General features: G+C 37.1%; 5 protein-coding genes and 1 long non-coding RNA gene across 6 annotated transcripts; all 6 read right to left on the bottom strand.

The window, feature by feature from the left end:
* Positions 1-1,234: 1,234 nt before the first annotated feature.
* On the bottom strand, positions 1,235-10,475 carry LOC139133369 (calmodulin-like). The gene is made up of 3 exons (XM_070699927.1): positions 10,301-10,475; positions 4,869-5,141; positions 1,235-4,532 (listed from the first exon to the last, which is right to left on the bottom strand). Exons 1-3 carry the CDS (start codon positions 10,305-10,307, stop codon positions 4,306-4,308), a joined length of 507 nt encoding a protein of 168 aa, XP_070556028.1. The 5' UTR covers positions 10,308-10,475; the 3' UTR covers positions 1,235-4,305.
* On the bottom strand, positions 7,478-8,813 carry LOC139133370 (uncharacterized). The gene is made up of 2 exons (XR_011552578.1): positions 8,635-8,813; positions 7,478-8,081 (listed from the first exon to the last, which is right to left on the bottom strand). It is a non-coding gene; the product is annotated as an uncharacterized lncRNA (long non-coding RNA).
* A 10,627-nt stretch (positions 10,476-21,102) lies between the features above and the next one.
* LOC139133368 (uncharacterized) lies at positions 21,103-24,620 on the bottom strand. Its single transcript, XM_070699926.1, has 3 exons — positions 24,451-24,620; positions 22,622-22,909; positions 21,103-21,575 (listed from the first exon to the last, which is right to left on the bottom strand). Exons 1-3 carry the CDS (start codon positions 24,455-24,457, stop codon positions 21,352-21,354), a joined length of 519 nt encoding a protein of 172 aa, XP_070556027.1. The 5' UTR covers positions 24,458-24,620; the 3' UTR covers positions 21,103-21,351.
* Positions 24,621-24,831: 211 nt separating this feature from the next.
* LOC139133367 (uncharacterized) lies at positions 24,832-28,854 on the bottom strand. The gene is made up of 4 exons (XM_070699925.1): positions 28,698-28,854; positions 27,216-27,503; positions 25,718-26,755; positions 24,832-25,651 (listed from the first exon to the last, which is right to left on the bottom strand). Exons 1-3 carry the CDS (start codon positions 28,702-28,704, stop codon positions 26,523-26,525), a joined length of 528 nt encoding a protein of 175 aa, XP_070556026.1. The 5' UTR covers positions 28,705-28,854; the 3' UTR covers positions 24,832-25,651; positions 25,718-26,522.
* Positions 28,855-31,145: 2,291 nt separating this feature from the next.
* Positions 31,146-35,008, bottom strand: LOC139132569 (uncharacterized). Its single transcript, XM_070698866.1, has 3 exons — positions 34,904-35,008; positions 33,060-33,344; positions 31,146-31,523 (listed from the first exon to the last, which is right to left on the bottom strand). The coding sequence occupies exons 2-3, from the start codon at positions 33,337-33,339 to the stop codon at positions 31,312-31,314; spliced, it is 492 nt and encodes a 163-aa protein (XP_070554967.1). The 5' UTR covers positions 33,340-33,344; positions 34,904-35,008; the 3' UTR covers positions 31,146-31,311.
* A 9,818-nt stretch (positions 35,009-44,826) lies between these two features.
* Positions 44,827-57,200, bottom strand: LOC139133366 (calmodulin-beta-like). The gene is made up of 3 exons (XM_070699924.1): positions 56,804-57,200; positions 52,883-53,122; positions 44,827-47,340 (listed from the first exon to the last, which is right to left on the bottom strand). Exons 1-3 carry the CDS (start codon positions 56,838-56,840, stop codon positions 47,132-47,134), a joined length of 486 nt encoding a protein of 161 aa, XP_070556025.1. The 5' UTR covers positions 56,841-57,200; the 3' UTR covers positions 44,827-47,131.
* Between the last annotated feature and the right edge of the window lie 3,748 nt (positions 57,201-60,948).

The following is a 60,948-nucleotide window of genomic DNA, read 5'->3' as shown; positions in this document are numbered from 1 at the left end:
CTGATATCAGCCCCGTTCATTAATATTTTAAGACGGGGAACCCTGCTGGGGATTTCGAAGACGTGAGGTCAAGTTTAAGTACACTGCGTTCCTCATGATTTTAAACGTCGGTTGTCAGTTTCTATTACAAACATGCACACATGTCAAAACACCTGCCACATCCTATATGAGCGTAGTGTAGTTGAGTCGTTGAAGAATATTGGTTGATATCTTCTAACCTTTAATTAAATCCTCCCGAACATTGTACAACCCCGCTTTGATTATACATTGAATGCAAACAGGTGGCAGGATTTCAAAACCCTAATATCCATTTTGGTGAAAAATATTTTTCCTTGCTAACAATGATCGTCTCCAAAATAATGGTACAGTATTTGTAATATATCTAAGCAGTAACACTGAGTTGAAGAGGGTTTGTAAATTTTGCCTGAAAACAAAACAAAGAAAGGCAAGATTGCTGGTATATTTTAACTTGGCAAAGAATCATAAGATGTCGCTGTTACATTTACAAGCGGTACTTCAAGCGAACCTCAGTGTGAAGTTATATGCAGCTTAAGGTACAATGCGCCTCGGGGACAGATATTTGGACTCTCAATTTTTTACAATTCTTTGCTATTCTACCATTTGGGGAGTCTCATTTAGCTCTTGGAGTAAGAAAAGAGAATCACAGTCTTAGTTTTTCGAAAATCGAAATAATTGTATTTTCCCCCACAGAGCTAACACAGGGATGGCGGCCATTTTGAATTTCAAATATTGGTTAATGTCTGGTGATTTTGTTTCTCTAGTAACACACGTTGCATTGTGTCATTTTTATTCCCGATTTGGTAAGAGAATGGTTGAAAGTTTCACCGAGGATAGTTTGAACAAAAAATTCAAGTCTTTCACTTTCGAGGAGCGTACTATCTTAAAGGTTGGTTAAAATAGCAGGCTAGGTTATAATGAAACACACCGCCTCAAGGAGCAGGGTGCTGTTTTCTAATAATCGATAGCCCCCCTCCCTTCTTCAAAGTGCATTATCAAGTCACTACATCAGGAGTAACAGTGTGTTCAATATCAGTATACGTATAACGTATGATTGATCATGACCTTCAGCTACAGTGTTTTCCAGAAGCTAACATCAACTAAACTCATTTTATTTATTGTGACATCGCTCAACGTCACACGAGTCGGATGCCTGCTGTGATGGGTAAATGACAGGATCTGTCTCGTAAACTTAAACATTCCATTTCGGAATTTTATGGTAATTAAACGTCACATAGTTTAATAAGGAACTTAAAAAGGTGGCGGGTAGTTTTCCTGTCAAATACAAAATGTAAAAGATAAAATTGAACAACTGATTAAAACTTTTGATCAAATCGAAGTTATTCTTCATGAGTCATACATTCTAAACCATTGATAATCATTATCAATAATAATGATCCAATATGCCAAAGATATTGTGATTCCGACAAATTCTCGTTCGAATTGGAGCTCACCTCGTAGGGCACTGAGTCACCTAGCGAAGACATCACAGTAATAGCCACTCGGCTAAAGCCCCACCATTAGAGGATCTCGCCGAAAGTTTCAGGGTAAACAGTCATTCCATACGAAGGCAGTGATGGAAGAAAAACTGATAAAACATAGGGTTTCTGACTCGTTTCTTCTTTTCTCGGTCGCCGAGGATGTGTCTGCTGTTGCTCAATATTTAGAATCCTAATACTAGTGTTATTCTTTTTGCATTTCGTTCTTGCTACTACCTCATTCGGAAAGTCACTTATAGATGATGAGTACAGACACTTGATGAGAGCGACTTGAACAAATAAAGAACATAAAAATACAGAAAATACAACAAAAACTTCAATAAAATCACAACATAAAGACAAGAAAACCACATTTAAAAGAGATTGTCTAATAGCAAAACCGCTCTGAAAGGCAAATTATAAAGGCGGGAAATTCACCCCCGTTGTCGCGTAACCAAGGCATTGAGGTACGTAAATTATTAATTCCCTTATACCTCTCTGAAACGATTGAATTTTAGACTGAATAAAACCGAAATTGTTTACCTACAACCATAATGTGAAGGAAGGAAATTTTAAGTACAGCAAAAGGCACTCCGGAGAAAGGAGTAGGTATGTCACAGAGTAGCAAGAATGTGTCTTTCGTACACTATCCAGACACAAATTAGCAAGGATATCAGGAAACTCGTGCGCCTATTGCTCTGTGGCTTTGAGTCTGTCTCCGTCATTAACCCTGCCTTCCAAATTATATAGGTCCTATAAGTGCATACTCTGCAGCGATACAGGAAAGAGCGATAGGCATGGCGGTCACCTTTCACCTTCCTGCCCGTTTGAAAAACCTGTACTTTGGCAGGTCGACTTCAAACAAATGATAAAATCTAGGTGCCTTCATTGTTCTGTAGTTCACGTCGATCAACAAAGTAAAGAACAACATTCTTTAATAACTGACCATAGATGGCGCTTTTTACAGCCTTGCAACAGCGCTGCGATTTCGGCAAAGACACTGACAATATTGTAGGTCACAGTATATCACTGCTGTTGTTCAGTATGAAAGGCAGTCAGTATGAAAGCCAGAGAAGGGCATGTTATAAGGCATATGCAAATATTTATTTCGTAAGCACGAGAAACGTTCTTGTCTAAATTCTGATTTAGAAACTCTCGCATGGACTTTATGTATAATGTCACGTGATCAGATAACTAATTATTGTACTATACTATACTACCATCGGCATTAATGGCCGATCGAATACAAAACTTTTTTATACTATTGTATTGTATTGAATTTCTGACATGGCGTAGTGAACAATACGTCTTCAGCTATTTTAGTCGATGGAATCGTGAACTTTGAAACAGTCCACTCTCTTTTGAGCTCATTGCTATACTGATAAGGGCCTTGTTACTATGGAAACATCAACGGCGTCCAACGAGGCGTTACAGTGCGATGACACCGTTCGATATTGACATGAGAGGTACACAGTGTAGGCAAATATTTACTATATGGGCGCATGGTCTGAGATATAGCATAGGAATGTGCTGGTGGTGCATTAACTTTGCTAGGGCATGTAGTGCCCCCTTGTCGCCTATTCTGTAATTGTACCTTGACATTAATGTTATTATTTCAGCATTATTTCGTATTTAAAGTTCATTTTCAGTACTGGATCGGGATCACATACTATTTTATTCCAGTTGAGGTAGATTTTATTAGAATAGTTTCACCCATTTTTTTGACTGAAAAATGTTCAAAATGACATTCAGAGCATTACTTCGAGCTGAAAAAAACTAAAATTGTTCACGATAACAATGAAGTAATACACAAAACCTGAATACGCTAACGTTATATTTCATATTTGTCAGTCAATAAATACCCGAAACAGCAAGTGTCTTACAATTTTGAGGGCAACGCCTTGTCTTCCTGAGCGTCTACTTTCAGAAAATTACCCTTTCCTCGTTTGAAATGATCGCTTAGCTATCTTCAGTATGTTCCATGTCTGTCAATGTTACAAAACAAAGATTACCCGGTGACATTTTGAAGTAGGTTGTCTCAAATATACGTTCACATATTTGTTGAACACGTGAAAATGTCTAGAGGGACTTGTTTGTAGTATAATTTTAATTAGTTGCTTTACAACATATATGCTTAAAGGGACATAAGCTGTAACTTGTGGCAAGTTTTTCAGTATTCTGCTTCTGTATATCAACTACCGTGTCTGACCCTAATCCGTTTGTTATGCTGAAATTTCGAGTATTCTTTTTGTCAACACAGCTTGTATGTGTGTAGTGATCATTGTTTATTGTTTACAAATGAATTCTAGTCCGGACTTGAATACAATTTTCAACAATAACAATGTAGATTATACTCATATAGGTTGGTTGGCTTTAAATTAATTACAGTTGAGGGATTCAATGCAGAGAGTGTAGGAAACCACAAAAACAAAAGTTCTGAAAAAATAGCCAAAAGATACAGCTTTTAACGGTTTAGTATCACCTTTCAAAGTTTGATATTTTAGGGGTTTTTTTCAAACAAAGTCGAGGTTTTCCGACTCAAAATTCAAATACCAAAATCGTCAGTGCTGTCCTTCTCAAAGACAATGAGACAAATAGAACCAATCAACCAACAAACAAACAAACAAACGACTGCAAAAACACCTAATATAAACGTTCGCCCAATGCTCCGAAGTTAACTATGAGATTCACCACCAATGTGTCTTGCTCAGTAAATTTTGGAAACTATTTTCCAAAATTGTTCAAAAGTGATTCATACAATCACCATTTATCCTGATTTCATGAAGCTCTGAATCTATTTCCCTGTAAATTACATGTTTTCATAATGATGCTTCGTCATCGCTATCACGTACTCCGAGAAAGAAATTCTGCCATCACCGTCCTCGTCCGCGAGTCTCATGATTTTGTACACCTCCTCGTCCGTGTAATGACCTTTCTTCTTGAGTAGCCCCATTTTCACCTCATCAATTGTGATGTAACCGTTGCCGTCGGCGTCCAATTCAGAAAATCTCTCCCTCAATTCGTTCACAGTTGGAACTAGAAAAGAAGAGAAAAGTTAAGCCAAAAATGTGATTTTAAAACTCATAACGAGGCAAAATAATTGCATTCTTATGAGTTTCGTCAGAGCTGGCATCTCCATGACAGATATAGGTCCGCATTGTGCATCAAAATTGCTTCCAATGGCATGACCTGTGTACACTTCAATAAAGCTCACACTTTCCAATCTATTGTGGTTATTCATACACAGCGAAGTCAATCAAAAGCTAGGGGACTTGATAACCTGGCCCTAACTACAGACAAAATCTCAAAATACTGCAATATCATAGTTTCAAGCTTTGTAATGATAAAATGTGTTAGATATTCCTCCCTTACACGTGTCTTTCTTTTGCTTTGCCTGTTGCTGCTGCTGCTGCCGTTCCTGCTCTTCGCCATGTTTGCCGATCCAGAATATCGAAAACTCGTTGAAGTCGATTTCACCGTTTCCGTCCAGGTCGACCTGTCGCATAAATTGGTAAATCTCATCGTCTGTGTAGTCGATCCCGCCTCTGCGTAGACCCTGCTTGAGTTCTGATATCGTTATGCTGCCATTACCGTCGAGGTCATACCGGTCGAAAATGGAACGGATGTACGCGGGAGACGTTTTGTCTGGAGAGAGAGAGAGAGAGAGAGAGAGAGAGAGAGAGAGAGAGAGAGAGAGAGAGAGAGAGAGAGAGAGAGAGAGAGAGAGAGAGAGATGTAGTAGTTCCACGGTTGCAGTATCAGGAGCAAAAATATTAGGCAGACAGACATAGACAGGGACAGAAACAGAGACAGAATGAATGACAAACCGTCAGACAAACGTTATTTTATTGCTATAAAATTTCAAAGGAGCTTGAGGAACTCAAACTCTATGGTCTACTTCATCCATGTGTTCTTAGCGTTCCCATCACTGAAGAACATAGTGTAGCGGCTTCCCCAAGAAAACATCGGTAGTGGTTGAGGTCAATTAATGGCACACCGATATAGAGAGAACAGGGAGACTGTAACTAGATGTTTTGAAGTCACGGTAGTATACATACTTTATATGTCAATCAAGAATCTGAAGTAGCAAGGTTATCCGTGGTTCCAAAAAGTGGTGATTGACTCATCAATATTCATGATTATATAACTGTTCCGTTAGATTGAGTCAACTTTTTGCATGCTTGTGGAACGCTTACTTTTACTGAAGCATCAATCTCCAGCCAAAATATTTATTTATAAAAAGTCCGTGTATCTTTAAAATATTCCTGGAAATTTAGTGTTTGAAACCATTTTTACGGAACATGTTCTGTAACGAAGTGATACTTTGTTAGGTCAACCTGGAGTTGATGTTTATGCTACCAGCGGTGCACTAGTACTAGTCACTGTAAAGTTAAGTGTTAAAGGATGGAACACCAATTAAACGCCTTTTTGTAACACTTTTTGAACGCCTCTAGACGTTCAGAAATCTAACACTACGTGTTCAACCAACGTTCAATTTTTGAACATACGTGTGCAGATTTTGAACGCTACGTGTTCATCAGACATTATATTGAACACCATGGTGTTCCATATCTGAACACACGTTGCACGGGAAATGTGTTCAAAAAATTGAACGCTTTTACGCGTTCAAAGGGCTGTAACACTTTTTGAACGCATGGACGCCGTTCAACGATAAGTGTGTTAAAGGCTAGAACACATGATGCGCGCTTGTTGAACACCTTTAATTTTGGGCGTTCACGGGGTGTTCATGCCTGGAAATAACATTACAGACCATTGATATCCAGTAAAATTATTTTATTCTAAAAATACACGAAACATTTCTAGAGTAAAATACAATAGTTTACTGTAAAATGGGCAAATAAACATTGCAACTTTGTATGTAAAGTTTGTCAGAGGAAAAAACCAACAGTGTTAACACCTTCCTATCAAAAACATAAGCAATAAAAATCACCATATTGTGGATGACGTTTTATGTTCATACTTGTTTAAAATGTACAAAAATAATCTGAAAAAGCTCAAAATTTGGCATACTTATTGTGTTGAAAAGTATATGTATGAAGTGCATACTCCATTTTTGTAAGAAGGTTATTTACAGACATTTCCTCTTGTATAGACAATTGTAAATTTTGAAGAAATAAGAAGTTAGTCAAGGCTTCTCTGGTGCACATGGTATATAGTTGTCCACACTAAAGTAAACACAACATGTCAAGTTGTCAAAGTGTCACAGTAAGGCACAACATGCAGAAAGTGGGGAAAGTGGGTCCTTGGCAGGGTAAAACCTATTTCCTAGTCCAACAAAGTCCTTCATAAACAAAGATTGTTTGTTTGTAATATCTTTAAATAAACCCTGAAATAAATGGGTGACATTTAAAAAATATACTTCTCAGAAATTTAAAACATATTCATAAAGACCTTTCAAATTCTGGTGTCTCCTGCTATTAATTTTTGTACAATTTTTTTTACCAAAAATGGTAAAAATCACCCTTACAATGAAAAAATGTACATTTCATCATAACTTGAATATATCACATTCTGGTAATCCCTTTATGTCTTAAAAATGTCTGAAATATCTTTAATGTCCTAAAATTACAAAGTTGCAAATTTCTGCATAATTTGAACAATCTGAAAACGACTATCAGTAGAGATCTATGTCCTAAATATCAAAACTGTTCGATTAGCAGTGTTGAAAGAGATTTTGTAAAGATTTTTTGACCAAAAATGACAAAAATTGCCATGAAATACAAAAATTTGAATATTTCATCACAACTAGCACAAATTTGACTAAGGTCATTTTTAGGGACATGTTTACCAAATATTGAAGACGGCAGAAAAATAGAAGAAGATTTTTGCCAAAGAACAGCAAAATTAGCCTCAAAAATGTAAATTTGCATATTTCATCATAATTTGAACATATCTGATTAGGGTAATCCCTTAGGACCTGTAATCCAAATATTTAAGGATTCGTACAGGCTGTTTTGAAGAAAAACCTTTGGATGTACAAATTTGAGGACAATGCTACACATCCACCTATTTAGCTGACAGCAAAGCTAAAAACCAGTTGCTAAGTACAAGAGACGTGTTGAGCTACAATACAAAATAATCTACGGTTTGGTAGCACGCTATGATCAACTAAATGTTACAAGGGCATAAGCTTTCAAAGACGTGAAGTCTCCTTCATCAGATGCAAGGGGGGATGAAAAATTGAAGCAGAAAGTGACAGAAAATTCAGAGTGAAAATTTCAGAAAAATCAGTAATTCAGAGCGGACATTTTTACTCTGAATGGTCTGTCGCTTTCAGCTTTAATTTAAATAAGGGAGACTACACGTCTGTGAAAGCTTATCCTCCGACAATATTTAGTTGATCATAGCATGCTACCAAAGCTTTGATTAATTCAGAACAAAAATACAGAAATTTATCAAAATTCAGTTACTGACCCTTGGAAGTTTAAATCTACATTAGAGATGAACTGAGGTTCTTCAAGCTTGTTTCCAGGCAGCTACCTGTACACTCATCTTCTTCGTTATCTGTACCACCAGCTTCTATAACAACTCTTCGATTTTCAGTTAAATCCAACTTTTTACATCCTGAAAAAATGCAACAATAGGTAATATGGCGAGATGAAACTTTAAATGAAAGACAAGGAGCTGATTAGGTAAAGGAAAAGGGGAGACTTTCATATACAGTGCCTCTCTTCAATACTGTTACAAAATATTTGCTGCTTCTTGTCATCAACTGATTAAAATAAAAAAGCCAAACTCTCATATGCTGAAACAATACATTGTATACTCTACGATGTTTAACTGATGTTTTACATGCGATTGTGTTTGCTAAAAGACATGTATTAGCTGTGATTACGCAGCAGTACTACGCAAGGCGTATCGATCGCGCTGAGGTCAAGGGTTATCGCTACATCAGTGTTGAGTTGACCCTTGACCCGAGTGAGATCGATCGATAGGCTATGGCCAAAGTACAAATGCGTAGTCACAGCTAATTGTTGGTATAGCAGCCATGAAAGAAAAACAAGGTTTCCTCACGCAGTTAAGCTATTTCAAGGTACAATACAATTAATTTCAAAGGACGATAATATAGATGCTTCAAAAATCTAATACCTTTTACTATTTTGGAGAGGAAACTTACCCTTTCTGATCTTGCTTCCGCACGATCACGACTTCAGGGTGCGCTTACAAGAAAAATGTCGCAACTTCCGTTTTGATGCATCATGGGATAGGAAAAGGCACCAAACTTGAACACCAAGTGTTTAGAAGTAGAACGCCTCTTGCACGCCGATGTTAAAATTAAAACATTCATGGTGGTTTTCAGATTTTCTTTTCTAATTTTTGAACTTTCAACCCGTAATAAACGTGTAAAATTATTTTGTATACTTCCTTTTTTAGAAAAAATATGCTTTCAGCTATTGTAGGCCGGAAATATTTTTCACTTAGTGTGAAATTCGTTACACCAAAATCCGTGTACGTTTACCGGACAGTGAAGCAATAGTAAATTTAATATAGCCATTGTAAAGTAAAAAACACAAAAGATTGTTAATTGTTTCACAGTTTTGTAAAATTTCTGTGATTCTCAGTTTTTGAACACTTGAAGGAGATTGTTGTTAACACATAGTGTTCAGGTTTAGAACATCATTGTTAATATTATGAACACTGTTGTTAACAATATGAACACTAGCCGTTCAAATTTGACCACCGACATGTACATTTTGAACGCGTAAAGACGCGTCTAGCATCCGCTATTTTTACAGTGTAGTCGCTACTACAGTAATTAAGCCACTATTTGCTAAGGGCTTTATTCACATAAACATTGAGTACAAGTAGACCCGTGGTACCCGTTCATTGAGTTGTCCTCTACACGACCCGAATTCGAAATGACCGAACGGGCCACTTGATCTCTTGTCTAAAGTCCATTTTTTACTTATCGTTACTGTTTTGTGTATATCCGACTGGTTACATCTGATCAAAACCGACTAGAATTACATAACTTGTAAATACAAATACTGCACGTAAGTTTATTTAGCCTTGTAGAGGTACCATATACCGTTAATCACTAATAATGTCTTACAACGTCTTACAACGTCTCTCAAATATTCCGGAAGTAGGTCAAAAGATTTTTACTGCACTCCCGATATTTGCTAAGATTTACTTTATTGTAAACAAACAGCAAATTTATCCGCTATTTTCTTAGATTGTTTACACATGTACATGCAGGCATGCACGCACCTCCCCTCCCCCCAAACACAAACAAACATGCACATACAAGTAAAGCGCGCGGACAAGACAAACAGTAGGTACGCGGGCCATCTCTGGTGAGTGTTGTTAAGGTAAATTTTAAGTGCACTAGAAAGTATGTGAATAACAGTCGAACATGGGGTTTCAGTATGGCTGTAAATCTGTCAAGTTTACTTTGTATCATACACAGAAGAAGCGAGACTCTGGTTGTATGGAGTGATCTATTCACGGCGGACAGCTCGCTGCCAGTCATGTCTCTGATCTCCGTTATCTGTTTTCGTTGCCATAGTTTCATTTACAAACAGCTAGCTGTCTGTCCTTCGTATATCAGACATTTCCACGCGGATCTTTATTTAATGAGATCAAATCTTATTAATTGTGTTTTATAATGTAAATTCTGTGATTGCAATGAAAGCTTGATGATGTTTCTGGTCCCGTGCTGTTGACCAGGTGCTAAATAGGAAATGATCAAAGATCGTTTCGCCTCCACTGGCTGGTGGAACTGTGAGCAATATCACGTCTATATTTACACATGTACTCAAAGAAAATTATACATCACATACCAGTCATCCTTGATATTGTACTTCACTTCCGACGTCTGCTGCTAATTCTTCTTAAGAGGTGTAAAGGTAGCAGAAACCTCGCGTTTGAACCATCGATTACAACGCATTCAAATTGGACGGCGCCGCTTTAATTCGCCAGCGAAGCGTTATTTTGTCAACGCAGAGTCCATACCGTTATCTCTACGGTCTGTCACGACCCAACGCATGATAACATCGCCATAGAAACTATTCCGGTCAGTGCATTAGTTTCAGTGTGTAGACAGGGTTTGCGTATAGGAATGAAGATTATTTTGGTACACTGGAGTTCAAGCTTGCGTAAATGTGTTCAAACGTTCCGGGTTAAAATTTTACAGTGAATTACATTGCCATAAAGCACGGTTCAATATCCATCCAACGCCATTCACTGCATGTGAAGTCGTAATGAAATGTGAGACACCGGTAGGTTTTTATGTGCCAAGGAAATAGAACTTAAAGCTGTTACCTGTGATGTTTCAATTATGTTAGGTTAGAAATTGGTACATTTCCTTTTTTAACTCAGTGTGAAGAACATTGAAATGGACAATGTGAGTTTTCAAAGGAAGATAGAAATACGACGTCAGGACCATTCAAACTGAATGATACAAAGCAATGAGTCTACGATTAAGTTTTAGAATTTCTATAATTATCTCAGAGCATACATTATAGTGATGAAAAAAGCTGCTATCTCTCCCTCCCTCCCTCCCCTCTCTCTAAATAGGTATCTGATTATGTTTCGCTTTATCTATTTATCTGTCCCCATAGCCTTCTAGTGTCTCATTGCCATATCTCAGAGAGAGAGAGAGAGAGAGAGAGAGAGAGAGAGAGAGAGAGAGAGAGAGAGAGTTTGAAAGTTAAGCAAAACAGAATCAGATACCCAATTTAATAGCGCCATTGTTAAATGAACGTTCAGAACTGGCCTCAGAGTCCAACTGTTATGTGAAGTTTTATAACTGTTGAATACTTTGTCCTCTATCAAACTGATACAGCGCCACCACTGTCGACAAACACTCGTAACCATCACATGATAAGGAAACAGCTTCAGTTAATAATCAATAACCAACAGGATATCATAAATGACACGGCAGAAGTACACTGATTGCTGCTTTAAAATTTGACACTAAATGTTCTTCTTTCTTTTTTGCTCTGTGAGTCATGGTGATTGGTCGTGCTTATGAGGTTTTCTTCAATCTCCACTCAAATATATGAGACACACTTTTTGATCACAATGTTGTACATATATTTTCAGTTCTACATGAGAGGCGTCATGAACGTAGTCTCTTACCAGCAAAATATAAATGGAAAAGTAATTTTAATTTATAGTGCTCACTCCTTTAACAGTTACTTATGTCATTGACAGATAGAAGTTCAATTTCATAGAAAGTGATTTCGTCTTTCTAACAGGTCAATGTTGTGACGTCAACTTAGCAATAGATGCCCGGCGTAAAATTTGACCCTGGCCCTTACATCTGCGGCTGTTCTGAGTTTTGCTGCAGCAAGAACTGCGAGAGCGAATAAAACATGTGTTTACCCGTACAGCTTCCTCTCTCTCGATTCAGTGATAGCGGGATAAATTTGGCGAGCGTAGTTTATGTCGAGGCAGGAGAGAAGCGACGTTTGAGTTGAAACACAGGTTGAATGAAGAAAAGAGGATACAGTAAATAAAAATATTATTTTACCTTTTGCATAGATAACACGAATGAAGTTTAATTCACCAAGTTAAAAAACATGTTCAAACATAACATTCTTAATAATGAACATATGCTAGTGTCAAACGCCAAAGCAAAGCACGGCTTGAAGGAAACAAGCGACCTAACGGCCGATATAGCTCCACTGTGTTTATGTAGAGAATACCTATTTTTGACACATGTTGAAGAAGAAGGTGGAAATCTTTGATAGCTTATTTCAGTGGCCAGATAAATGGCTAAGATAGCTGCAAAAATACACAATTGAAGATTTCATCATAATTTGAATATATCACATTGGATCATCCCTAAGAACAAGTCCCCAAAAGCTATCAGAAGAGTAGTTTTTTGAGAATAAAATTTTCTGACCACAAATGGCAAAAATTGCGCCCCCAAAATGAAAATTGCAGATTTCACCATAATTTCAATATATATCATATATTACAATAATCCCTTGGAACCTGTATACCAAATATCAAAGCTATCGACTTGCAGTTTTTGAGAAACAAATTTTTTGACCAAACATGGCAAAAATTGAACCAAAAATACAAAATTGCAGATTTCATCATAATTTCAAAATGTCACATATAGTTTATCCGTAGGAACCTGCATGTAGAATTTCAAAGCTATCAGACCAGTACTTTTTGAGAAACGCATTTTTTGACCAAAAATGGAAAAATTGCCCCAAAATTACAAAATTGCAGATTTCGTCATTATTTCAATAAATATCATTAAGTCATCTATGAGAACCTGCATGCCAAATTTCAAAGCTATCAGGTGAGTAGTTTTGGATATACACATTTTTTGACCAAAAATGGCAAAAATTGCCCAAAAAATAAAAAAATTGCAGATTTCATCAGAAATTCAATATATTACGGAGTTTATCTGTAGAAACCTGTATACCACATTTTCAAGCTATTAGACCAGTATTTTTTGAGAAACGCATTTTTGACCAAAAATGGACAAAAATTGCCCCAAAATTACAAAATTGCAGATTTCATTATAATTTCAATAAATATCATTTAGTTCATCTGTAGAAACCCGTATACTAAATTTTAAAGCTATCAGATGAGTAGTTTTGGAAATACACATTTTTTGACCAAAAATGGCAAAAATTGCCCCAAAAATACAAAATTGCAGATTTCATTATAATTTCAATAAATATCATTTAGTTCATCTGTAGAAACCCGTATACTAAATTTTAAAGCTATCAGATGAGTAGTTTTGGAAATACACATTTTTTGACCAAAAATGGCAAAAATTGCCCAAAAATACAAAATTGCAAATTTCATCATAATTTCAATAAATATCATTTAGTTCATCTGTAGAAACCCGTATACTAAATTTTAAAGCTATCAGACCAGTAGTTTTTGGGAAAAGGCATTTTTTGACCAAAAATGGAAAAATTGCCCCAAAATTACAAAATTTCAGATTTCGTCATAATTTCAATAAATATCATTTAGTTCATATATTGGAACCTGCATACCAAATTTCATAGCTATCAGGTGATCATTTTTGCATATACACATTTTTTGACCAAAAATGGCAAAAAATGCCCCAAAAATACAAAATTACAGATTTCATCAGAAATTCAATATATATTACGGAGTTTATCTGTAAAAAACCTGTGTGCCACATTTTAAGCTATCAGACCAGTACTTTTTGAGAAACACAGTTTTTGACCAAAAATGGCAAAAATTGCCTTAAAAATGCAAATTTGCATATTTCTGCACAATTTTAATAAATCTGAAATAAATTATATATAGGGACCTATGCACTAAATATCAAAGTTATCTGACTGGTAGTTTTGATGAAGGAGTTTTTAAAGATTTTTTTTACAAAAAACGACAAAAATTGCCTTAAAAATACAAATATGCAAATTTCACTTTGATTTGAACTAATCCATCTTGAGTCAACCCTAAGTAAACTGTATATCAAATTTCAAAGCAATCGGACAGGCGGTTTCAGAGAAGAAGATTTTTTCACCAAAAACATCAAAAATGCCCCAAAAATACAAATATGCAAATTTCACCACAACTTAGGTGAGGTCACCCCAAGTGAACTGCATATAAAATTTCAAAGCAATCGGACTTGCAGTTTCAGAGGAGAAGGCAATTGTTGACGGATGACGTCGACGACGACGGACGCCGACGGAAAATCAACCTATTTGAATATATATATATATATATATATATATATATATATATATATATATATATATATATATATATATATATATATATATATATATATATATATATATATCACGCAAATCTTGTAATGAGAAACGGAAAAGAACAGCGCCGCAAGCGGCAGTTACTTAACTTACCCAGGTCCCTCGCATGGAGCTCTAAAGATTTTGTACAAGCTCATGTATTGCTCGCAAAAGGTCTCTTTCCTCATGGCTTTTTTCAAATTTTTAGAAAACGAAAAGATAAGGCCAAAAAAAAAGAGAAATGTTTCTGGTCAGCGCGCGCGTCACTTGAACAACAGCGCGTCACCCTTTTTTTTCCTGGTTTGAGGCCGGCGGCTGTGGCAAACTACATACTGATTACTATAACACCAAACCAAAACGGCTGAAGAGAAAGAAAATTCTTTGGGGCACATGATCAGTGACTGCATGAACAGTTTAAATGTTACTATATTGATAAAACTACAAAACTCAGTGTTATCCCCAGGCCATAGCGGTCCCGCTACGCTTTCGCCTCCCCCCCCCGCTACGCTTTGATTCTCCCCGCTACGCTTTAAAATATTCCCGCCATCCTTAGTTCACACGCTCTGCGTAGCTACCAGCTGATGCCTGCATTGTCTACACATAAGCGCTCACTGCAACTTTTAACCTGGTGAAAGAGTGGAAGGTGTGAAGTATGGTATGCATCAGATAAGTTGTCCGGAAGTGTTGAGAGGAACGTTAAAACAATAGAAGAATCGGCTGGGTTGTTCACAAATTTTCATTCCAGAACGACTATTACGACCAACAAAGACAGTATACATCGCGGACAAGTGTTCACAGAGGTAGGCGGTGTAGCACTAGCAGGGCCTTTGATCACATTCCCATGCTTTGATCAACGAAATGGACCGCAAAAGAAACAAGAGTTGACTGTCGAGGTTGATTATGATTGTACAACGATGAGTTTTGTCTGAGTACGATCACGATCGCGATCGAGTTCACATGCATAAATTTCAATATGGCGGCGGCCATGTTGGCCATGTTGGTCGACAGGTTCATAACGTGTTGACATTGATCCTGGCGTCGCGTGTGGTTCCACTCTGACACGTTCTCTGAAAGATTTTACACCTGATTTTCGAGGGATTCTAGTTGTACTTAGTTCATGTCTTGTGATCATCTTGGTGGTATTTTTAAATCAAGAATCGATTGACGATGTTCAGTGGAAGTAGAAGTTATGCGGGAGGGGGGGGGGGGCCGCTGTTGAAATCTATCCCCGTGATGAAAATTATTCGCGGTGTTTGTCGTTCAAAAATGATATAAAATTCAATTGCATTTGATTTGTGTAAAGCTTAAACTTGTGAATTTTCCTCTTTGTTGGCAAGTTTTGACAATTTATTAGCAATATATGTATTAATGGAACTCCAATGAGACGAACCATCTGAATCTTCTGTTTTAATTGCAATTGTAATTACAATACTGTGATGATTTATTTAAGTGTAATAAAGAGTTTCCATGATGTTCCAAACTGCACACTTTTGTGTTACCATTGCATTTTGTTGTGAGTGTACATGCATGTGTGGATGCATGTGCAAGCTTACATCCATATGCAAATATAAATTAATGATATGCAAATGATTATGCAAATTAGCCGGTAAGCTTTGGCGCTTTAACTGACCCTGCTCCCTCCCTTGAGGAGGAGGGGAAAAAAAAAAAAAAGCCGCGTCGCCGCACCATTTTTTAAAGAAAGGCCTGACCAGAAACATTTCTTTTTTTTTTTTTGGCCTAACAGCAGTTATGCAGCTACATATGTATTGCTGTTATCTATTGAGTTCAACTAGATTAATGCACTGCGGTATATTTCATCATAGGCCCTCGAAGGTCAATGTTTTTTACACAAGGCGCCTACAGGTGAGGGTGCAGAGCCCCGGAAGCATGAAACTTTAGCAATTGAGGGCGTTTATCTGTAATCGCAAAATGTAACAAATCAATTTCGCAGGTGAGTGCACTTGGGTAATACCAATACATTTTGCATAGATCATAGACCCTAAGATGTATGCATCGATTAAACAAATAGAGGTTTAATATAACAAAAATCGTATTAAAACATCACATTTTCATTTAAAAATATATTCATTTGTACCTTAAGAGAGGGGGAAACTGAGGCCAATAAAGGCAATGCTTGAATGGCGCTAAATGATTACAGGTCGTTCCACTCGTGACCGTAAATGTGTACCTTCTAATTTTGGTATATGTAAACAGCCGATAGGGTACTATCTTGGCAGTCTGAGAAACGTGTCAAATGTGACGTCATCAAACACATATCTGTTGTCTGAGGTCAGTCAGGTCAAACCATTCGATAAGCTTGATATTTATTTATAAGATTTCTCATTTCATGAATGGGTTAATTATGGCAACTCGTGATGGCTACTGCGATACGGCGGTTAAAAATAGCAATCGCATTGCCCAAACAATTGGTAATAAAACTATAAAACTATTGACTCGGGATGCATTGACGCAAGTTGGCTGTTGAACTATAACCCTAAATCTACCTTATACTAGTACACAACGCTGAGCAGTTTCATAGACTGAGGTATCTTTGAAACCCTTTGAAGGGATAAAGTTGATCCGAAGAAACCCCATTTCCACTTGTATCAGTTGTAAAAAGGCGAATATATTGCTGCGCACACATCCATGTGTTCGAGAATTATAACTACGTCTTGCTGGTATCATTTTTTGCTTGCTATTAATACAACCCATAATGTACGAAATCACTGACATGCTCGTCAGTAGTAACCGTGGGAAATGGAAGGCAAATAGCTAGATATAGGCCTGAAGTAAGTTGTTGAGAACAGACTATGTGATAATTGCTAAAGTGTTTTTGCTACCAGTGGTCGCCTTTTTCACGCTAAAACGCACCCCTTGATCACACTCAATCGAGTAATCTAACCTCCAACACTGCCCTATGTTATCAGAGGGTTACATCGATCTGTCAACATCACGCGAGATACTGACGCAATGAAAAGACCCAGTATTTCACGTGATATTGACGGATTGATACAATTCCCCGATGCGGTCGATACATTAGGGCCATTATTATTGCTCTGGAAAATGTGCAGGTTACAGAGGCGTATGGCCTTCTTACAAAGAGATGCATTTGGTGCGAAAGAGAAGAAAGATCGTTTGTAGCAAATGCATGATTAATTAGAAAGATGATCGAGCACGAAGAATGAAGGCATTCGTTCCTTCAGCCCTTTTGTACCTAATCCCGTGATCGATTGCAATATATAAATTGTATCATTGGTCGAACGCTTTACTCAATGTCTATTGGGCGGTGTTTGCAGGCAGATTACAGCCGAGCGTAGACATGTGATCAAGGGTTGCTTGTTAGTGAGAATTAGAGAAGGGGAGACCGTTTGTATAGACTGACCCCTAGTCGCCTAGCTTTTCTCGACAGCAGAGTTACTGGCTGGCCAAGGTTTTCACCAAACGATGTACGCAATAGCCTACCACTTATTGAGACTGTCTACTGAAGTTTAGTTCTTAAATTTCTTCTGTTTTGATATTTAATGTACCCACAGACTGGGAACAAGTCTACCGTAATTTTTAGTGAATACACGTTTTATCAGGATAACCACAAAGTCAACACGAGGAATAAATCAACCCCATGTCATAAACAATTTTCCACCCCCTTACATGCGATTTTTCCTGGACTGGGTGATTATCCACTTATCAAGACAATATCCTACTTTTTTTGCAAAATGAGGTAATACACGAAAGCATGGTAAAACGAAATAGAGAAACACGGCGTAAAATGGGAAGTGAACATGCGTTTTGATATATATCACATCGATGGTAAAATAATATGTTGGATAAATTAGTAACCGTTTTAAGACGGGTACGGAACATTACACATCCTTGCCTTTTCAACTTTGGCGATAGTGGCCAGCAAAGATTGCGAGGCCGGCGCTTTTGGCGTTTGCTTTGCCTTGGCCTGTGTTCGACATTATCTCTCACTGTCACATGAATTAACGTGAAAGAGTTGCTTGACCTGTATGACTGTAAACATTGGGACCACTTACAAGCTAAATATTTGCTCAATCGCACGGTCTTATAAATCACTAGGATGGACCTTGATCATGGTCTGTTCAAGTTATATTTTTTAACAGATATGAATTAATGTCGCGTAGCAGAGGTTGCCGGGGAGAATGCATCGTGTCAATGGAAATAGTGAACTGTAGTAGTTTTGTAAATTGTTGAATATCAAATACAGCAAAGCCAGGCACACAAGACTTGCTGTTTGCTTCTCATAAACACTATGACGTCACTCTATGTATTTATACAAGTTCAGCTTTCTATGCTTCAAAACACTGGCACAGACACCGTCAAAGTACACCTTTGTTATGAGGTGCGAAACAAAAACGCGCTCTTTGTAATTTCTTTAAAGTTTAAATAGAGAATAAAGGACCCAAATATGAGCAGCTCCTGTAAGATATACATGCTAAAGGGCAAATTCATCATAATTGGCTAAATGTACTGATATACTCAGAGTTTGACTCGATGAGGAAAATCAGCCCGACCACAAAGTGTTAAAAAATGGAGTTGTATAAACGAATAACTTATTGACGTTTCGATCAATTATGCAAGAAGGGTCTTCATAAGAGTCCCCTACGTTAAAATTCCTAAAATTTATTCAAAATATTAACGAGACAAAATTAAAATAAAACTCCGGAGAAAATGTCAGTATATCTCAATCACGTGACATCAAGCGTAAGAAGTTAGGGATGGACCATTAGACCTTGGGGGGGGGGTTACAATGAAATTGTGAAAATGTTTTTTTTTACTATTATAAATTTCTGAAATTTTTTTTTTCCAATTGAGATTAGCTGTGCAATTTTTTTTTTTTCAAAGTAAATTTTCAGATTTATAATTTTGTTTTTAGTTTGTCGCTGTCTGAAGATAAAGCGGCAACGCAAGCGGTCATGGGGGGGGAGGAGGTCAGGAGAGGGGTGTCCCCCTGCTGCTGTTGGAGCTTTTGAAAAATAGAGATTAAAATGGTGTTATTTGGTGGCACTTGGGGAGTATTTTTGCGGGGGGTGGTCAGCCGTTGGAGCTTTTGAAAAATAGAGATTAAAATGGTGTTATTTGGTGGCACTTGGGGAGTATTTTTGGCGGGGGGGGGAGGGTGGTCAGGAGGGGGTGTCCCCCCTCCTGCCGTTGGAGCTTTTGAAAAATAGAGATAAAAATGGTGTTATTTGGTGGCACTTTGGGAGCATTTTTTTCGGATTACACATCTTCCTCTGAAACATGGTCTTCTTGCTCCTCAGTAGCTTCCTATAGTTTTGAAAATTGACTTTTTTGGTGTCCTGGCTTTCCTGCTGCGTGGTAAAATGGCTACATTCACCCCACCAAACATCATGCATATCTCATGATTTACAATTGATTTTGACAAGCTGAGAAGCTAAAATAAGCTAAATAATATAGTTAAATTTGCATATTTGTGTTTTTAGAGCAATTGTTGTCCTTTTTTGATCAAAACATCTATTTCTCTGTAGCAGTATGTCCAAATTGATTGGATGTGTATAGATGTGTTGAAATTTCAATATTTGTCTTTTTAGGGCAATTTATGCCATTCATGGTCAAAAATCGGTATTCTCTGAAAAGGCTTGTCCAATTTCTTTGAAATTTGCTACACAAAAACGATTATTCATGCAGATTTATTCAGTATTTGCTATCGAGAAACTTTCAAAGTTCAACCCCTTTTGTGTGTTTTTGTGTTGAGATTTGTTGGATAGATGGCATTCTACGTAGTGTATTGTTGAATGTTAAAACATGTGTTGCTGTTGTTTTTTGAGGCTGTTTTTTGAGAAAAAAGAATTGAAAATGCCTTTTTAAAAGCAAAATAATACATAATGACTTGATATGTTGTTTTATCATTATTGACGTGTTTCTACTTGTTCACCCATTCTTGCATTCATCATTGCAATGAAATGCTGTGAAAAAATGAAACTAATGTGGCCTGCATCTGTTTACCTTGATCTTAAAAGGCAAATACATTTTTCTGTCTTGACAACCATACCATAGTTTCAATGTTTTACCTAGAGTACCTACTTGGTTTGTACGCAGGAAACAAGTAGAAAACAGGTTCTATAATTTCATAATTTTCAAGTGATCAGAATACAAAAGTCCTGAAAAGATAAGATAATCACAACTTCCAGTATAAGGGATACAGTCACTCTAAATGTATAAATTAAAATTAAAAATGTGCCAGGAGGATGTACTAAAAAATACAGAAAGTTGCTTTCTGTCGGTAAAATCTAAAAAAAAATCAAATTTTAAAGACTTTTGCAGATTTTTTTTTACGCCTTTGTCTTCTCATTAATTTTTTTTTATTTTGCAAACTAGTTTGAAGATTTTTTTCCCTAACTTTCTGCTCTGAAATTTTTTTTTTCTGTTTTTGACCACCCCCCTCCCAAGATCTAATGGTGCGTCCCTTAATGGCTGTTGAACACAAAGCGTTTCCATGTTTAACCAAGTCATTGTTTCTCTCAATCCTGCCAGAAGATTGGCCAAACCATTGGTCCAATGGGAATTATCACATATTTTCTTTGTCGTTGCCTTTGGCTACATTATAGAAATGTGCCTCATATTTAACCGAAATAACGAATAATCATAGTTTGTGTGTTGGAAGTGATAAATAACGATATTAACATACAAGTGCTGATCTGCTGTTGGAATTCTGCCTAGCCACTGTCCCTCAACACAGAACAACTTTGTCTTAACCTTCAATCCCCCGATACCACTAGCGTTCAACTACATGACAGTAAATATGACAGGTTCAAGAAATTGATCGCCTGGGGGTTTGGCTTAATCGTAGATTTCCTCCCCTTTACCCTTTGAAAAGTAATGATAAAAACATGAAATATAATGTCAAATTTTAAATTATCTCGAGTCAGCAGCAAAGTTTATTTTTACAGATACAGGACGTCAAATAACTTTATTGTAAAAAAGATCTCATTATCACACATGAGGATAGTATGTCCTTGAAAAACGTTCAAGAAGATAATTTGATATGTAAGTGTACAATGTAAATATAGTGACGATTAAATAATAAAATTTAACAGAAATTGGAAATTAATGGAATAGAGTATACGTATAGCGTAATGTACATTTAAAAAAAATCATCAATCTTTGAGATGAAGCTTAATCATGGCGACTACATACTCGTCAAAGCTGATTTCGCCGTCTCCGTTCTCATCGGCGAGCCTCATAAACTCGTACCATTCGTCGTCATCATCGTCTTCGTCCGTACAGCCGAATTCCTCTTTAAGTTCGTCGATAGAGATCGAGCCATTCCCGTCTGTGTCGACTTTACGAAATCTTGATTTCAACTCTTTCTGGTTTGGAACTGAAAAGAAGACTCAAGGAATTGAAGCATTTTTCTCCGTGCAAGAATAAAGAATAACGAATCTACTGCGAAACATTATAAATCCGCTTTCAAATCAGCAAGGCTGCGACCTTCCAAATTAATCCATGCCATTAAAGGGAGGTAGTCGTTGGAACTGAGCGCAAAGGTCGCTAAGGACCCTTACGACCGATGTAAACACTGTACCCAAGATACGTTGGCAATTGATGAGAGTTAAAACATGTTTGTCATAATGTACATCGTAAAATTTAAATGTTGCAGCTATGTTGACATGGTGCAGCGATATACAGTGCATGAAATATATTGTTTGTAAGCAAGAAAATCGCAAATGCGCAGTTCCGACAACCCCTTCCCTTTAACTATTCAGGACCGTTTGACGTGTCCGAGCTAATATTTAACCTCTCTTTCCCCGCACAATGGAAAATTAATGGTAAAGATTGTCACTTTCTTCTGCCAGGTGGGCATCCTTGAAGATGATGCGGCTCCCCATTCGCTCCATGTGTGTAAGCACATGTGATGCACTTATACTATAAAATATAACCAAATATGAGAAAACAATCACACAACTACATGTGATCGTCTCTACATTTTAGGGCCGGAAAAGTGACTATATAGGTTTTGAGACAATGTCCGTGGAATACTGTTCCGATGCTCTACCGACTATTCTAACGGATCGGTTCAAGCTGACAGATATGCACTGTCCCATCGAGCTCAGTCTTCTCGGAGAGATACCTCGGCTCGTACACTTTATGTTCTCACTTCAGAGTTAACTTTGTTTCTAAGCATCAGCTTGATTGGTAGAACATCCGAACTGAAAGCGGGGGTTCAAAGCCTGCATGGGTCATTTTATCAAGCCAAGAACAATCCAGCGTACACTTACATTCAATCGTATATAGTTGTGTGATTTTTCTTTTTTATACGATTATGCCAACGCTACATTACACTGGAGAAGCAACAAGCAAATGCACTTTTTATCTAGTATTCGGAGAGGGTTAAGTTTCGGATGAAAATAACCGTGGACTACTCACTCGTCTTATTCACCGCAAACAAATTGGCTTTCTTCTTTTTCTTCCCCTCTTCTTCTCTCTTGACCATTTTCTGGAGATAGAACACCGTGAACTCCGTGAAGTCAATTTGGCCATCCCCGTCGACGTCGACATTTCTCATGAATCGATAGAGTTCATTGTCGTCGCAAGGAATGCCCTCTCGCTTCAAACCTCGTTTCAGCTCGGTTATGGTGATTGAACCGTCGCCATCCTCATCATACGAGTTGAACTTTTTTCGTATCTTCGATGCCGAAGCTTTGTCTAGGCTAACTACAAAAAGAAGCATTGAGTTTTGGTTCATTTTTCCATGCTATAATCGCTTCATCACGATACACTACCATTTTATAGCGTATCTTGTATAAAATGATTCTAATCGACCAGCAATAATGCATCGAGGAGTTCTACATACTACTTTTTTGTTGTGTTTCGCAAAATTTCGTCTTCTATAGGAACCCGGGTAATGAATTTTCCTTTGTCACAATATTTCTTTGCAATTTTAAACTATTTTCTGCCTCTTCCTGTTATCTCAAATATTTCCCATTAAAACAATGGGAAGGCCAGGTAATTTGACCGCAAACTATGTACTTTGAAGACGAGTTTAAGACTCGGAGGTAGACTTGCTTCAAGTGTGTGATTTGTAAATGTTTGAGTAGGTGAACGCGATGATTTGTGTTCTATTTTCATGTGAAATGTGTTAGTGGGATGAAGGCGATGAGTTGGGGGTGTACGCGATACACGGGTGTTTCACCAGGGAACTAACTCACTACTGCGCAGACTCCAAGGTAACGCGACCTGGGCTTCCAAATTTAAAATAAGTTGGTATGAAATAGGAGAGACACAACAGAAACTATTGCAAATGATTTTATTTTCTAATTCACCGACTTGAACAAAGTCTAACTCATAGGTTATTTTGATCACGTCTGCAAATGAACAATATTACGGCAGATTAGAGATGGCAGGTTGGAATTCTTGTTCTTGAACTTGAACTTGCTACAACCATTTCGAATCACTGCAAAAATATGTGTCAGTAGACCAGCGCTGTGGGATTGAGACATGCTACGTTTTTGGTTATCTTTAAGTTCAACGCTTTGGTACTTCTGAGAGATAAAAATCAGTGTATTACTGAAAAAGAACCTCGACGTCTCAGTGTTAAAACAAGACAGAACTGGCTTTATGATTTAATCCAGTAAAGATTTACAAGTACACCTGTGGACTCCTACATGCATGTATGTGTACCTTTAACCTTTGATCTGTATTTTGTCAAGTGGATCACTAACATCTTAGATAGCAACAATGTGTCAGTGTAACGTTAATACGTGTTATAGCAGTTGTTCCTGTATAGGAGGTTAAAACCATGCACAACAGGTTGCCAAATACTAATTGTACACGTTACAAATACTCATAAGATCAATCATTTTTGTACATTTGTTGTCTGGCTTCACTGCTTATCGACAATTTAACCGTGTGACACAGCTCACTCATTGTGTCATGACGCGAGGTTAGGCTTAGCTTGTGACCTCCGCGGGGTTTAAGCAACGTGTAAACAATAACGGTGACGTCACATAACGGCAATTTAGCAAAATAATCGACCATTGCACTAAGTATTTCTTTCATTACAAACTCCTCATATATTACATCGTCGTTCCGCATTGACCCGCGATTCGTAGGAATAAAGAGAGTTCTCTGTATTTTGCTGTTTAGTTAGTTCCTCTTAAGAGTGCAAGTCCACAGATTTTAATGAATTATTTCATCCCTCGGACTCAATATTTTCTCTTGTGAAACCAAAATCAATAGCGATTATCAAGACTTACCAGCCATATTCGCCTGCTTGAACGATATTTAGGATAAAAAATCGTAATACGAAAGAAATATCTGTGTATGTCGACGTTGTTGCGAAGTACGAATCTTGAGAACACGCCTGCTATTCATGCAAGTACGTTGGAGTTTACCCATCATTCCAAAGTATGTCTGGTATGTGACACTACAAGCCATAAATGTAGTTTGCTGTGAAATCTAAATATCTATACGCCGCACTGTACAGGGATAACCTGATTTGCACCCAACTTATGATTTCGAGCATACACTTTGATCTTCGACCAAATGAATGAGTATTACAATACTCTTTGCTTTGATAAAAGTTAAAATAGTGTGTCTCAAAATTGTCACATTGACACTTCTTTACACGATTAAATAAATATTATCTGTTGTAGTCCTTTAATCAAAGTAGTAGTTTCATACTTACAAAAATATAAGGTTTAAAGATGGTATTTATATAGACTACTGTATAATATAAACATGAAAATTACTATTCTTTTTGCAATAACAAAGTCATATTTCATATATACACGTAATATTGACAAAACCCTACTGTATTATATAGACATGCAAGTTACCAACTATTCTTTTAGCAATAACAAAGCTAAATCTACTATACATATACGTTATATTGACAGATTTTAGACTGAACTTGCAGCACACTGTGGCATATGAAAACTGTTGATACACCAAAAAAGTAAAAGAACACTACAAACATTATGCTACTGACTGTAAGTTAATCTTCTAGCTGTACAAATGCCTGACACAAAAGCTTAAATGAACTAAATGAAATGAAGTTTGCGCATCGAAGGTAACCAAGAGAAAATAAAGCTTCCTGCTATCCTAAATAAAAACTAAACTATTGTAATTCTTATAGGAAGTAAATAGAAATAATGGTTTGAAGAAGTCTGATAGTCCAATTTCATCCTCCATTTTAAAAACATTGCCGATATTTTGTCTTGAAATTGATGAAAATTAACGGCAATTTTTTTTTGTTTATTGAACGCTTGAACCTTCGGAACAATATAAGCAAACTGACGATAAAACATAAAAGTGTAGAACAAGTAACTTTGGCATATGGTCGAAATTGCCCAAGAAAGTAATACACCTTTTCCTCAATTAATTATTAAGATCACTTTTTACAAAAAGACAGAGGCAAACGTCACTTATTTCGCTTCAAACCTGAATTATTTTTACCTGAGAAATTCCAACTCTCTTCGATTTGCTGTGCAGAACTCGACAAGTCTAAATGTAGCTTATCACCAGAAAAGTAATGACTGGAAGCCCACATGGTCCAAAAACCTACGCGTGTATTATCATAGGAATTATCTTACAGTGAACCATCCCCTATCTTCAACCACGATACAATATTGAAACAACTACGAAAAAACTTACAAAAGATAACAGTGAAATAAAAAATGCATAAAATGTTAAGTTTGTGTTAAATAGTGTCTCTGACTAATATGAAGCCTGCTTGATGACAAGAATTAACGAAAACCAAAATTTGTTTCTGCCATTGGCCAGAGCAATTAATTCATCGAATGTCGTAATAGGCAAATTAGTGAATAATAATTGTACATTGTTCTGTCCTATTCTGGATATGAATTTTTTTTTATTTACATCAGCATTTTGTTTAAGAACTATCCTTTCACATAGAGAAAATTTGGCTCAGTCTTCATTCCTCCAAAACCCTAGGTCTTCAGTTCATTGAGAGTGTAAGTAAATGTAAAGAAGTCTCGAAAGAGAGCGCCTAGGTTGTATCTTTCATATTTTCATATCTCGAAATTTTAAAAGTGCTGATGAAAACTGTCCAATGTGCAGACAATATAAACCAGTGGACTTTGGTTAGTCAATTATCTCGTGTGAGTTGCAAAGTTTTCAAGACTTTATCTTGTCTTCATATGGATCTAAATCTTAAAATAAAATGCAAGTGAACATTCCAAATATATTCACATGCATAATCTCAATAAGTGACTAAAAGATACAAGTGTTCAAGAAAGTGAACATTGACCGAAACAGAACATTAACACAGAATAATTTTTGCATTTTGAAAATAGCGAAAAATTCGTCAATCTTTGAGATGTAGTTTTATCATGGCAACCACATACTCATCAAAACTGATTTCACCATCTTCGTTCTCATCGGCGAGCCTCATGAACTTGTACCATTCGTCATCCTCGTCGTCGTCGTCATCATCATCACTGTAGCCCAGTGTCTCTTTGAGCTCGTCAATAGAGATGGAGCCGTTTCCGTCTTTGTCGGCTTTGCGGAATCTTGCTTTCAGCTCGTTTTGGTTTGGAACTGAAAAGAAAAAGAAAACTTAAGGAACTGTAACATTTTTACCCTTGAAGGAAGAAAGAACATCGGATTGGCTAACCCGTAGTTGTCTAATGCAAATGACTTAAACTGTGTGAGCAGGCATTCACTTCCGCATGGCTGCGATCATTGCAATTATTCTTCTGACATCAATAGTTTTGGAATCAGTTTTATGTTCAGAGCTTGCATTTCCAGTTTCACAAAAGGTGAAACATTATTTGTAGCTTTCTTCTACCTGGCCAGACTCCTTTAATTCATTCTCTCTCTCTCTCTCTCTCTCTCTCTCTCTCTCTCTCTCTCTCTCTCTCTCTCTCTCTCTCTCTCTCTCTCCCTCCCTCTCTTATGAACAGTTATGCGGATGTGAGCGTGTAATATTCGGAAATTACTACACCAAATCTGGTACTTTTACAAGGTTGATTCATGATGAAAATGCAAATAAACTCACTTGTTTTCTTCACAGCAAACAAGTGAGCCTTTTTCTTCTTCTTTCCCTTTTCTTCCCTCTGGATGGTTTTCTTGAGATATAATGTCGTGAACTCTGTAAAATCAATTCTTCCATCACCATCAGTGTCAATTTTTCTCATGAAACGGTAGAGTTCGTTATCGTCACAGTCAATACCATTTCGTTTCAATCCACGTTTCAGCTCAGAGATGGTAATAGTACCCGCTCCATCTTCATCATATGAGTTAAATAATTGTCTTATCTTTGATGCCGATGCTTTGTCCAGGCTTTCTGGAGTGCAAAATGTTGTTTGGATTCAAGTTCGTACAACAAATACAGTTGTATCAAGGTTATAGTTTTATCACTTGCACTGTCCATGAAACAATTAAGCAATGATCAGCGGCGGTATTCCATGAGATTTTGACCAGTTCATGACATATATGAAGTGAACTAGTCAAACCCGAAAGGTATAGTGTCGCTGGGTGAGATTTATTGCTATCATATCATAACAGTATATTGATATTCTGGCGTGGAACATCAAAATAGCATTTTTGCTTTTATCGCGAGCTCTCGCGTGTGCCAACCGTGCTACATCGCGTTGTTTTCACCTCTCGGCCGATAAGATGTATTTGCGCCATCAGTATACTGGTGTGGTACAATTTTAGTTATAAATCGATTCGCTGGTTACATATTAAGAATCTGTACACACTCTTTTCCTCTTCCTGTATTTAATAAGCAGCTTTCTTTTGTGAGGAAACATACCCGGAAATGATTCTCTGTCACAATAATTCGTATTTGTAACATTAAAGAACATTTCCTTCTGTTTTAATTGTCTGAAATATTTCAAATTTTTCTGTTTCTTATTTCTTATTGGGCAATGAGATTTAAGGGCTAGTACATGTCTTTATGTGTAAGGGAAATGTTTTTGGGAGAAACAGTGGATTACTTTTGAGCAAGGACGTATAATTATACGCCAGATTTTGCCAGATTGAAATTCCTCTGTTTGAGGATAGAAATATTAAACATGTTATTGATTTGGAAATATTTTTCACCAGTCTTGCACTCCGTGATAACATATATAACTTGTCTTGTCAAATATATACACCTTTTATTGATCATTTTTCGCCCGCCCTGGTTGTCGACACGAAACACTTGTTTACCTAACTTGTTACACAGTAATTTATCGTAGTTTATTACCTTGTCCGGGTTTAACCTACGTGTACACAATAACGTTACGCCTCGTAGCGGTGATTCTAATAACGTTTATCCCCCATAGCGGCGATTGCGTAGAATCATGAACTAAAACTCTTCCTCTCTGAAAGTAAACTTCCAAGTTTTCCCAGGAATTGACCAATCCACAGGAATCAAATGAACCATAGTTTGCCTTTTGTCGTTCCTCTTTGGAACACACTTATCAAGCCGGTTAAGGTATATAAGCAAATGTTATCTTTGTTAAGGGAGTCAATTGTAGCTATCCATACATACCAGCCATAGTCTTCTGCTTGTCTTATGCTGAGAATACGATCAACCCAGACGAAGTCTCGGTCTCTGTCAATGAAGTTGTCTAGAAATGTTAATGACCAGCAGAACACACGTACTACGTATGCATAGATGTTCGATTTTACCCATCATTCCAGCGTGTGTCTATATTATCGGAAAGAAGCGAAGCTCGTAAACATGATTGGGGGACTTTAATCTAAGCCTACATAGCTGCGTCGTACCGTACAAGGGTTACCTTGTGTGTACCGTGGCTGTGCTTGAAAACAAATAGCATTGAAACCAACTCAACGGAGCAACTTGTGGTTACCTGGTTGTTCAGAAGGTCGTTGCGATACAATACAATCTTCAGCGATAAAACTGACGATATTGACAATACAATAAAGGTATATGTGATTCATACCACACTTCTGATAATTTAGGTGTCGTCTTCATCTTTTAAAACCTTTTAAAGATATTCGATAATTATGCCACTCAGTATTAAGATGGATGAACGTAATTATGCATTTTAAAGATATTGCAGCTCAATCGAGTTAATGGTACATATTAACGTGTGTCCTCTGGAAAAAAGTACGAGATGCCTACACAACAACAAAAATATATGCTGTATTTGTCCTCCTCGATTTGTCCACCTGGTACGCTGAGAACGTGCAATTTTATGCTGTACAGGGTAAAGAATATGCTATCACAGTAGGCCACAGCTCGAAAGGGTTAAGTCGTCGTAAAAATATTGAAAAGTTTTTTTTTTATATTGAGAGACCAGATACTCATCAAGGCTGATTTTACAATCTCCTCCCTCAAGTATGAGCCCCAAAAACTTTCACCTTTGACTTTTTCACAGCTTACCAAAGCTGTCAACACTGTTCTCAAACGCAAAGCCTTGATCAATATAGCTTACATCTAGATTATTTCTGGTATATGACACAGTAATGGGTTTTAAAAAGCAAACCAATTTACCTCTGGCAAAGTGTTACAAAGCCTGGGAACAAGCTGGATTTTTTATTATTCGTGTGCTTCTGATAACAAAGACATCCTAAGTCGAATGGCAAGTTACTTTATCCACCATGGCCTAGGATTTGTCTATTTTAAAGCAGACTTAAATACTTACCCTTACATGGGAGTACATTATTCGATGAAGAATGGCAGAGAGAGACAAACATACAAAATTTTGGCATCAACGAATGTGGTTTCACAAAAAGTAACGATCCTCAGATCGGATTTATTTCAATCAAATCACCAATAAATCTTATACCTACGTTTTTCAGTGCCATTGTAGCGGTATATTAGTCGGAATTCGTACAACTAAAATTAGTTGTCGGAATGGAGATCAATTCTAAACGGTGATGATCTGTTTCGAATTAATTATGACAGGTTTTTCTGTCCAACGAAAATTAAAGCTGCTAATATCAGCAAAGATATATGCTCTATTATTATTGTATATGACATGTTAAATGTTTTACCTTTGGAGTTTAGATAATTCAGTACTTTTCCTTAACTCACTCAAAAATTTTATTTTTACTGAATGCATTGAAGACATGACCTACAGAAAACTCAGTCGAGGTGGTAGCGGCGCTCTCCTGAAACAGTGTAGTGATCGCGAAACTGAAGGCCCCTAACTACCCGAACACCGGAACAAGATAAGGAATGAAAGCTTAAATAGGCAAAGCTGTAGACACATTCAGAAAGGCCAGTTAGCTATACGGAACTATCTGGATAGGCTGTTTTCCTGAAAGTTTGTAAAAGATGTCAGCATGGTTTGTTTCAACATGTAAATCAGTGCGTCTAACGTTACGTTTGTAGTTCTTGTTGCCATTCCTTTAAAGTCTGACTTCATAAATAGCAAGTTTCACTTTACAAGCTCTTTCTTCATTTGCACCTGTTGACACTTTTAGTTTATTTCAGGCCATATGCTATGGAAGGTTGGTCTACTGTCTCGTAACATACATTTAGTTGAACTGTCTTTGAATATCTCTAGAATTGCTCATCAAGAAAACGTAAGAAAATGCGATTTTTTAACACGTACTCGTTGACTGAAAAAGAAAATAAACGGAATGTGTAGTTTCGCGTATATATACAGTATACATGTATGTATACACAGTCACATCAACACATCCTACACACAGTCACACACACACACACCACATATACATACATACATACATACATACATACATACATACATACATACATACATACATACATACATACACACATACATACATACACACATACAGACAGACATATGCATATATCGATATATACATACCCATATATATATATATATATATATATATATATATATATATATATATATATATATATATATATATATATATATTACGTTATGATACATACTTAATTATACACACATAAAATACATACAGGTGTCCGTAAATGGGTTTTCACTAACTCAGTTAAGATTTATTCAAATTATTCCATGAATACACTTACATTTTTATTAGTTTGTTTGATTATTTTCAATATGAAGTCAAGAGTTTGTACATGGTGAAGACGTTGGTGCAGGAAAGTTGAAATCAATGATAAAAAGATATACAAAAAATAGATTTTGTTCGAAAGTTTATAAAAAGGAAAATTTATTTCTTCAGTCTTTCAGATGCAACTTCATCATGGCAACTACGTACTCATCAAAACTGATTTCACCATCTCCATCTTCATCTGCGAGTTTCATAAAGTTTTGCCATTCAGCGTCGTCGCTAGAACCGAATGCTTCCTTGAGTTCGTCGACGGAGATTGAACCGTTACCGTCTGTATCAACTTTACTAAACCTCTCTTTTAACTCCGTTTGGTTTGGAACTGCAATGACAAGAAAGATGATGTGAAAATTTACTGTTCAAACAAAATGAGTTATCATCCCTCTGTGTGCGATGTGTGATATGTCCGAGTGTTTTATGAAGTCTACAGCGTGTTGGTCGGGGGTTGCAGTCGGAAAAAATTGTGACAACTTACCTCGAGTATTGGACGGCTGTTTTTCAATGGTGGGGATTTAGCCGAGCGGTTTTGACAGTGGCGACGTTTTCTTTTCATTTGTGGTAAGGGGAGCGTATAATACACGTATTAAAAAGAACTTAGGCCTCAGTCATTTTTTCAGTTGTGTTGCGAAAAGAGGATATTTTCATATTTCTTCCTGAAAAGAAGAAAACTTATTTGTGGTCTCTGACACTTGGCAAACGTGATGCTGTGACACGCTTTTCTTATTTATGGTTCCCAACCATTTTAGTTTGAGAATTTTACCGAACAAATATTTTACTGTTCCATTTTTAGAAATATGCTTCCCAGTTATTTTTGTGTATTTTAGGTCATGAATCGAAATGGTTGGTAGAGGTTGGATATATTTATATACCTCCAGCACTATACTGAGAACACATACTGCACCTTGGTTGTGTTTCTGTATGTGTCCGTAAAAAGAGGTGATTTCTGTCTCAATTAACTGACAAATGGTAGCAAAACACGGTAATCTGAAATTTCGTGAGTGGTATATCAAATACTCAGAATCGTGACATCATGGAGGTCGCATTATTTTCCATATGTCAAAAGCAGGAAATGTTTTTGGAGCCAAGATTTAGTTCTCCTTTGGAAATAGCATAGCTTTCACTAGATCCCAGGCACTTGCAGGACAGGCTTTTGATTGAAAGCTATGTGAAGATTTGAAAGTATGAGACAGAGAAATTAACTTACTGAAATAAGAAGGAAACGGAAAATGAACACTCCGCTACGCTGTGCAGAGCCATGAGGTCACACATTGACTCGAGACATGGCCATGTTAGCACTACGGAGACATGCAGGGTGACAGAGTTGGATAATTTTTAAACAGGCAAACCGATTGCCTTGTCTTACCTCAAACTTAAGTGCCATTTATAGCCAAAAGCTCTAGGGAGATGCAAGTATGTGCCTCTACACTGAAGACACTGTTTATAGCTTTTCTACTGTCATTTCGACCTCCCTCCGTACACAAGACCTTTGTGAGTTTATACTTTAGTTAAACAAATATTTTCCTTGGGGAGGATGCACATTATTTGTAGCTTTAGATAGCATAGCCCCTTTCATCAAGAGTGAGTAGTCTTTCGGTAAGAATACCTCAGTTATGTTTCGTCCTAAACGATTGGCTACCCTAACTCCTGTGCGAAGTCAAAGACATATTATGCTAGCTATTGAGCAATGGAATGCAGGAAAATTGGTAATTTTGAAAAAAATGGTTAAAGGGAACAGCCGGTGACTTTGTGATTCTTTGAAGACACACTATCAGAAACAGGTGTACTTTTTGGCCTTATGCTTACATGTATGAGCACAGTGTCAGGTAGTTAAATGCATTACGTAGTTTCATTTACTCACTTTGCTTTTTGATAGCAAATAGATTTGCTTTCTTCACTCCCTCTTGTCCGGGATCGATCATTTTCTGCATGTAGAATACAGTGAACTCCGCGAAGTCGATTCGCTCATCACCATCGGTGTCAATTATCTTCATCAGCTGATCGAGCTCAGCATCATCATTGCAGGGTATGCCATCTTTCTTCAAGCCATTCTTGAGTTCAGCTATGGTGATGGAACCATCACCATCTTCATCATATGTGTTGAACTTTTCCCGTATTTTGGACGCGGAAGCTTTGTCCATATCACCTATTACACGGAAATTCACCAGTCAGTTTGACATTTGATGAACACATACATATGACTAAAATTGAGAAATGTCACCTTATCTATTAGATGAACACTGATCCAAAGTAAAAGACCTTGAAACAATAACGTTTTCCAGGTCGAACTATTTTAAAATATCGATGACTGCCCCTCTTCTAGGCAACAAACATATTTCAACTTTCATAGATTTCCACTGACTAAAATTGAGAAATGTCACCTTATCTATTAGATGAATACTGATCCAAAGTAAAAGACCTTGAAACAATAACTTTTTCCAGGTCGAACTATTTTAAAATATCGATGACTGCCCCTCTTCTAGCAACAAACATATTTCAACTTTCATAGATTTTTTAACATTTATGAATACCAAAATACTTCACACCATAATAAGTTGATAACACAAAGGATCATTTTATTCCAGTAGAACTAGGTAACTACTGTTACTTCGTTGTTCATCTACTATTCCTGTGCGCAATGCGCCTGAACTATACTTGCTTCGTTTACCTATTGCTATCAAAGGTTTTAGGATATTATCTCCCTTTATGTCGACATTGCTCGTCTTTGTATCTCTATCTTACTTGTGCCATTTTTGGTTTCTGTCAATTCCTTTCAGTAACTTTGTCATACCCCTCAGTTTCACGAGTCGCTTCCTATGACATACCTATACGAGAACATGCGATAAATTTAATTCATTACCTTATCCTCAACCACAGTGATCACAAATTTGTTGGGTTTTTTTTCAAACTTAGGCGTTCATTGACTTAATGTGATACTTTGTCACACACGAGATATTTTGGTTGTTAGGCCTTACCAGAGGTCAATAAATGAGGTTAAGGTGTTTGACGTAATTCAGATGGAGAAGCGATTTGTGAGACTCATCCACCCACAATATACAAATTTACAAATTGGTAAGCGTCTGTACTTTAAACTTGATTTGTCCATTTTGCTGTCAGCGTTGTTCGCAAATGAGTCATGACATGATGCAATGATACATGAAGCTATTTACCAGTAATCGGGTGAAAACATGCTCAGCCAGTACAAAATGGTAGACTTATCCCTAAATGGATAAAACGTGCACACATGTGTGCAATGACATACAAGCTAGATCTGAAATCCCCTTTGATTGCGTTTAAGTACATGCAAACTTTTTGTATTACGATGGGATTCAGGAGCAGTCATTTTCCAGTCAATGGTCAAGGGTTTAAAACCGCTATGTGCATGACAGATGGTTTTGTGTCTGCGACATATATAGTGCGGCGTAGCTCTAAATAATAGAATTGCGTACGTCTCACATTGGTCGTATGCATAAATTATACGGCGACATGGGTAACAACTCTGTTTCATGGTACAAAGTTTCGATGCTCGTCTTTTGATTTAAGTACAACAACGATATCGATTTAGCTGCAGTGGGATACTCATCTAGACATAGCTATGATTACACCAGCACATTAATATATATATATTAAGTGTATATACTGTACAATGTGGAGCAATGGTTGATATGAATCATAATGAAATGGATAGGAATTTTGCATACTTACCAGTAAAGTTCTCCTACTATATACCAAAGTAATTGTTCTGCTCAATGAATCACCTTACCTTTGGCAAGACAACATCAAATCTCAGGAACTAGCTTTAACGGATTTTGTTATATATCTAAAGTTACAATGACGTAGGGGTTCAGGGGTTACCTGATTTACATCCAAACTAGACTTGCAACAAACAAACAAACAAACGAACCTATACCACTCCCACGTGACAATATTAGATTAATCGGGTAGAGGAATGGAATGGGAGATGTTATATCTAATGTCAACCTAATTGGCTTATATGTTCACATAGATGTTTGTCATATATATATATATATATATATATATATATATATATATATATATATATATATATATATATATATATATATATATATATCTGAATGATATTGAAAGAGTCTTTCAAACAAAAAGTTATTTATTAGGCCGGTGTTTTGCAAAGCGGCAGCGCTGACAGGTATGACGTCAAAGTAGCTAAAAATAAGTGCAAAACATGATAGGCGTATTGTGTATAAACTTAAAATAACAAAGCCACTCATGATAAAACACTGAATTAAACAAATATACGTTAGGACATGCCTTTTTTCGACACTTCATTCAGTTTAGGGCGATGCGCAGAATCTACCCAGTCATGGCCTCATTATTATGGAATAGTGTAAATAATTTACCATAAAAAGCATCATGATTTCAATCCCAATTTTTCGTATTTGAAGGTGTATATTGATTATGTTTATTTCTTTCTTTGAATAGTATTGAATGTGCTTGTCAATCAAAAAGTTATTTATTAGACACGTGCTTTAAGTAGCGACAATACTGACAAGTATGACGTCAGAGAAGCTAAAAATAAGTTGAAACCATGATAAGCGTATCATGTACAAACTCTTAATGACAAAACATGTCTTGATAAATCAATGAAAAATTAACCAAATACGTTAGGACATGCCTAGTTTGGCCATCTCATTTTGTTTCAAATTGGTTTGATACACAGAATCTGACCAGTGATGATCTCATTATTACGTAACCGCGTAAGTATTTCGCGATCAAAACATCACAGCTTGGCGCACCTCCAACTGTTTATCACCCCATTATGCTCATCTCAAAAGACACCTGAACTTATAAAGATGCCCTTTTTCAACACAGGTGAGACAACCTGTAGTGGTGTCAATTCCTCTTAGGAAACTACAACGCAGAGATAAACCATTCAATATGCAATAGTTGGTCATCCATTTTACTTGTGTTTAACATAGGAACCACCTTACAACCTAAGTTTTTTCAATACAATCTTGCGACTATGCTGACATACAGTAATATGGTTCACTAGTCCCCAAGTGACGATAGAAATATTAAAAAGTGTTTTGATGAGTATATGGTCTCAATAATTAAGCTCAGCTGATTTTTGAGTATTGAATTATTTCAAACTCTAAATGTCAGTATTAGATGTAAATGCATCATTACTTTCGGACAGTAACTTTAGATGAAGATTGCATCAAGCTGTACTTGTATTATTAATATTTTGCTTATCAAATTTCATTTTTTGCAAGTTTGAATCGTGTTGATATTTTACATGTTCAGTTCAGTCTTGTCGAGCTTTCCACTGTTATGGTATGATGCCGGCCAAAACACGGTTACCAAACTTTTAGCCTGTAAACAGGAAATGCTATATTGTTTGGGGTCACATACTATGCTGTAAGTGTGTGTCTCAAGCAAAGTAAGTTTGCAATGTTATCTGATAAGTTTACTGAAAGCTCTGCAAAAGCAAAATATCTCACTGCCCCCCTTTTCTTTACCGAAACTAACCTAATAGTAATGAATTATTCCTTTACAGGCTAAGGCTCTGGTGTATGAAGCCATCATCCGGTCACTCGATGACTTCAGTGGCCATCATCCGGTTATCCTTGTTTCGTCACTCGATGACTTCATTGGCCATCATCCGGCTATCCTTGTTTCGTCACTCGATGACTTCATTGGCCATATTTAAAATACCAGGATTCTCCACCACGTCATTTTGACATTTTCAAGAACGATTTCACTTCGTAGGTATAAACGCCAAGCGCATTTAAGACCAATAATGTAATAGGTTTCCTTGGCGGGTGAGATTTTATACCCTGCATAAATGATGAATCAAAAGTAGAAGGAAGTGTAACAGGATGAATAACGGACCAGTAGAACGGGGCTTCCGTTGCAAGTTCCTGTCTGATTTATATCTGGTAACCCCAGGCCCTGAGGTGGATTTTAGGCGCAATGTCGCTCGCTCCAAGCACGTTCGCGAGTCGCGTACTAGAAGATAAGGTTAAGTGCTGTAGAAACTCCGTTGCCGTGATTCATGCACAGTACAGACATTATAAAGGTGATGTTTTTCTCGCCGCTACTACTTCAATAATTCTCAAGACGAGCTCATTTCATCACAGGCGTTAAGCATGGCTGGTATGTGTAAGAGTTTCTACCAAATTACTTCTAACAAGGGAAACTTTTGTATAACAAGATATCTGCACTGAGAACATGCATAAATTAATGTAACTATTATGTGTTAATTGTATAACACTCGTGGTTATTTTGATTGTGTTGCAATATAGTTAAAACATGTAAAGTCTGATAAAGTCTGATATAAAATGAGGTCGTTTTGAATATCGATTTATGATTTATGTACAGGTGCCTATGTTTGACGTCATCAATATTGTTTAGATCTAGGGTAGACATCATTTGATTAGATATCACGAATAAAGTTCGTCCATTCTGACACAAGTCAATTATTTTCGTGCATGTTCGCGTTTTATTGTTGACACGATGTAGCCAGCGCACTGATACTAAAAAATGAATGAGCGTTTCACATGTTTATTTATATTTTATCGTAGCACTCAGTATTTAGATTCAATATGGACTGATTGATTTTAACAGGACACTATACTTGTTCACCGACCAGTTCATTAAGGCTGCATCATCGGGTGATTTAAAGGTTCAGTGACATACTTACAGTCAATTGTGACACTAGCACACAAAACCGTCGTGTACACCATGCTACGACGTAAGCTCCAGTGGCAACCTTTGCGATATATCAATTTTTATATCAAATTGATTGTGAAAAGCGTTTGATTTTCATACACTGGGGACGGTAAAGTGCTGGCTCTTTGAGCAATGTTTAAATTGCGCTTTCGTAGACGGTCACATGACCCCACTTGCAACCAATCAGCGTTGACCTCAACACGACCTAATTTCCTGCCGCCTTTTTGCTCACAGTATATCGTCGTAACGGGAGCTGCTGGTGTTTTTCAGCCACCCTCTCTCATACTCATGTTTAGAACTGATTTTCAGCTGTCTCTTGTTACTTACTGCCTTTTAATGCTATTTCTGTATTGCTTTTATCAGGGGCAGGTCGATTTTTAGTTTCGTGGTAGATAGTTTATAAAGACTCATTTGCACCAAACCAGGTAATAGTCTATGACTCTAGATCTGTGATTTAGAGGGTAAATGGATGACTTGATTTATTTTTGAACATTTTGCGTTTTTTCTCTATGAATATTGTACGCGCTACCGCTGTAGGGCGGAGGGCGGTATGATGTGTCGCTGCTAATAGTTTCCCTTCTATTTACTTAACACTTAATTGCAGCCACGTTGTGTCAACATCACGAGACTCTATTTTTACTGTGGCAGTGTCTCGCGTGATATTGACAAACCGTTGTAACCCCATTTTAAATTATGTAAACATTTGGCTGTGTTGGCGGTTGTATTACAACCACGTGTAAAGTTAACGTTTTTGAAGAGACAGAAGCTGGACCTTTGAAGACATTTTCATTAGTTGTGTTCGAGAAAAAGCGGACTTCTCCTTTTCCTTCTCCTTAAAGTGTGCTGATATACAAACTAGTTTGTATCAACGTTTGAAGTACCCTAACAGTAATACGTAGTTCTTATTGGACGTGAGCTCATGCCAGATCGGTCATACGAAGCGTGGCCGGTAGGTTCTGACCTGTGCGATACATAAACTCTTTGTAGTGATGGGTCACTGCCATGTCACTATGAAGAGCTATTAACACCTTGATTAGGGTCTTCTCCAACCAGCTGTCTTGTCTTCTGAGACAATCCCGACACAACACATACCCGACATTGTGATGTAATTTTTTACCTTCTGTATAGACCGGTCGGATCTATGGAAATACGGCTAGTTTTCAATCGGGTTCGAACCCACAACATACGGCATCAGTCGCCTAGCGGAGAGGCCACAGAGAGAACCGCTCGGCTAAATCTCCACTCCCAAAAAAGAGTGGTTCAATAGCCGGCTAAGTTGTTACAGTTTTCTGACTGAGACCGCTCCACACGTTGTTGAGTTCGTGAAGCACTCACGCACGCATGCTCACTATCACACATCGCACATACAAACTTTATCGAAGCGTAGAAACGAATTCATAGCTTTAACTGGGCGAACGATAACCTCGGGACAATTCTGTCCAGCAGTGTTTTTCTTATGATGTGTGGTAAAATAGGAATATGCCTAAAACAGGTCCCTTAATTTACAGTGTTGATTGATACATGTGGTAGCAACTTGAAATGAACACAAATAAGAACTGAAAATGCTCCCGTGTTTCAGTATATAATTTTCTTCAACTTTGATCAAGTCCATTCATTCATATATATATATATATATATATATATATATATATATAAATATATATATATATATAAGTATATATATATATAAAAATATATATATATATATATATATATATGTGTGTGTGTGTGTGTGTGTGTGTGTGTGTGTGTGTGTGTGTGTGTGTGTGTGTGTGTGTAACCCCGGTTACGAAGTAAGTCACGTGATTTGATCTTCCATCCCATCTGACAGTTGAGTAATCAGATGGAATTCCTTGATTTACCGTTATCTCCCACAATGCACTGCGAGCAGACAGATACTGCGTGGAGTGGTGCTTTTGCGGGCAGAGACTCGGTCGAATCGAATTAGTTCTTCCTGCCAGTAACCAAGACGACGTGGTTGGTCTTTTTGCATAGCTTATAAACTTTTAGGTAGGTTTTCACATTTGTTGCAATACTGGATTTGTAACGTGTTTTCATAGTGTATTTTTTGAAGTTTGAGACCACACCCTTTGTGAGATGTATTGGAAGGACCATGTGCTTTCCCAATTGGACTGTGAGCCATTCTGAATCTCAAGCTTACACAGTATTAGATTGATTTGTTTAGTAGTTTTGTACTTTTTGTTTTGATTCTTGAATACCAATAATTTGACATTAAATTGAATTTGTTCACCTTGACATAGTGACTAGAATGGCATTGCTATGCCATGGATTAGTAAGATCCAGCTGATATCACGATCTGCTGATTCAAGAGCTTATGCTCTTTCTTTTTGCATGGCCTATGAACTTCTAGTTTCCGATATACAAACCCATTGACGGAAGCGTTTGGACTGCTAATGAGTAAATCCCAAAGGAGAACTGTCTGGAGGACGTTTTGTGTGAATCAGTTTCCCGCCCGAACTGGAAGCAACAGGATCGATGTGGACTCTGAACTCTGAACAATTCTGGACAGTGTCTGTCAATACAACACGTGTGAATGATATGAACTTGAATAGAGGCGTTTCTAGAGTTTCTGTTCTGTTTAAACATTACTGCCGGCTAATCATTGTAAACTTTTTTATCACCATAAGTGTGTAGTGAAATAAACCTCAACATAAACTGCAACTCAAATAGTACGATAATCATTCTTTCCTTTGTTGTTGATTGGATAATATGAACTAGGGTCCGGGTTTAGTTGACTATATATATATATATATATATATATATATATATATATATATATATATATATATATATATATATATATATATATATATATATATATATATCAGAATATCTTGAAGAACTACAGACCAGTGTCCAACTTACCTTTCCTATCAAAAGTTCTTGAGCGTATAGTTGCCCAACAGTTGTACGATCATCTCAACAGGTATCAGCTTTTCACAAGATGTCAGAGTGCATATCGTGCCAACAATAGCACTGAGACTGCTCTACTACGCGTCCACAACGACATTGTGCTTGCCCTGAATCAAAAGAAGGATGTTCTTCTCGTCATGCTTGATTTGTCCGCCGCATTTGATACGATCGACCATAATATTTTATTACATCGCCTCCAATCTAGATTTGGCATCACTGGTACAGTACTTTCGTGGTTTCGATCATATCTTGCCGATCGCAGTCATCGTGTCAAGGTTGGAACTGTGTTTTCTCATCATTCGCACGTGAAGTGTGGCGTTCCACAGGGATCTGTCCTCGGGCCAATTTTATTCACGCTCTACACAGCACCACTAGAGGATATTATAGTAGGCCATAATCTTGACTACATGATGTACGCTGATGACACACAGATGTACATTATCTGCAATAAAGCTGAAGATGTTAGCGCCGGTGTTGAAATATGTGTTGATGATATTCGCGGATGGATGAGAAGTAACATGTTAGTGCTGAACAATAATAAGACCGAAGTTATTCATTTTTCATCACGCTTGAAACACGATATGGCAGAACTGAATAACCTCAGGATTGGTGGACTTAACATCACTCCCTCTCCTTTCGTTCGGAATCTTGGTGTTATTCTCAACAGGGATGGCTTTATGTGTGAACATATCAGTCAACTTTGTAGGAACGCATATTTCTCTTTATCAAGAATCGGTAAAATTCGTAAATTACTCGACAAGCCCACTACTGAGAAACTCATTCATGCATTCGTTACTTCTAGACTTGACTATTGTAACAGTCTGTTCTATGGCATCTCAAATGACCAGCTGACTCGTCTGCAGTCTGTTCAAAATGCAGCAGCCCGTCTCGTCACAGGTACACGCAAATACGACCACATCACCCCTGTTTTCATTAATTTACACTGGTTACCTGTGAAAGCTCGTATTCAATTCAAAATTTTATTGACTACTTTTAAGATTGTTAGAGGTGATGCACCGCTTTATCAGACCGATTTGATTGATCTGTATGTACCGTCAAGAAATCTGCGATCTTCTGAGAAATTGCGTTTAACAACTCCTCGCGGATATTTTAATAAGTCCTACGGTCAAAGAGCATTTTCGGTATGTGCTCCTTTGCTGTGGAATGCACTGCCCTCAGAAATTCGTTGTGCCAGAAATGTTACTTCTTTTAAACGTTGTTTGAAGACCCATCTTTTTACCAAGTTTTACTCATAATTGTAGTTTTTTGAGTTTTTAGCTGTTTTTGTATCTTTTAAATACTTGTGTTCAGCGCACTGAGACGTCTGTGGAGTGCGTTTTTTAAGAATTAAATATTATTAAAATATTATTATTATTATATATATATATATATATATATGTATATAAATATGTATATATATATATATATATATATATATGTATATATATATCAGAAAGATTCCTTACATATGCAAATTAGTAATTACTGACGTCAAAATGTTAAATGACTTTCAATAATGTGAAACCGCACTGTCTTCAATAGCAAAGTTTCATCGATTTTAATGTAGTCTGTTCAGAGATACATGTATATCCCTTATGAGGAAACTTCGTTAAATATGCAAATTAGTGATAGGCTAAAGTAAATATACTCAATGACTTTTAATAATGTTATGTCATGGTATCTTAAATGTACACAGTAAGTTTCATAAACTTTTATAGAGTCAATCCAGATATATCCTAAATAAGGAAAGTTTATTAAATATGTAAAATAGTAATTAGCTTAAGTTAAAATGCTAAATGACCTTCAATAATGATACATCATACTAGCTTTCATGAATATAGCAAGTTTCTTCAACTTTAATTGAGTCAATTCAGATACACATCCTTAATTAGGAAAGTTCGTTAAACATGCAAATCAGCAATTCGCTAAATTAAAAATGCTAAATGACTTTCAATAACGTTATATTATAGTATCTTCAATGTACACAGCAAGTTTTGTCAACTTTGGTCGAATCAATCCAGATTTACATCACTAATTAGGAAAGTCAATCAAATATGCTAATTAGGGATTAACTTCGACGTCACCCCTTAAAATTTGATGTATTCTAGTGTGATTAATATTGTAGCAAATCTTATCAAATCGTGTACAGCCGTTCTCAATGTATATCCGTTTCTTTCTATAACCATCAATTATGTAAACGAGCATAAAATATGGAAGCAACAACCGCCAAAAACTAATCAGTTCTTGCTCTTCCTTAACAAAATATATGTAACCGATTTCATTCCAATGCTATCAGTCGTTCTTGAGATTTTCCGCCAAAAGACAGACAGACAGACAGACAGACAGACATAGGTGCGACATCGGCTAATGTGTGGTACTACGTGATCTATAATGTGAAAATTTAAATGAAATTTATCGAAAACCAATTTTATTCCCCTATCTTGTCTGCCGTGTTTCTTGGCTCTACTCATTTGCATGTAATATATATATGCATTCGTAATCGGCGAGCGCGAATATCGACGCAGAAAATCATTGTTTTCGATGAAGTGGGCAATCATTCTGTACTGTCATGTGATTTACAGGTGCGCTTTAGTAAAAACACGTGAAGAAAATCAGTTTCTCCGATGCGCACGACGAGGTATTTTCCGTGCGGGGAAAAATATCAAATATCACGAATATATTGCTTAACGGCATAAAACGAAAAACTCACGAAATATCGCCTGCAGACGAGAGTAAAATGGCTAAGCAAACAGCCTCGAATGGAAGTTTGCTCATATAAATTCTGTCGTGTGCGGCGGGCTTTACGTCGAGTAAATGATCCCCTGCCCAACAGTGGTGCATTGGAAATAGATAAGAGATTGTGTCGACAAAACTATCGTTGCCAACGTTACCTTCGTAATTTTTGCCGCCTTTAACTCAAAGCAAATGTCACGAGTGCATCTTGCTGCACTGTGATTGGCTTACAGCACCTCTGAATGCGGGGATAATCATTTCAATTCAAACCGCGAATTTACTCAATCCGTCTTTCCCTTTATCTAATTTAGCAATTTGTGTAACCCTCTTGGGACAGGAAGGAGTGAGTCGAATTCAGAGTATTAGCTTAATGTTGCAAAAATACCCAAGGCGTGATCGAATTGTGTAATCATGGAAGCACAAACGAAAGGAAATGACGCGGCTAATCAACATTGACAACGTGTTCAGCAAAAACATTTCAAAGCTTTCCCCGACGCCGCCTCTAGTTTCCAGTTTTTGCTGTCTTGGCAATGAAGTCAGGTTACACACAATCTACTAATTCGTTCTCCTCCAAACATATGTGGTCTGAGTGCCTCTGGGTTACTGTTACCTGAATTTGGTGATATCGTTCAAGTTTACAGCCAGACTGTCCGATTGTTGCTTTCAAATAGCCATAGTTTATACTTCTGCAATTTTTCTTTCACTTGCCCGCTAATACAGATTTCATTTTCTAAACATACGCGTGCACACATCCAAGCAAGTCTAAGCTGAACCAAAAGCCATTCTTACCACAGAATGCGCCCCGGGGTAAATATAGTCGGACTTTCAATTATTTTTATAATACTTTAGTGATCCATCACTTGTGTAGGCTCATTTTAAGCTCAGTCAGTAAATAAAATTTTCAACGTCCTTTTTTGTGAAAGTCGATGATTGAATATTTTTCTGAAGAGTTAAAACAGAATTTCAAACATCTGCAAATCAAGATAATTTATTCTCTGGTACCAAGCTTTGCACGGTGGCCTCTGATTTTATCCTGTTTTTTTTTGAAAGATAATTGTTCAAAGTTTCCCCCGAGGAAAGTTTGAGCAAAAGTTGAAATTTTTCACTTTCGAGATGCGTACTACCTTAAACTAAAACATCAATCTCACGTGACCTGAACACGTGAGCGACATGTTTGTCCTTTAATCGGCCGTAACATTTTTTTAACATTCGATGTTATTAAATCTTAACACAAACGGAGACAAATATTGTTTAATAACATTAACGGATAGTTTATTCAGTTACTTTTGTTTTTTTGTTTTTCAAAACAAAAATAAAGTAAGACGCCCGATGAAATAAGATTTTGTTTCAATATCCTATTACAGTAATTTCTTGATGCGAGATTAGTTCCTGAAGTGATATCACACAGGTACAAACAAATATGTTTGTAGTCGATTAAAAGTATTTATACATTATAGTTTGTAGATATAATGGATTCCATTTATCTTGGCTTTTGTGACCCTAAACAACACTTGAAATTGATGTTCAAGTACTGCAAATGTAGGATTGTTCAACAGAAGAGATATTCAAAACAGAACGTGGTAAAAATAAATATCGTTTTACTAAATTAAATCATTAAATTGTGTAGTTATCGAGGATAATCCTCGACTTCAATGATCGAATTTTACTTAGAATTTTTGGCCTGTCTTCAAAGGTTCTGCTTGGAATTTTGATTTAAAAATTTTACATTTGCCGAGCTTCATTAACATACAAGGCAGCATACTGCGGTGATAGTAATGAATGTTGCACACTGAATCTGAAAAAGCGCCCTCAATAGTTTGTCATGTGTTGATATTCAGGGGTTTTCACTATTCCATTGCAAGCGGATGATTACATTTCTCTGTGCTGGCTTTACATGCTCTCGTTCAGACAAACAAAGGGATTTGGTGCTCAAAGTCACCGCTATTCACCAGTTCTTAAAAATAAAACCTTGAAAGATTACTATAATACATCAACTCCCTTTTCTTCAGATAATAAAATAAGTTCAAGTGTGGTTGTACAAAATGATCGATGGGAGTACATCTCTTGTGTATATACAAGTTGTAGAAGGAAGAAGTCGCCCTAGATGCGTGGTGAAATCAGCCTCTTTCGTAAGTAAGCAATGATACTCAATGTTGTACGAGTGATCCGTCTTAATCTCTAAAATACGACAAGATTTCAAGTCAAGGTGACGATAAAATGGTGGAGGAGAAAAAGTGAAAAAGTGAACGTCATTCGCTTTCTGTATCAAAACTCGGCCTGAATTACCAGACTCGAAATATTTAAACTTTAACACTGCATTTTTATTACAGACGCTGAAAGGCACTCAGCCTGTCGTAAGTAGCAACTGAATACAGTTGGTGAAATATCCCTCAAAGAGATGGCAGTATTAAATTTCATGTGAAAATCGATCGATGACGGTGCGTGTGACTGCGCATGTGCGATTCAACTTTGCGTCGCAAATCTATACGTGTACTCTAAGTTAAGGTAAATATATGCGCGGGTGATGTGCATCGTCTACAGCCAGAAACCCGCGGACGGCTTCAGTGATTAGGTGAAAATCTTTCAAAATCTATGTCTGTGACGTTAAAATAATTCTTCCAAAATACATGTTACGAAACTGTCAATTTAATTGCATCTTGTTTAAGTGCTTTTCGCACGGATGCTAATCATTTACGATCTTGAGTTCATTTGGAAATAACGGAAGTGACAAAACCCTTCAATTTAAAAGGTAGCCTCTATTACTGTCTCTTTAAATTTACTGATGGCTGACCGTCTAGCACTTTGAGCTTGACACCGGTTCGATTACAGTGAAAGTTCAATTTCATCGAACCTATCTGATTGCGTGCCTTTTATAAAATTTCGTTGCGTCGACATCATTTATGACGTCAAGGCAGGTTCCTATAGTCAGCCTACATCACCCGCTCCGCTTACGGTAATAACGACGAACTACATGTAGCGAGATAAATCGCCGACACGTGTGGTGAAGTTATCAAACGAGAAGAATAATCGATTATTAAAATTTTCATCACGTATGAGTTTTATGCTTCGTTCAATGTGACATGATATCGCATTAAACTTTGCTGAAATCAGTAAACCTGAAGATAATTAGATTGACTGTAGGCGCTCATCAACCATGGCTTTCGAGTATCAGACGTGACTCCTTTTCAAATAATGTGAATTCCTCCCTGATGACAATGTCAGCAGAAGCGTTGCTATTAACCAACGCCATGCCAAGTTGAATAATTTTCCCACGCACTTTGACCAACTGCAAATTTTGAATCCATTTATAGTAGGAATGATGCTCCCAAACAAACACACAAACTTCGAAACGTTGCGTATTCAGTGTGGCGTTCTGTTTGATCCGAAGAAATATTTAATGACTCAACACGTCTTCGTGACTGCGACCGTTTGTTTTGGTACCAAACGTTCCCACGTCATCCCGAAAATTAACATGCAGGTGACCTCACAGTTCGTGGAAATTGGACACGGTCTTCCGGTTAACCGCAGCATTGTCGTTGTATCATTCATTCGTTACCGGAAGGAACCTTTCATCATTTTCGTGAATTCGTTATAGTTCACCCGGCCGTCGCCATCTTGGTCGACGCGGGCGATCATCTGCGTCAGTTCCTCCTCCGTCATTTTGAAACCCAGCGACCAGGTGGCGTGACGGAGCTCGTCTCGGCTGATGAATCCGTCGCCGTCCTCGTCAAACTCTTGAAAGGCATCGTACATCTTCTGATCTGTAAAGAAGAGGGTTGGAAAATGTACCCATATTTGGAATATCAGAATCGAGCGTTGTAAGAATCTGCAACTGAATTTTCATTATCACTCTCAGTTTGGCAAAGATTTTTTTGGTGATAATGACCGTAAATCTCAAATGATCACAGACTTAATAACTGATAAAGCAGTAACAGATCAAAATAAATCAAGATTACAGTTGAAGACAGAGACTGACAAAGAAATTATAATCAAAGAAACGAAGCAGAAGACTGCGCAGGCGTAAGAAATGCAAAAATAACACCGGAGTTGATCATCATAGTTCAAGGTATATATAAATCAATTGCCCACCCACGGAGCATGCGTCATACAGTCCCCACGGGCATGTTTGAAATACACCTGCTTCAAATGTTGATGCTACATCTAGGAAGCGTCAATAATTATGTCATGTGATTGTATATCGTTCAATTCAAACAAGCTCCAGCATCATGCAGACTAAAGCATTAATTTATTGGGTTCGTTGTGTCCTCGGCTGACCTCTTCCGTGTTGGGTAGTAAGCAAGGCACTTAGCTAATACACTTTGCAAATCTCGCGAGGATAGGAGAGCGCCAGCTCTGCTCGCCTTTGTGTCAGCCCAGAACATAACCCTTGAGGAGAGGGGAAACATTGGTCTCTGCGCTCAATTATGTTAGCGCAATCTAATGTAGAAATCTAGCAATTTTGGTGCGCTTTTAGAGAATTACTATTTGAAATGCCAGGTGGTAAATTGAAACGAAATAGAGTTCTGTCGGCATCAGTATGGTGTTTATACTCGGCAGCGGGTATCATGTCTATTTTTTCTAGATTACTGATGTCTTCATAACTAACATATTGAAATTGAATTCATAACTTATAAGCTTTTCATTTTTGTCAAAATACTAACGACGAAGGCTCGCCATATCTGTCTGTGTGTCTTCAAGTCTGTCTGTCGCTACGAACCATTTGGGCCTGTGATTAAAGTTTCAAAGATAGGTTTTCCTTCAGATAAAAACAACTCTTTTTTAGCATGTTCGGCCCTCTGATCATGAATTTCAAGAGTGAGATGAGACTGCGGTCAAGATCGATGCTTGATAAAAAATTAGGAGGGCACAGTTTTAGAGCAAGAAGCTGAACACCAAACCTGCCTAGCCGAGAAAGAGGGGGGGGGGGGGGGTGAAAGATCGCGACTTTTACATATAATAAGTTTAACCTTTAATTCTAGCGTTGGTTGTAAATTTAGACAATAGTCAATGCTTTTCTTTGTTTCCAGTAAAACTTTATGTTTACGGTATACTGCCACAAACGCACAAGGACAATGGGTTAAAACCTTGTCTCTGAATTATTTCCATCTGTCTGCAAATATGAATTAATATTAATCGTCATCGATATAAATCTTTCGAATTATTGACCGGAAAAAGCTGGCGAAGCCGTAAAAAACACAACAGTTGCCATGGCAATAGTGATGATTGATGGAGCGCGCCTGAGCCTGAATCAACGCAGGTTTGTGTTTTTTTTCGGCAACTAACTAGGTCGATGTACTGCACAATGATGGGCTCTCTGTAAATGCCCGATGCAAATTTAAGAGAGAGGTGCTCTATTAACTTAAACGTAGGGAGATGTGTTCAAACTTGCCAATATTGCAGTTAGCCAGGAAATACGCCATTTTAACCTATGACTCAAAACCAACCCTGGTGACGAATATTTCTTTGTGAATTACAGACGGTTGATATACGGCATAATTTGTAAATTGTCTTATTTATTTAATTTTTTTTTTTAAATTTGGATTGAGTAACGTTGAAAACCTGCCAACTATATTAGCAATATTACCTTGCTGAACGTCGCAGCCACTTAAAACACAAGAGTATTGAACTGTATTCAGTTAAATTTAAGGAGAGTACTCGCGTGACAAATCGATAACCAAGTCGCATGGCAGCGAGACGGAGTCGTGACACTACAACTATATTTCTTCATCAAATTTCCAAATTAGTCAATCTCGGTGCTTTTCATTACTCTCGAAGGCATCGGGTGTCACGTTAACACAGCATTTTAAAGATTTATCGCCTTTCGTCTTCCTTCGTGCCGTTTTATTCAAATAATACATCTATCGATTCAGCTCCGTGCGGTCGTTATTTGCGGCGAATACGTAATTGCAAATCGGTGAAACAATTTCCCTTTCTTAATACATATCGTGATCATTTGTAATTACGGTACCCAGTTGTATAAACTACAGCGGTCCTATCGATAAGAAATTAAACATATTTTATTATTACTATATTTTGGGCTGCATGACGCTGCCATGGGAACAGTGTGAAAATGTACATCTGTTGATAGAAGTAATCATTTTTAGAACTGCATCTCTCATATTCTAGGATAGCTTTTATTTCCGTTTAGGAATACGTCAATTAAGGTTGTTGGTCTTGATTCGTATTTCAAACTGTCATTGAAATGGGAAAATATGCAAATCGAGATTTGTAGACTCGATGATCATGATAATTGTAGTGGTAGAGAGAGAGAGAGAGTCGTGGTGATGATGATGACGATAGCGATGATGATGATGATGATGATGATGATGATGGTGATGGTGATGGTGATGATGATGATGATGATGATGATGGTGGTGGTGGTGGTGGAGGTGATGATGATGATGATGATGATGATGATGATGATGATGATGGTGGTGGTGGTGGTGGTGATGATGATGATGATGATGATGATGATGATGATGACGACGACGTCGAGGAGGAGGAGAGGGCTAGTATTAGTAGTCACTTTATAAAAGAGCTACAAAACATTTTCAAAAACATTGTATTAAAGGAAAAAAACGAATATTTCAAGGCATTGTACATAGATTTTACCCTCTTTTCAAGTTGTTATAGTTAAGAAAGGATTTCACCTGTTTCAATCATCTGAAGAACGCCAATATATGAACAAAACCAGAATATTTGATTTCCTCTTTTCATTGCTTGTATTTTCATTACTTTATTAGAAATTTAATCGGTTGCTTGGGCTTTTGCTAATGAAAGTATATGGACAGAGAAGAATACCTCACCCTAATGGAAGTAACGCAATATGTCTGAGAGCTTCTTTTTATAAAAGAGCACGTAACACGAGCTTTTGGTTATAATGCTTTGAGAATCAACTTTCTATATTAAAAAGATAAAGGCCCACTTTCAATATTTACCAACGGTCAAAAGGCACATATGTTTTTATTTGAGATTTTTTTTGGCTTTGAAGAACAAAGTCTGTAATGGATCGACTGGCATTGTTTTCTTCGATAGAGCTCTTGCAACTTCCCTTCGGGTGATGTTTTCAGAGATAGAGAAATTTCGAATAAATGCTTTTCAGGGTTTACTTAACTCTGTTGAACCTTTATTGATTAGAATGAATCAGGATGTTCCAAAAGCACTTCAGAATAGTTCTTTATTAGTCAAATTGGCAATATTGTTGGCACATGTATGTATGTATTAATGATTGAATACTTTGTGAAATATTGAATCAACTATACTTGATGTGTTCTCACTTTTATTGTGTGTGTATACAATAAAAGTGAGAACACATCAAGTATAGTTGTTAATATATATATATATATATATATATATATACATATATACGTATATATACACACATTCATACATGATAAATATTGATCTAATGGTATAGACAGGTAGGTAGATGGATAGATAGATAGATAGATAACTAAATAGATAGATAGCTAGATTGATAGATAAATAGATAGATAGATAGATAGATAGATTGATAGGTAAATAGATAGATAGATAGATAGATAGATAGATAGATAGATAGACAGATAGATACATAGATAGATAGATAGATAGATTGATAAATAAATAGACTGATAGATATATAGACAGATTGATAGGGAGGCATAAATGTGTTACATCAATTAAGAATATTTTATATTCTTATGGTTTTGGCTTTGTATGGCTGGCACAGGAGGTTGGTAACAAAGAAATGTAACAGTTTTTAAGTGATTTTGAGAAAAGGGTAAAAGATATTTGCAAGCAACAATGGCGGGGAAACATTATGAAAATAAATAAAATGCGTACATATATTGAGTTAAGAGCGCCCTTGAACCAGAGAAATACATTTCTTTAAATATTAATTTTAAAATCCGCTTCAACAATAGCATGCTTCCGTTGTTCATGCCTTCCTTTAAATATAGAAAAAGGTAGACATGTTGGTTTAGTTTCAACTGAAAGATTTTGTGAAATGTGTAATTCTAACAAAGTCGAAGATGAGTTTCATTTTTTGTTGGAATGTCCCACTTATCATAATATCAGATCATTGTATTTACCTGAAGATATCTGTATTCATCCAAATATATGTAAGTTTCAGCGTTTATTACGTTCTACCGATGAACGTGTATTGCGTAAGCTTGGTATTTTTCTGTTTAAAGCTTTTCAGTTGCGAAAAGACATACTTTGTAGGTTAAATGTAGACAATCCTTGATATAGAAATTGTTAATTACGGATTGGTTTATTTTTGTATTGTAAATTTGAAAGTTTTAATTTATTTGCATTTTTTGACGTGTAACCCCTCTGCAGATGGGCGGGAGGCCTTGAAATGCAATAAACAAACCTTAAACCTTAGACAGATTGATAGATAGAAAGACGGATAGACAGATGTACGATTTTTCAAGAGATTCCCAAATTGCTTGCTTGCCTAAGTGACTGATAGATGATTGAAGAAATTGATTGATTGATTGATTTATTGATTGATCAACTGACTAATGGATAGAGGCAAAGACGACAGAAAGGCAGATTGAAGCACGGACACATTGATTGATGGAATGGCTGAGGCATGGAACAAGCCTGCCAATCAGACAGAAGTGAAGTAGACAAGTTATTAGTGAGTCATACAGACTGATGATACACACTGTCCTGCTTGGATGATGGGTTTGATGTACGGATGCTGGTATAGATTGGAGATTTACCAATACAACGTTTGTCATAGGCCTTGGCAAGAGCTTATCAATACAGTTTGTTGGTTTTACAGTGTAAAATATACTCTCGAAATTTTACCTCTAATAGGCTACTTGCGTTTTTCCTTGAGTCCCAAACGCAATTTTTGCGTGCACTTTTCTCGCAACATACGTATACCTAATATTTGAGCGGGTTGGGTCAGATTTATATATGACTAACCAGGCATACAAAGACCCGATGATTAAAGTGTTTTTCGAAACAGTCTTCGGCATAACAGACATTCAAACAATGAAGCTTTTTATCATGGCAGGAAAGGACAGCAGATTTCAAAGTTTCACTGAAATAATCATATCTTCGTATACGGAGGATAACTGCACAAGCATGTTCATGTCCGTGGTAGAATTATCCATGTATGCTTGAGTTACTAGAGCAGAGAGTATGAACGCGTGATTTCCATCTAAATTAGCATGCACTTACATATGAATGAAAACCCTCGTGAAAATAATAAAATGAAGTTAATGTAAGTCACGCCTTGGACACGTTTCTAGAATTCCAAGCATTAAAAGAGCCACCAGAAACTGAACTGGGAGTTAATTCACCAACCTTTGCGTTCTTTTCGGTCGGACTGCATTATTCGCACAAATTCGCGATAATTCACCCGCCCGTCGCCGTCGATATCCGCGCGCCTTATCATGTCCTCCATTCGTCGCTCTGACATCTTCTTGCCGATCTGCTTGACGACGTGTCGGAGTTCATCCGGCGTGATGTATCCGTCGCCATTCGTGTCGAACTGCATGAATGCTTCATAAATTTCGTCTTCGGAGACAGTCTTGATTCCTTGTTCTGAAAGTGTTTCATGAAATACAAGAAAGATTTGAAAAACTTTCTTTTATTTTCAAATGGAATGAGTTACAAATCAAAGCCATGTTAACTGTGCTCCCTTACTTGCCGACTTATTTCTGTTCTCATACGAGGCAGAATTTATCCAGAACCTTATCAAGCAGAAAAAGGTCTCTGTAGCTCGTACTTTCAACCTAACATTTAGATACATAGACGATGTTATTTCATTGAATAACTCTGAATTCAGTAAATATCTCGCTATGATTTATCCTCCAGAATTGGAGATTAAAGAAACTACAGAAACGGCCTTCTGCTTCATATCTGGACATTTTACTTGAATTTGACTCCAATGTCACCTTTCTACTAGGCTATATGACAAGAGAGATGATTTCAACTTTAGTATAATTAATTTTCCACACCTCATCAGTAATATTCCACTCTCACCTGCTTATGGGGTATACATTTCCCAGCTTATACGATATGCAAGAGCATGCAGTTCATATGGTGATTTTGTAGAGAGACATGGCCATCTCTCTTTCAAACTGTTAAATCAAGGTTACACCAGAGCAAGACTTGTCTCTACATTCAAACGCTTTTTTGGCAGGTATCGCAAGCTGATAGATAAATACAATATCTCTCTTCGACAAATGATCACTGATGGCATCGGTGACATTGGGCCTTAGTTAGTGACCACTACCTATCTGACTTACAGATTGATATATGGCGGGTGCCACATGTGGGGCAGGATGCGCTTACTATTTTCGAAACACCTGACATCACTTCTTGGTCTTTTGGCCAGAGGTCCATATATCTTTCTTTCATGAATTTGACTTTGTTTGTACCGTCTATTTACTGTCTGTTCTGTGCTGTTTTGTGTCTATGTTTACAACTATTGTCTTACAAATTTTGACCTAGTGTTATTGGATTATGGATTGGTATGATTGCGATTATTTTAGTATCAATCAACCAGTTACACTCTTCTATACTTTTTTTCTGTATATGTAAAAAGACTTGCTCGAACAAGTTCACATCGATCAAATAAATCATAAATAATGAAATAGCCATGAATTAAATTACAACTTTCATTTGATATAAAAGTCAGGAGTTTATTTGAGGTAATGAAGTGACCTTGCGGTCGGTATTTTTGCATGTATATAAATGTATGTAATGTACGTACCTATGTATGTATGGATGGATGAATAGATAGATGGATGCACGCACGCCTGTGTGGAGTTTTGTGTAAACGTGTATGTATGTATGTATGTATGTATGTATGTATGTATGTATGTATGTATGTATGTATGTATGTATGTGTGTATGTGTGTATGAATGTATGTATGTGTGCTAAATGTTGGTACAGTGATTAATGTATCGGTGTGCTACACGTGTGTGATATGCACACGTGTTACGCAAGTGATTTTATCGTGTACCCGTGCAGATATATGCTGTTAAGTGCTAAAAGACCACTCTAAATTCGATGACACCCGGTACTCCAAGACTTAAGTCTTGTCCAATCTCTTTATTGAAGAAGCCCAATACAGAACGAGAGCTGCTCTGCTTTCCCGTTAGTTTCGGTTTAGGAAATTTAGTAAAACTGCACACGCCACTAAAGGCAAAACACTATTAAACCATTTGAGGATGGAATTTTGGAAAGATTTCGAAAAGTTTAATCCAAATACACGCTCATATCGAACTCCCTCAGCATTTCAATATTTGTAAAGTAGTAAAATTTTCAACAAGGAGAAAGACGGATAGGAATTCTTGTATTTCTCAGACTTGAGGTTTGAGCTTCAAGTCAATTGAGATGATTGCAGCGTTAAGCAATCACTTACCGGCTGTGTCTTGAACAGATATCTGACATGCTGTAGTTAGCTTGCAAGAAAATGAATGGTGAGGTCGAAGCGCGGAGTCCAACAGTCGCGGCTTACCGAACATTTAATTAATAGGTCTTATGAAGAACGGGCCGTGAACTGTTTGTGAATAAAGCGAAAGCAATTTTGTGCAACTGTGTGTTATGGCAACGGGAACTATACACAAAGTTAACAGAAGTGGTATTATAAACAACGACGACGACAACAACAACAACAACAACACAACAAGAACTGTTTTCTAGACAAAAAATCTCTCAGAACAGTTTCCAAAAGATAAAACAGACCACTAATTTGTGATTTCCGGCCAATTGAAAAAAAAATACACGGTTTTATATGAATAATGTAATTTTGCCAATTTCTAGCCAATTAGCGTTGCTATGGAAACCATTTGTGGCCTTCGGTGCCCTTCTTTGTAGATTGGGATGGCAGAGAAATTCGACCCTCATTGGTTGATGGCTGATGACATCTATTTTGACAGGAGAAGCACGATGATGACAAGATGCGAAGTTCTCATCAGCAAATCTATTTGCCTTTTGTTGTCAGTCATAAACCAAATTTTTCGCTCGAAAGGATCTGATGGCGAGGAACGCATTTCGATTTCCAACGATTTGTGAAGATTTATTAAATTTGTCATCTAAATTTCCGCTTTTCTGATTTTCACGTCGCGCGAGGGATTGGCAGCCACATCTCCATGGCAACCGGCCATGACTTCAAAACAGCGAGCGGATGAAACATCAACAAGCGCGGCGGTTCTTGTGGATCCATATGATTGGACGATTTTCAAATAGTCGGTTCGAGTGTTTCTGTACAACATATGTGATACTAAGGTTAGAATAACACTCGTAATATGAAATATTACTTCCCATACTAACCATGAAATATGCAGTGATTACGACTAATCTATCAAAAATATGGTATTAAAATCATGAACTACACACAGACGATCGCATAAAAGGACACACCATCGGTTTAAAATCGGTTTTGAATCCCATCTTTACAAATTCGTTTCGTCTCAATTCGCCCAGTTAACACTTGTTGTCATGGCAGCTGGATGTTAAGCTCCTAAAAATGTCTGTCATTTCAAAATTCAACACCTCCGCACTTGGTGGAACAAACACTCTTAACAGGTGAATCGTGGCGCAAGAAGGCTGGGGATACAGACTGGAAAAAAAATCGATCACGGGTTGCTCTTGTATTTCTCAAGTAATAGGTTGAACGACCCAGCCAAGAAATTCAGCCAGCGGCACCGCGGTAAACTAAACAAATTACGACGTTTGTTGGTTCTGGGTTTTCAACTCTCAAATAGATTAAATGTTAGGGGTACATCATGTTTGCACAACCTTAGGTAACCGAGCAAGAGACACTATGCCGTAATAAAAACATCAGTTGCCATGTCATACGAATTCGTGGTTGTTTTTGTCATGGTTGGTAAGACTAGCAGAATTAGGTCAAGACTTGTTATGGTAACTGGTTGGCTGTAGTACAGTTTTCAGTCACTGCCATCGTGTGGTTTGTACATGACGAAGGGTTCTGCGCTTCTCGGCGTAAAACTGGCATTTCTGATAACCCACGCGAGATTTCAACTACACCCGAAGAGATCAGGCGATGTGCTGTGCAGTGAAATAAATGGTTCCATGGCTGTATACAAGGCGAATATAATATAGATATACATCCATGCCGCTGCAGAGGTCACCAGTGGGTGTATGACCTTCTGGAAATATGCAAGATGTTTAATGTGTGGGCATGTTGACGCAGCGGCGGCCACACGATAGTGAGAGTGTTCCCCCCATGGAGATGAAAACTCAAACCTTACCTTGACCTGTTGTATTTCTGCTGGACGAGCATCCCATTTTCCATCGAGGACTTCCAATGCCGCCAGCAGCGAAGGGTGTGTGATCTCTCTTTCTCGCTGCCTGAAACGTTACATAGCGTACACGTTTCGTTTCACTGAGCTCTGCCAAACACCAGCATCTATAGTTTGATGACAATGTACAGCTGCCAGCAAAGCCTGAATGGCAGCCACGCTGTACGCCGAGTGAGGGTGTATCTGCCCGTCCTCAAATGAACTTTGTCGACATTGGTTCAGCGTTTACAATAGGAAATGGCTGGATTTGTCCGTAGTGTTAACGTTTTTGCTATTTCCGTGATGTAGCCAACCGTATGTTCACCACTCCACTGACGTCACATAACGTGCGCTCCGATGACTGTAAGGGATGGACCATTAGACCTTGGGAGGGGGGGTGGTCACAATGAAATTGTGAAAATTTTTTTTTTACTATTGTAAATTTCTGAAATTTTTTTTTTCCAATTGAGATTAGCTGTGCAAATTTTTTTTTTCAGAGTAAATTTTCAGATTTATAATTTTTTTTTCGTTCGTCGCTGTCTGAAGATAAAGATGGCAAACATGTGGTGGTGCTAAGCACCACAAGCGGCCACGCAAGCGGTAACTTGGAAGAGGTCAGGAGAGGGGTGTCCCCCTGCTGCTGTTGGAGCTTTTGAAAAATAGAGATTAAAATGGTGTTATTTGGTTGCACTTGGGTAGTATTTTTGCGGGGGGAGGTCAGGAGGGGGTGTCCCCCTCCTGCCGTTGGAGCTTTTGAAAAATAGAGATTAAAATGGTGTTATTTGGTGGCACTTGGGGAGTATTTTTGCGGGGGGTGGTCAGGAGGGGTGTCCCCCTCTTGCCGTTGGAGCTTTTGAAAAATAGAGATTAAAATGGTGTTATTTGGTGGCACTTGGGGAGTATTTTTGCCGGGGGAGGTCAGGAGGGGGTGTCCCCCCTCCTGCTGTTGGAGCTTTTGAAAAATAGAGATTAAAATGGTGTTATTTGGTGGCACTTGGGGAGTATTTTTGCGGGGGGTGGTCAGGAGGGGGTGTCCCCCTCCTGCCGTTGAAGCTTTTGAAAAATAGAGATAAAAATGGTGTTATTTGGTGGCACTTTGGGAGCATTTTTTTCGGATTACAGATCTTCCTCTGAAACATGGTCTTCTTGCTCCTCAGTAGCTTCGTATAGTTTTGAAAATTGACTATTTTGGTTTCCTGGCTTCCCTTTCTACTGCGTGGTGAAATGCCTATATTCACCCCACCAAAAATAATGCATATCTCATAATTTACAATTGATTTTGAGAAGCTGAGAAGCTAACATAAGCTAAATAATATAGTGAAATTTGCATATTTGTGGTTTTAGAGCAATTGTTGCCCTCTTTTGATCAAAACATCTATTTCTCTGTAGCAGCATGTCCAAATTGATTGTATGTGTATAGATGTGTTGAAATTTCAATATTTGTCTTTTTGGGCAATTTATGCCATTCATGGTCAAAAAATCTGTATTCTCTGAAAGGGCTTGTCCAATTTCTTTGAAATTTGCTACACAAAAACGATTAACCATGCAGATTTATTCAGTATTTGCTATCGAGAAACTTTCAAAGTTCAACCCTTTTATGTGTTTTTGTGTTGGGATTTGTTGGATATATGGCATTCTACGTAGTGTATTGTTGAATGTTAAAACATGTGTTGCTGTTGTTATTTGAGGCTGTTTTTTGAGAAACAAGAATTGAAAATGCCTTTTTAAAAGCAAAATAATACATAATGACTTGATATGTTGTTTTATCATTATTGACGTGTTTCTAATTGTTCACCCATTCTTGCATTCATCATTGTAATAAAATGCTGTGGAAAAAAATGAAACTGATGTGGCCTGCATCTGTTTACCTTGATCTTAAAAGGAAAATACAACTTTCTGTCTTGACAACCATACCATAGTTTCAATGTTTTATCTAGTGTACCTGCTTTGTTTGTACGCAGGAAACAAGTAGAAAACAGGCTCTATAATTTCATAATTTTCAAGTGATCAGAAAACAAAAGTCCTGAAAAGATAAGATAATCACAACTTCCAGTATAAGGGATACAGTCACTCTAAATGTATAAATTAAAATTAAAAATGTGCCGGGAGGATGTATTAAAAATACAGAAAGTTGCTTACTGTCGGTAAAATCTAAATAAAATTCAAAATTTTAAAGACTTTTGCAGATTTTTTTTTTACACCTTTGTCTTCTTATTTATTTTTTTTTATTTTGCAAACTAGTTTGAAGATTTTTTTTTCCTAACTTTCTGCTCTGAAAATTTTTTTTTTCTGTTTTGACCACCCCCCCTCCCAAGATCTAATGGTCCGTCCCTAACATAAAACTTGATCACTTCGTTGATAACGCAAGTAATTTACATATACTCTGTCAGGCCGGCCTTTCACTTGCCCTCGGGAATCCTAAGGGTGGCGCACTTCTCATTTCCTCTTGGAGAGTGGCTATATTAAAGTATTAACGTATGTCTTCTTCACCTTGTATTATTGTCATTTTACATAGCATTGGAGAGCGAGAGAGAGAGAGAGAGAGAGAGAGAGAGAGAGACAGACAGAGAGAGAGACAGAGACAGAGAGAGAGACAGAGACAGAGAGGGGTTCACTAGTAGTACTAGAGCCATGAGATGTGGACATGTACACTGTAAAGTTAAGTGTTAAAGGATAGAACACCAATTAAACGCCTTTTTGTAACACTTTTTGAACGCGTCTAGACGTTCAGAAATTTAACACTACGTGTTCAACCAACGTTCAATTTTTAACACACGTGTGCAGATTTTGAACGCTACGTGTTCATCAGACATTATATTGAACACCACAGTGTTCCATATCTGAACACACGTTGAACATGAAATGTGTTCAAAAAATTGAACGCATTTACGCGTTCAACGGGCTGTAACACTTTTTGAACGCATGGACGCCGTTCAACGATAAGTGTGTTAAAGGCTAGAACACATAATGCGCTCTTGTTGAACACCTTTAATTTTGGGCGTTCAGGGGGTGTTCAAGCCTTGAAATAACATTACAGACCACTGATATACAGTAAAATTATTTTATTCTAAAAATACACAAAACATTTCTAGAGTAAATACAATAATTTACTGTAAAGTGGGCAAATAAACATTGCCAATTTGTATGTAAAGTTTGTCATAGGAAACTACCAACGGTGTTACACCCTCCTATCAAAAGCATAAGCAATAAAAATCCCCATGAACACTGTAGATCGTTTTAAAAAATATGAACAAAGTAATGACAAAACAGGTTTAACTTAAATATTGTGGATTACGTTTTAGGGTTCATACTTGTTTAAAATGTACAAAAAATCATCTGAAAAAGCTCAAAATTTGACTTACTATTGTGTTGAAAACACATATATGTATGGAATGCATACTTCATTGTTGTAAGATGGTTTCTTAAAGACATTTCCTCTTGTATAGACAATTGTAAATTTTGAAGAAAAAAAAGTTAGTCAAGGCTTCTCTAGTGCACATGGTATATAGTTGTCCACATAAAGTAAACACAACATGCCAAGTTGTCAAAGTGTCACAGTAAGGCACAACATGCAGAAAGTGGGGGAAATCGGTCCTTGGCAGGGTAAAACCTTTTTCCTTGTCCAACAAAGTCCTTCATAAACAAAAAGGTTTGTTTGTTTGCAATATCTTTAAATAAACAATAAAATAAATCGGTGACATTTCAAAAATCTTTTTCTCAGAAATTAAAAACATATTCGTAATGACCTTTAAAATTCTGGTGTACCTTGCTATTAATTTTTATACAAATGTTTTTTTACCAAAAATTGTAAAATTCACCCTTAAAATAAAAAAATGTAGATTTCATCATAACGTATATATATCACATCCTGGTAATCCCTGATATCTTAAAAAAGTCTGAAATGTCTTTAATTTCTCAAAAATACAAAGTTCCAAATTTCTGCATAATTTGAACAATCTGAAAAAGGCTATCAGTAGAGATCTATGTCTCAAATATCAAAGCTGTTCAATTAGTAGTTTTGAAGATTTTTAAAGATTATTAGACCAAAAATGACGAAAATTGCCATGAAATATACAAATTTGAATATTTCATCACAACTAGCAAAAATTTGACTA

The sequence above is a fragment of the Ptychodera flava genome, chromosome 5 (genome assembly GCF_041260155.1).
Source record: "Ptychodera flava strain L36383 chromosome 5, AS_Pfla_20210202, whole genome shotgun sequence".
Classification (NCBI taxonomy): domain Eukaryota; kingdom Metazoa; phylum Hemichordata; class Enteropneusta; family Ptychoderidae; genus Ptychodera; species Ptychodera flava.
Note: the sequence above shows the minus strand (reverse complement) of the source record. Positions and strands in the feature narration are given on the sequence as shown.

Coding starts and splice junctions, on each gene's coding strand:
- LOC139133369 (XM_070699927.1), bottom strand. Junction 4,533..4,868: donor AAAGCAAAAGAAAGACACGT/GTAAGGGAGGAA, acceptor CTTCTTTTCTAG/TTCCAACTGTGAACGAATTG.
- LOC139133368 (XM_070699926.1), bottom strand. Junction 21,576..22,621: donor GTTTGCGGTGAATAAGACGA/GTGAGTAGTCCA, acceptor TCTTCTTTTCAG/TTCCAAACCAGAAAGAGTTG.
- LOC139133367 (XM_070699925.1), bottom strand. Junction 26,756..27,215: donor GTTTGCTGTGAAGAAAACAA/GTGAGTTTATTT, acceptor TTTTCTTTTCAG/TTCCAAACCAAAACGAGCTG.
- LOC139132569 (XM_070698866.1), bottom strand. CDS start 33,339: ATGGACAAAGCTTCCGCGTCCAAAATACGGGAAAAGTTCAACACATAT. Junction 31,524..33,059: donor ATTTGCTATCAAAAAGCAAA/GTGAGTAAATGA, acceptor TTGTCATTGCAG/TTCCAAACCAAACGGAGTTA.
- LOC139133366 (XM_070699924.1), bottom strand. CDS start 56,840: ATGGGATGCTCGTCCAGCAGAAATACAACAGGTCAAG. Junction 53,123..56,803: donor CAGAAATACAACAGGTCAAG/GTAAGGTTTGAG, acceptor AAACACTTTCAG/AACAAGGAATCAAGACTGTC. Junction 47,341..52,882: donor CGACCGAAAAGAACGCAAAG/GTTGGTGAATTA, acceptor TCTTCTTTACAG/ATCAGAAGATGTACGATGCC.